General features: G+C 36.7%; 1 non-coding gene across 1 annotated transcript; it reads left to right on the top strand.

Annotated features, from left to right (window-relative positions):
* Positions 1-24,378: 24,378 nt before the first annotated feature.
* On the top strand, positions 24,379-24,485 carry LOC121208790 (small nucleolar RNA R71). The gene has a single exon (XR_005903914.1). It is a non-coding gene; the product is annotated as a small nucleolar RNA R71 (small nucleolar RNA).
* The last annotated feature ends 47,604 nt before the right edge of the window (positions 24,486-72,089 follow it).

The raw sequence follows: 72,089 nt of genomic DNA, 5'->3' as shown, positions 1-72,089 counted from the left end.
CAATTTATGATGAATTTCTAAAGTTAGAACAGGGAATCCAGAAATTGCTCTGACCCTATTTCACCAAAACGTAAATATCTCATAAAATACAAATCTTTTACCTATTTTGTTACTTCCACATGAAAATAGATTTATTAATATTCAATTCCATTTTTTATTCATCATCTAATTCTATCTCTACTATTTTTAGTGATTTTTCAAACTCACATCACTGCTGCTGTGTGATTCTGCTTTATAGCCAATTTCACCATTTTATGGATTTCCATATATTAGTTAGCACATAAAGCATACGTGTTATCAAATATAATCTTGATTACCACTCCAATAGCTAATCATTCTCAAACATTTCCATGCCATCCATGAGCCATATTATAAGATTATATACACAAAATGATTATAATGCTATACATGCCATATTCCCAAAATATATTAGTCATTATACCGAAATAGTTTGTTAATAGTGTGAGCGCGCCTTCGACGTTCCCAATCTCCTAGCCGGCTTTACAAAACTACAAAGAATAGAGAGGAGGGAGTAAGCATAATTGCTTAGTAAGTTCACATCTAAATAGCAAGTAACATAACCATGCAATAATACGAAATCCACATTTGCATAATATCACCAAAGCATTCATATCATATTTCTCATTCAGATCCTACCATATTATTGATATACTGAAGTCTCAATTAGAGGGTTAAGTACATACCTGTACAATTCACCACACTTACCAACATGTCACCTTCATTTTAGGTACTCACCTTATCCGCTTAAGATTTACACGTTGAACACATCAAAATATGATTCGAGTACACGGATTTCATGCACATAAGTGCCATACCCGCAGCTAGACAAACTCAATAGCCTACGAAAATTATGTAGCCAAGCTACCATGTAACCCGCCCATAAGTGACCTCAGACTCAACTCAACGAGCTCGGACGTTCGCATCCATAAGTGAACACAGACTCAACTCAACGAGTTCGGATGCCTAGTTACATCTCACGAACTCGGACTCAACTCAACGAGCTTGGAACTCAAATATCTTAGTGAGATGTCACTTGTATCCTAATCTATTCCCAAGGTTCAAATGGGATTTTCCTCGATCACACATCTTTGCCGTCTTCCACGGAATGTCGAAACCGATACTTAGTAGCAATTCATATTTAAAAAGTTGCACACATAATTTGCATATTACTCAATAATAACCACAAAGCATAATATTTCATGATATTAACCATCATATCATATAAATAACATTAAATTACTTAAAATGACAATTATGTTACTACATTTACACCTGAACTTACCTTGGTACAAAATAAAGAAATTTTGCAATTTAGTCCGCAATCTTTTCCTTTCCCCGATCAAGGTCGATTCCACTTCTTTCTTGGTCTAAAGTAACACATTTAGCTGATTTAATACTCACATTTATCAAAATAGTCCTTAACTCTAACTTTGATAAAATTATGATTTTGCCCCTAAAATTTTACATATTTACACTTTTGCCCAAAAAAGCTCAAAAATTAAGTTTTTTTTTTCCAAAATTATTATGTTTTATGACATACTGGTCATTTTTCCCTTCTATGGCAACATCAAATTCTCACTCTAACATGTAGTCATAAACATTAGGTATTTTTACCGATTATATCATTTTACTCGTTTTCACGTAAAATCGTTTAGTAAAAGTTGTTTAACACAATTTAAAGCTTCATATTCTACCATAAAACATCAAAATAAAAACATTTCACCTATGGGTATTTTTTTAAAATATAAACCCTAGGTTAAATTATTGCTAGAATAAGCTAAATCAAGTTACCAGGACTCCAAAAACGTAAAGAACATTAAAAACGGGACTTGGAAACCCTAGCTATGGAGAACCCTTGAAATTTCATCCTAATGAAGAAGATGGACATATTTTTCCATCTTTTTCCTTTTTTTTAATCTTTTAATCACCAAATGACTAAAATACCCTTCATTAAAAACTTTGGTTATTTCTACCTATGTATGTCCATTTTTGTCCATGAAAACCTAATGGTATAATTGCAATTTAAGGACCTCTACTTCAATTATGCTCTTCAATTAAATCCTTTAACATCTAAAACTCATATTTATCAACTTTTGCAATTAAGTCCTAATAGGCAAATTAGACATGCAATTCATGAAATTTTCTATCGATATTCTAACACATGCATCTAACCACTCAATAAACTATAAAAATTAATTGGAATAAATTTTTCTACCTTAGAATTGTGGTTTCAAAACCACTATTCCATTTAAGCCCTAATTCAGGATATCACAACTCTCTCCCCTTTAGGGATTTTCATCCCCGAAAATCTTACCGGTAAATAGGTGTGGGTATTGATTTCTCATAATTTCCTCGGGTTCTCATGTAGCCTCTTCTACTCCGTGCTTTTTCCATAATGCTTTTACGAGAGCGATACTTTTATTTCTTAGTTGCTTGACTTCCCGAGATAAAATCTTAATCGATTCTTCATTTAAGTCATATCCGGTTGTAGCTCAATTTTCGTCGATGAAATTACATGTGAAAGATTCGAACCATACCGACGTAACAAAGATACGTGGAACACATCATGAATCTTCTCTAATTAAGGTAGTAATGCTAACCAATATGCTACCTATACAACTCTTTCAATTATCTCATACGATCCAATAAAACACGGACTCAATATGCCTTTTCGACCAAATCTAAGAACTTTCTTCCGTGGAGACACTATAAAAAATACCTTATCACTGACTTGAAACTCGATTTCTTTTCTTTTCAAATACGCATAGGAGTTTTGTCTATCTGAAGCAGCTTTCAAACAATCTCGAATCACTTTCACTTTTTCTTCGATTTTTTTAATTAGATCAACTCTATAAATCTGATTTTCTTTGAGTTCAGTCCAATACAATGGCGTCCGACACTTACGACCATACAATGCTTTATAAGGTGCCATCTTCAAACTCGTCTAATAACTATTATTGTAGGCAAATTCTACCAACGGTAAGTATCTTTCCCAACTACCTTGGAATTCCAATACACAGCATCTAAGCATGTCTTCAAGAATCTGAATTACTCTTTCTGATTGTCCATCAGTCTGCGGATGGAAGGCAGTGCTGAAATTTAACTTCGTACCTAATGCCTCCTGCAACTTTTGCCAATATCGCGAGGTAAACCTCAGATCTCTATCTGAAATGATCGACAAAGGTACTCCTTGAAGTCTAACAATCTCACTGATATATAATTCAGCCAACTTATCAAGAGAATAATCAGTACGTACCAGAATAAAATGAGATGATTTAGTCAATCTGTCAACTATTACCCAGATGGCATCTTTCTTCCTGGGAGTTAACGGCAACCCCGACACAAAGTAGACCCGAAGGAACCTGGTGTTTAGCTTTTACTTGCCGACAAATCAAGCATCGCGATACAAACTTGAAAATATCTCTTTTCATTCCGTCCCACCAATATATTTTTTTCAAATCACTATACATTTTTATACTGCCCGGATGCATTGACAAACAACCACTGTATGCTTCGTGCAAGATCTTCCGAATCAACTTATCATTCTTTGGTACACAAATTTGATTTTTAAACATCAAGCAACCATCAGAATTGATTCTAAAATCTTATCCTGTATCAGCCTCAGATTTCTTTCTCTTGGCTTGCAAATCTTGGTCACTTTTCTGAGATTCACAAATCTCTTGTAAAAACATCGGTCTTGCCTCAACTCTGCTAAAATCAAACCATTATCAGACACTGTCAATTAAGTATTCATAGCTCTCAAAGCAAACAACGACTTTCTACTCAGAGCATCGGCAACCACATTCGCTTTCCCTGGATGGTAGTCAATCACAAGCTCATAATCTTTCAATAATTCTATCCATCTTCACTGTCTCAAATTCAAGTCTTTTTGTGACATCAAGTACTTGAGACTTTTGTGGTCAGTATATACTCGGCAGTTTTCACCATACAGATAATGTCGCCAAATCTTCAAGGCAAACACTATAGCAGCCAGTTCCAAATCATGAGTCAGATAATTCCTTTCGTGAGGTTTCAACTGCCTCGAAGCATAAGCTACAACTTTTCCTTCTTGCATAAGTACACATCCCAAGCCATTTAGAGAAGCATCACTATACACCACAATTTCTTTACCTAGCTCGGGTTGTACCAACGCTGGTGCCTAAGTCAGTAACTTTTTCAATTTCTCAAAGCTCTGTTGACAATCTTCCATCCACTCAAATTTAGCATCCTTATGGAGTAGTCTGGTCATATGAGTAGCAATTATAGAAAATCCGTTTACAAACTGTTGATAATAACCAGTTAGGCCCAAGAAACTTCTAACCTTAGTTACATTCTTCGGCGGTTTCCAATCAACAATAGCTAAAATTTTACTGGGATCAACCCGTATACCATCACCCGAAACTATATGATCCAAGAATCCGACTTCTCGAAGCCAAAACTCACTTTTACTGAACTTAGCATACAACTGCTTATCTCTTAAAGTTTGCAAAACTATCCTCAAGTTCTCAGCATGCTCTGTCTCATCTTTTGAATAAATTAAGATATCATCTTTTGAATAAATTAAGATATCATCAATAAATCCATAAACACGGCAGGAGCATTTTTCAAACTGAATGGCATAACTAAAAATTCATAATGGCCGTACCTTGCTCTGAAAGCAGTTTTAGGTACATCTGACTCTTTTACTCGTAACTGGTAGTACCCAGACCTCAAGTCTTTCTTTGAGAACCATGTCGCTCCTTTCAACTGATCGAATAAATCATCAATTCTCAGCAACAGGTACTTGTTCTTGACTGTCACCTTATTTAACTGCCGATAGTCTACACACAATCTCATTGAACCATCCTTCTTTTTCACAAATAATACGGGAGCACCCGAAGGCGAAAAAATCGGTCTTACAAAAACTTTGTCAGTCAACTCTTCCAATTGCAACTTTAATTCTTTCAACTCTATTGGTGCCATTCTATATGGAGCAATCAAGGTCGAAGTTGTTCCCGGTATCAACTCAATACCAAATTCTACTTCTCTGATATGAGGCAAACCCGACAACTCTTCTGGAAATAAATCCAGAAATTCACTAACAATCGGCACTGATTCAATTTTCTTCTCAAATTCCTTTGTATTCAACACATATGCAAAATAAGCTTCACAACCCTTTCTCAAATATCTCTGAGCCGACATCAAAGAAATCATACTAGGCAATGCCTCTGATTCATCAGTGATCACATCGGGAGTTGAAGCATCTTCACGCGCCCTTATGGCATAAGTTCTAGCTGGAGCTCTAGCTTCAGTTTTAAATGCTGAATCTCTGACTACATTCTTGCTGCTTGCCTCATTCCCAGCATTTCTCAAAGATCTTCCTCTTGAAACTGCACCACTAGGTTTTGCATTCTAAAATTTTTCTTTCACAATTCTCTCGGGATAGTCTCTAATAAAATGATCTGGAGAACCACACTGATAACATTCATTAGTTCTACATGGACCAAGGTGACTTCTACCGCATCGTTGGCACTTGGGTCTAAAAAATCTCAAATTTCCCACACTAGCCACAAAAGTAGTCTGGGATTTAAAACCCGCATTTTGCTTCTTATGATTCCAATACGAATGTCCGGGTGAAACATGAGAACGAGAATACATATCTCTGGATTTTCTAGATTGCGGTGGAAATGCACTACTCATGGGTCTTTTCTTCAAATTTCTAGTCTCATTCTCAACCTTTCTCTCTTCTTTAATTAGCTATTCAGCCTTGCAAGCTCGATCAACAAGTACTACGAACTCTTTCAACTCAAGAATTCCTATAAATACTTTAATGTCTTCATTGAGTCCGTCTTCAAATCGTCTGCACATTTTAGCCTCTGAAAGAATATATTCTCTAGGATACTTACTCAATCAAACAAACTCCCTTTCATACTCAATAACTGTCATGTTGCCTTGTTTCAACTTGAGAAACTCTTTACGCTTCTGATCAATAAATCTTTCACTTATGTATTTCTTCTGAAATTCTACTTGAAAGAACTCCCAAGTCATTTTTTCTTTCGGTACCACTAAAATCAATGTCTTCCACCAATAATAGCTTGAATCACTCAACAAGGATATATCACATTTCAAGCACTCTTCAGGTGTATAAGACAATTCATCAAATACCCGAATAGAATTCTCAAGCCAAAATTCTGCTTTCTCGGCATCATCATCAACATTTACCCTGAATTCTTCAACCTTTTGCTTGAAATTCTATCAATTGGGGTTCTGTGAAATTTCATCAGATCCATACCTTGAGGCATCGGGGTAATGGTTGAGGAATCGGGGGAGGTGGGGAACGTTGTTGAGCATTCGGGTTCGTACGAACAAACTCGGTGTACGATGCATTCATCATCTAGGGAAAGGCTTCCCTAGCCCTTTCTCCTCCTCCTTGACCAACAGTAAGAGGTCGACTTTCTGTCGGCACTGCCCCTTCAGAAGGAGCTGGGGCATTGCTCTCTACATCATCAGCCACAGCTGGATTGGGATCCATTTACTAACAAAAAAATCATTTTAAAGGTCAAGAGTCGTCACACTATCACAATATATATATGGCATGTATAGCAAAACCCGTACATACGCCACGTTTGTGATAGCCCTAATTTGACCTTAGATGGAATGTGGTTTCGGGACCACAAAATCGAGTCAAAAGTGATTTAAAAAAAAATTAATTTGCATATCTTTATGTGTGGAAGTGCATGTGTGAAAATTTGAGATTGTTAATTTAGCCTCATGAATGTGAATTTCGTTTGATTTACTTAGTTGAGAACTTAAGAAAATATGATAGGTGAATATGTAAGGACCAAATAGTATTAAAATAGGGAGGTTTGGGTTTGCATGTCAAAATGCCAAGTTTATACAAAGTGGTCGGCCAAGTAAGGATTTCCTCCACTAAGTTTATATTATTTATAATTAAATATTGGTAAGTAAGTTAAAATAGATGAAAAATAAAGATTAATAAAAGAGAAAATAGAAGAGGGGTGATCATCTTCTTTTCCACCTTGCCAAAACCGAAACAAAAAGGAAGGAAATAGGGAAGTTTTCATTAAGGAAATTCGGCAACCCTTTTTCTAGTTGGAGGTAAGTTTTGAAATGTTGGTTTTAACTTCCTTTGTATGTTGAGCTAATTGTTAAAATGCATTTCGGCAATGTCATGAAAAAAAAAATCAAACTTTCATGGTGGTTGGGCATTAAGCCGTATATCAAGAGGTTAGGAGTAGAGGTTGTTTCATGTTGTATTGAATAAGTAGAGATTATTATGAGGTTGAAATTTGTGGAATTTTAGTTAAGTAATGCTTGTTACATTCGGCCATAGGGGTTAATGGAATGTTTATTTTATTTGTTAATTTCTTTTATGAGAAATGGATAATTGTTAAAACCGAATGAGTTAGGATGGATAGGAGAGTACAAAATTTATGTTATGTGATAATTTAAGTAGTTGACAGAGACATGGAAGAAGGAATAAATTGATATTCTTATGTTTTGAGAGTGAAAGGTCTAATGAAGATATAGTAAATTTAAATGCATATTTTAGTTTAAATGTTAAGTAGAATTTGGTTAAAATAGCTTGATATATGTGTGTTTGCCGATTATTTTGTTTATCAAGATAATTGAGTGACCAAATTTTTGAATTTGAAATTTTGTTTGATTAATTAAAATGGGCATTAAGATGTCGAATTCATGAAATTAGAAGTTTATGAGCTTGATAGATTTTAAATGATTGCTAAACGAAAATGAACTTAGCTACTAAAATATGAAAATGTGAGTTACCGAAGTTGATCTTGTAATGTGTCAAATTATTAGAATAGATGAAAAGTATGTTTGGATATGCATTAAGTTAAAAGTTAAATTTTAAATTATGTATGGGCAAATACCGAATCTCTGTGTGTGTGACTATGAGAAAGAAGTATAAATTAGGGTTATGATGATTGAGTTATTTTATTTGCTTAGCTGGAGTTGAAGTTTAAGATCAGAGGGAGCCAAGTTCGTTCAAAGGGAAAGCGAAACCGGTGGAGTAGCCGATCAGAGTTGTTCATCCGATTAAAAAGGTAAGTCCTTAGGAAAATTAAGTTAGATAAGATATCATAGTATGTATGAGTTATTGGGAATAGAATGTGAAATTTTTGATCAATCTATGTCAATGGGATGATTAGAGGTAAGAAAATACAGCACTATGTGTGCTAGATTATGTGGCACTATGTGTGCGAGAAAACATTGCACTATGTGTGCGAATAAGTAAGAGCACTATGTGTGCAGGCTTTCAAATCGAGCAATAAGTGTGCAATGTTGATTATGGAGTATTATTTGTGGAAATCTAAAATGCACTTGGAAATTTAATTGGAAATTTGATTGATAGATGGAGTGACTTGGCTTACGCTTTAATATTTTTGGTTTGTATATCATATATAATTACACATATATATATACATCAATGGTAGTATATGACAATTGCCATGGTATTTTAATTATGTATAATTAGATTAGGAGTACATGGTGAATTCGGGTAGGTATGTACCAAATACATAAGGTACGTTTGTGACCTAATGTTTCCTTGTGATATCATGGTTAAATTCAGATAATATGGGGTTAATTATTTAGTTTATAGATAATCGAATTATTATAGTATTAAATTTTATTGGGACTTACTGAGTTAACAACTCACTTGGTGTGTTTTTTTTTTTGTTTTTTTTACATAGATCATCTTATCAAGGAGAGCTTGGGAACCATCACGAAGTCATCACAACTTTTGTCAACCTTTTTGGTACTTTTGTTTTAAACCTTAGTAGACATTATGGCATGTATAAGATAAAAATTATTTGGAGGTTTGCTATTTTGGTATAATTGTATATAAAGCCATACGAATATGGCTAAAGTTCTATGTATGAAATTAAAAATGTTTAGTTACAAATCTCAAAACGTAAATTAACTTGATTTAGAACTTCTTAATTGTGATAGGATTGAATCATATATTTTTACATTATGTATGTGTATTCGGTCAATAGGGGATAAATCATTAAACGAACAGAAGGGTTTTAATCTGGTAATATTATTCATTAGATTTAAGGTTTCACTATTAAATATTTTTTTTTATCTCAAGTGTTCCATTGAAGAGTTGAGCAGGTTATGTTATATGACCCTATTTTAGTAATCGACTCGGATGTTGGAGTGTTACATTTTATTGGTATCAGAGCTATGGTTTAGTCGGTTCTAGGACTACCGTAGTGCGTATGAGTCTAGCTATACATGCCTTAATGTTAGTATATGATAGTGTAATGACTTCTGACAGTTGAAATTATTGTTTTGATTAGTAAATGGAACCCAATTTAGAGAGAGCCTTAGCGGATGACGTTGAGAGTGTAGCGGCTGCTCCTGCGCAAGGGACACCGCCTGTGGAACCTCAATCATCTGCGAATAATCAAGATGATGGGGCAAAATAAGCTTTCCTTACTATGATGAATGAGTGGGTCGCACAATATGCCTGAACTAACCCGGCTGCTCAACCATTCCCGAATTTAAATAATCCACCTCAGGTGCCTATAGTACCAGCAACTACTGATCCTTTGAGGCCGAGCAAACCTCCTGTGGATTTGATTAGGAAGCGCGGGGTCGAGGAATTCCAAGCTACAGCTAATGATGATGCTAAAAGAGCCGAGTTTTGGCTAGATAACACTATCTGTGTCTTTAAAGAGCTGTTGTGCACGCCTGATGAGTGTTTAAAGTGTGGCGTATCCTTGTTACGGGACTCGGCCTACTATTGGTGGAGAACACTGATTTCTATTGCTCCGAAGGACTGAGTTACTTGGGATTTCTTTCAGGTGGAGTTTCGTAAGAAGTATATTAGTCAACGATTTATGGATCAAAAGCGTAAAGAATTTTTGGAGCTCAAACAAGGTCGTTTGACAGTATCTGAATATGAACGTGAGTTTGTAAGACTCAGTAGATATGCTCGAGAGTGTGTAGCTGATGAAATTGCCATGTGTAAAAGATTCGAAGAAGGATTGAATGAAGATTTAAAGCTACTGGTGGGTATTTTAGAAATAAAAGAATTTGTAACACTAGTCGAACGGGCTTGCAAGGCTGAAGAGCTGGGAAAGGAGAAAAAGAAAGCTGAATCAAAAGCCAGAGACTTTCGTAAAATATCGGCGGGTAAAACTTCTTTCTTAGCTGGAAAGAAATTCAGAGACGATATTAATAAATCGAAGACGACTGCAGGAATTTCAATTAGGGAGCAACCATCAACGAAATCTCGAGCTACTTTGGTTGCTAGTGTTGGTAACAATCGACAAGAAAAACCTGAATGTTGGGGTAAATCTATTAATAGAGCCTGTTATAGATGTGGTTCGAGGGATCATTTTATTCGAGATTGCACGGAATCTAACGAGAAAAATAAGATGCAAGGTGTGAGATCGAGTGGTACAGCGACTAGAGGTAGACCACTGAGAAACACAAGAGGTAAGGGCAGTAGTCAGAGAGGGATTTCTGATACAGCTGTTCGATCTGAAACTCGTGCTCCTGCCAGAGCTTATACCATCCACGCGCGAGAGGAGGCATCCTCCCCTAACGTTATCACTGGTACTTTCACTCTTTTTGAGACTGATGTGATTGCATTGATTGACCCTGGCTCTACTCATTCTTATGTATGTGAGACTTTAGCATCCAGTAAGACTTTACCTGTTGAGTCTACTGAGTTTGTAATTCGAGTGTCGAATCCCCTAGGTCGATATGTACTTGTCGACAGAGTGTGTAAAAAATGCCCCTTGATAATCTGAGATTCCTGTTTTCCAACCGATTTGATGCTTTTACCGTTTGATGAATTTGATGTTATCCTTGGTATGGATTGGTTAACCGTACATGATGCAGTTGTGAATTGCAAAAGAAAGGCCATTGATTTGAGGGGTGCAAATAATAAGATAGTACGAGTTGAGTCTACTGACTTGAACAGAATGACAGCAATAATATCCTCGATGACCGCTCAGAAATATGTGAAAAAGGGGTCTGAAGCATATCTTGCGTACGTACTTGATAACAAAGAGTCAGAAAAGAAAATTGAATCAGTACCAGTAGTTTGTGAGTATTCAGATGTTTTTCCTGAGGAGTTACCGCGATTACCACCCATTCGAGAGGTAGAATTCGGCATCGAACTGGCACCTGGTACCACACCAATTTCGATAGCTCAGTATCGTATGGCACCAACGGAATTGAAGGAATTGAAAACTCAATTGCAAGAGTTGACGGATAGAGGTTTCGTTAGACCGAGTTTCTCACCTTGGGGTGCACCAGTATTGTTTGTGAAAAAGAAAGACGGAACCATGAGAATGTGCATCGACTTTCGTCAATTGAACAAAGTGACAATAAAGAATAAATATCTGTTACCACGTATTGATGATTTATTTGATCAGCTAAAGGAAGCATCAGTGTTTTCAAAGATAGATTTGAGATCGAGCTACTATTAGTTGCATGTTCGAGGATCAGGTATACCTAAGACTGCCTTCAGAACGAGATATGGTCACTACAAGTTATTAGTAATGCCGTTTGGGCTCACTAATGCCCCTGCGGTATTTATGGACTTGTTGAATCGAATCTTTAGACAGTATCTGGATCGGTTTGTAGTGGTGTTTATAGACGACATCTTGATTTATTCACGCAATGAATCTGAACATACTGAGCATTTGAAATTGGTATTACAGATTGTACGAGACAACCAGTTATACGCGAAATTCAGTAAATGTGAATTCTAGTTGAGAGAAGTTAGCTTTTTGGGACATGTGGTATCCGCATCGGGTATTCGAGTTGATTCGAATGAAATTTCAGCCATAATTGATTAGAAGCCTCCGAGAAATGTTACTGAAGTTAAAAGCTTTTTGGGACTTGCCGGTTACTACAGGCGGTTTGTAAAGGGTTTCTCGATGATAGCCACACCGATGACGAAACTACTTCAAAAAGATGTTAAGTTTGAATGGTCAGAACAATGTCAGAAAAGTTTCGACCGATTGAAAACCTGTTTAACTAAAGCTCCAGTGCTAGTACAGCCAGAATCCAGAAAAGAGTTTGTTATTTACAGTGATGCATCCTTACTTGGGTTGGGTTGTGTGTTGATGCAAGAAAGTCGAGTTGTGGCTTACGCGTCGAGGCAATTAAAACCGCATGAGAAAAAACTATCCGACTCATGATCTTGAATTAGCGGCCATTGTTTTCGCTTTGAAAATATGGAGACACTACTTGTTTGGAGAGAGGTGTCATGTTTATTCTGACCACAAAAGCCTCAAATATTTGATGACTCAAAGAGATTTGAATCTGCGACAAAGACATTGGCTTGAGTTGTTGAAAGATTATGAACTCGTCATTGATTATCACCTGGGAAAGGCTAACGTGGTTGTCGATACTTTAAGTCGTAAATCATTGTTTTCCTTGAGAGCGATGAATGTTCACCTGTCCATTTCATCCAATAATGTGTTAGTAGCTAAATTAAAGACCAAACCATTATTAATTCATCAAATACTTGAATCCCAAAAAGTCGATGATGAATTGGTCGCTAAACGAGCTGAATGTGAATCAAATGAAGAATCAGAGTTTCGGATTGACGACAATGACTGCTTGACATTTAAGAGTCGATTATGTGTTCCAAGAAATTTGAAACTTATTTCGATGATTTTGAGCGAGGGTCATAGTAGTCGAATATCAGTTCACCCGGGAAGTACGAAAATGTACCACGATCTAAAACGTCAATTTTGGTGGCCTGGTATGAAACGAGACATTTCTAACTTTGTTTCGAAGTGTTTGATATGTCAACAAGTGAAAGCAGAACATCAAGTGCCTTCAGGATTACTTCAGCCGATCATGATACCCGAATGGAAATGGGATCGAGTCACGATGGATTTTGTATCTGGTTTGCCGCTGACGCAGAGTAAGAAAGACTCAATTTGGGTTATTATTGATAGATTGACAAAGTCTGCTCATTTTATTCCTGTCCGTACGGATTTCTCACTGGATAAATTGGCAGAATTATATGTCTCCCAAATTGTTCGATTACATGGAATACGTATTTCTATTGTATCGGATAGAGACCCGAGATTCACATCACGATTTTGGAAGAAATTACAAGAAGCATTGGGTACCAAGTTGCACTTTAGCACCGCTTTTCATCCCCAGACTGATGGTCAATCTAAGCGGATAATTCAGATACTCGAAGACATGTTGAGATGTTGTATCCTAGAGTTTTGTGGTTCATGGGAAAGATATTTGCCTTTGGTTGAATTCGCTTACAACAATAGTTTTCAATCAAGCATTAAGATGGCACCTTATGAGGCTTTGTACGATCGTAAATGCCGTACACCGTTGTTTTGTACCGAACTAATGAAAGTAAAATCTTCGGGGTTGATTTGATTAAGGATGCTGAGCAGAAAGTTCAAGTGATTCGTGAAAGTTTGAAAGCCGCTTCGGATCATCAGAAGTCGTCTGCAGATTTAAAAAGAAAAGACATTGAATATCAGGTTGGAGACAAAGTGTTTCTTAAAGTCTCACTTTGGAAAAAGGTGCTGAGATTTGGCCGTAAGGGCAAATTGAGTCCAAGGTTCATCGGGCTGTATGAAATATCTGAACGAATTGGGCCAGTTGCATACCGATTGATTTTACCCCCTGAACTTGAAAAGATTCACAACGTTTTTCATGTCTTGATGCTTCGACGTTATAGATCTGATCCATCGCATATAATTAATTTATCTGAGGTAGAGATTCAATCCGATTTGAGTTATGAAGAAGAATCGGTTCGTATTTTAGCACGTGAAGTAAAGGAACTGAGAAACAAGAAAATCCCATTAGTGAAAGTACTATGGCTTAAGCACGGGGTCGAAGAAGCTACTTGGGAACTTGAAGACACTATAAAGGATCGATATCCTAACTTATTTGCGGGTAAGATTTTCGGGGACAAAAATTCCTTATGCGAGGGAGAGTTGTGACAGCCCTAATTTGACCTTAGACGGAATGTGGTTTCGAGACCACAAAACCGAGTCAAAAGTGATTTAAAAAAAATCTAATTTGCATATCTTTATGTGTGGAACTGCATGTGTGAAAATTTGAGATTGTTAATTTAGCCTCATGAATGTGAATTTCATTTGATTTACTTAGTTGAGAACTTAAGAAAATATGATAGGTGAATATGTAAGGACCAAATAGTATTAAAATAGGGAGGTTTGGGTTTGCATGTCAAAATGCCAAGTTTATACAAAGTGGTCGGCCAAGTAAGGATTTCCTCCACTAAGTTTATATTATTTATAATTAAATATTGGTAAGTAAGTTAAAATAGATGAAAAATAAAGATTAATAAAAGAGAAAATAGAATAGGGGTGTCCATCTTCTTCTCCACCTTGCCAAAACCGAAACAAAAAGGAAAGAAATAGGGAAGTTTTCATTAAGGAAATTCGGCAACCCTTTTTCTAGTTGGAGGTAAGTTTTGAAATGTTAGTTTTAACTTCCTTTGTATGTTGAGCTAATTGTTAAAATGCATTTCGGAAATGTCATGAAAAAAAAATCAAACTTTCATGGTGGTTGGGCATTAAGCCGTATATCAAGAGGTTAGGAGTAGAGGTTGTTTCATGTTGTATTGAATAAGTAGAGATTATTATGAGGTTGAAATTTGTGGAATTTTAGTTCAGTAATGCTTGGTACATTCAGCCATAGGGGTTAATGGAATATTTATTTTATTTGTTAATTTCTTTTATGAGAAATGGATAATTGTTAAAACCGAATGAGTTAGGATGGATAGGAGAGTACAAAATTTATGTTATGTGATAATTTAAGTAGGTGACAGAGACATGGAAGAAGGAATAAATTGATATTCATATGTTTTGAGAGTGAAAGGTCTAATGAAGATATAGTAAATTTAAATGTATATTTTAGTTTAAATGTTAAGTAGAATTTGGTTAAAATAGCTTGATATATGTGTGTTTGCCGATTATTTTGTTTATCAAGATAATTGAGTGACCAAATTTTTGAATTTGAAATTTTGTTTGATTAATTAAAATGGGCATTAAGATGTCGAATTCATGAAATTAGAAGTTTATGAGCTTGATAGATTTTAAATGATTGCTAACCGAAAATGAACTTAGCTACTAAAATATGAAAATGTGAGTTACCGAAGTTGATCTTGTAATGTGTCAAATTATTAAAATAGATGAAAAGTATGTTTGGATATGCATTAAGTTAAAAGTTAAATTTTAAATTATGTATGGGAAAATACCGAATCTCTGTGTGTGTGACTATGAGAAAGAAGTATAAATTAGGGTTATGATGATTGAGTTATTTTATTTGCTTAGCTGGAGTTGAAGTTCAAGATCAGAGGGAGCCAAGTTCGTTCAAAGGGAAAGCGAAACCGGTGGAGTAGCCGATCAGAGTTGTTCATCCGATTAAAAAGGTAAGTCCTTAGGAAAATTAAGTTAGATAAGATATCATAGTATGTATGAGTTATTGGGAATAGAATGTGAAATTTTTGATCAATCTATGTCAATGGGATGATTAGAGGTAAGAAAATACAGCACTATGTGTGCTAGATTATGTGGCACTATGTGTGCGAGAAAACATTGCATTATGTGTGCGAATAAGTAAGAGCACTATGTGTGCAGGCTTTCAAATCGAGCACTAAGTGTGCAATGTTGATTATGGAGTATTATTTGTGGAAATCTAAAATGCACTTGGAAATTTAATTGGAAATTTGATTGATAGATGGACTGACTTGGCTTACGCTTTAATTTTTTTGGTTTGTATATCATATATAATTACACATATATATATACATCAATGGTAGTATGTGACAATTGCCATGGTATTTTAATTATGTATAATTAGATTAGGAGTACATGGTGAGTTCGGGTAGGTATGTACCAAATACATAAGGTACGTTTGTGACCTAATGTTTCCTTGTGGTATCATGGTTAAATTCGGATAATATGGAGTTAATTATTTAGTTTATAGATAATCGAATTATTATAGTATTAAATTTTATTGGGACTTACTGAGTTAACAACTCACTTGGTGTGTTTTTTTTTGTTTTTTTTACATAGATCATCTTATCAAGGAGAGCTTGGGAACCATCACGAAGTCATCACAACTTTTGTCAACCTTTTTGGTACTTTTGTTTTAAACCTTAGTAGACATTATGGCATGTATAAGATAAAAATTATTTGGAGGTTTGCTATTTTGGTATAATTGTATATAAAGCCATACGAATATGGCTAAAGTTCTATGTATGAAATTAAAAATGTTTGGTAACAAATCTCAAAACGTAAATTAACTTGATTTAGAACTTCTTAATTGTGATAGGATTGAATCATATATTTTTACATTATGTATGTGTATTCGGTCAATAGGGGATAAATCATTAAACGAACAGAAGGGTTTTAATCTGGTAATATTATTCATTAGATTTAAGGTTTCACTATTAAATATTTTTTTTATTTTATTTTTTTTATCTCAAGTGTTCCATTGAAGAGTTGAGCAGGTTATGTTATATGACCCTATTTTAGTAATCGACTCGGATGTTGGAGTGTTACAACGTTAGTCCGAGAACTGACTAAACCATAGCGCTGATACCACCAAATGTAACGCCCCCTTACCCGAGACCAGCGCCAGAGTCGAGCATGAGATATTACTAAACTTATTTTAGCATTTAAACAAGTTCAAACAATTCTCGTAGTAAACTGTCCATCCGCATCACAGTCTCTAAAAAAATTATATCTTGAGTTACGAAACTCAATATCAAATTCTGTAAATTTTTCCTGAAACTAGACTCATATATCTACTTACTAATTGTTTTCTAGAATTTTTGGTAGGGCCAATTAGTACAGTTTATTAGTTAAATTCTCCCCTGTTTCAGGGTTCGGCTACTCTGACCCCTGTGCACTACAAATCAAATTTCTTCTTGTACAGAGATCCAATGACCATGTCGTCTATTTCTTTTAAAATAAGACTCAATAATAAATCCATACATATAAAGTGTGAGTCCTAATTGTTTTTACACAATTTATGATGAATTTCTAAAGTCAAAACAGGGAATCCAGAAATCGCTCTAACCCTGTTTCACCAAAACGTAAATATCTCATAACATACAACTCTTCTACCTATTTTGTTCCTTCCACATGAAAAGAGATTCATTAAGCTTCAATTCCATATTTTATTAATCATCTAATTCTATCTCTACTATTTTTAGTTATTTTTCAAACTCACGACACTACTGCTGTGTGATTCTGTTTTGTAGCCAATTTCACCATTTTATGGATTTCTATAGATTAGTGAGCACATAAAGCATACGTGTTCTCAAATACAATCTTTATTAGCCACTCCAATAGCTAATCATTCTCAAACATTTCCATGCCATCCATGAGCCATATCATAAGATTATATACACAAAATGATTATAATGCTATACATGCCATATTCCCAAAATATACAAGTCATTATACCGAAATAGTTTGTTGATAGTGTGAGCATGCCTCCGGCCATTCCCGATCTCCTAGCCGGCTTGACAAAACAACAAAGAATAGAGAGGAGGGAGTAAGCATAATTTCTTAGTAAGTTCACATCTAAATAGCAAGTAACATAACCATGCAATAATATGAAATCCACATTTGCATAATATCACCAAAGCATTCATATCATATTTCTCATTCATGATCCTACCATATTATGGTTATATTGAAGTCTCAACTCGAGGGTTAAGTACATACTTGTACAAATTTTCTCATTCACCACACTTACCAACATGTCACCTTCATTTTAGGTACCCACCTTATCCACTTAAGATTTACCCGTTGAACACATCGGAATATGATTCGAATACACGGATTTCATGCACATAAGTGCCATACCCGCAGCTAGACAAACTCAATAGCCTGCGGAAATTATGTAGCCAAGTTACCATGTAACCCGCCTATAAGTGAACTCGGACTCAACTCAACGAGCTCGGTACTCAAATATCTTAGTGACATGTCACTTGTATTCTAATCTATTCCCAAGGTTCAAACGAGATTTTCCTCGATCACACATCTTTGCCGTCTTCCACGGAATGTCGAAACCGATACTCGATAGCAATTCATATTTAACAAGTAGCAACATAATTTGCATATTACTCAGTAATAACCACAAAGCATAATATTTCATGATATTAATCATCATATCATATAAATAACATTAAATTACTTAAAATGAAAATTATGTTACTACATTTACACCTGAACTTACCTCGGTACAAAATAAAGAAATTTTACAATTTAGTCCACAATCTTTTCCTTTCCCCGATCAAGGTCGATTCCACATCTTACTTGGTCTAAAATAACGCATTTAGCTGATTTTATACTCACATTTATCAAAATAGTCCTTAACTCTAACTTTGGCAAAATTACAATTTTGCCCCTAAACTGAGAAATTAAATTTTTTTTCCAAAATTATTATGTTGTATGACATGCTGATCATTTTTCCCTTCTATGGCAACATCAAATTCTCACTCTAACATGTAGTTATAAACATTAGGTAGTTTTACCGATTATGTCATTTTACTCGTTTTCATGTAAAATCATTCAGCAAAAGTTGTTTAACACAATTTAAAGCTTCATATTCTACCATAAAACATCAAAATAAACACATTTCACCTATGATTATTTTTTTAAAATTTAAACCCTAGGTTAAATTATTGCTAGAATAAGCTAAATCAAGTTATCGGGACTCAAAAAATGTAAAGAACATTAAAAACGGGGCTTGGAATCACTTACTATGGAGCTTGAAAGCTTGAAACAAACCCTAGCTATGGAGAACCCTTGAAATTTCGTCCTAATGAAGAAGATGGACATATTTTGCCATCTTTTTCCTTTTTTTTAATCTTTTAATTACCAAACGACTAAAATACACTTCATTAAAAACTTTGGTTATTTCTACCTATGTATGTCCACTTTTGTCCATGAAAACCTAATATAATTACCATTTAAGGACCTCTACTTCAATTATGCTCTTCAATTAAATCCTTTAACATCTAAAACTCATATTTATCAACTTTTGCAATTAAGTCCTAATAGGCAAATTAGACATGCAATTCATGAAATTTTCTATCGATATTCTAACACATGCATCTAATCACTCAATAAATTATAAAAATTAATCGGAATAAATTTTTCTACTTTAGAATTGTGGTTTCGAAACCACTATTCCGTTTATGCCCTAATTCAGGATATCACAGTAAATCAATTAATGGCTTGTTAGGTTCAAAGGGGTTTACTAAGGGTTAATTATGAAGGTAGACTTTTGTCGAATGAGTGGGTGAAACCTAAGTGCCTTTATCATTTTGACATATCAAATCAAATGATGTGGTCCTGACATGCATAGTCAAGCAAGTTCTAGAATAATAATTCAATACAGACGCACTTAAAGTAACAATAAAAGTGAGCATGAAAGAAATGATAGATGCTCTAAAGGCTCAAAATCTCACAAAAACTATGGTTTTTTGATATTTAAACTTGTGAATTTCAGCTCAAGATAATACCTAAACTTGAAAGAAACAACCTATAAAATTTTAAATTCAAAAATCAAGTTATCATGCTTGATTCTTTAATATCTTAAAGTTTAAACAATCAATGCATGAATGCCTATGTTTTAATTCAAGACATATCAATAAAAATCATAAATTAATCAAAATTGATTCTATTCATGGCATGAGAAGATCACATGAGAATAAGACAAAACTCAGGGATTTCTAATGACGATATGAAAGACCCCCCACACTTAAGATGTACATTGCCCTCAATGTACAAAGATAGATATATTGAAAAAGATAGATATATAATCATAAGATATGGAGAGAAGTGAAACTTCCTGAATGATGAATAAACTCCTTGAATTGGGGTTATGGAGAATAATCAGCCAAAGCAATGATAACGGTGAAGGAGGATACTCCGGTGGTGGTAGAGGTTGGGTTCCACAAATGCTGCGCTGAAAGAATATTATATCTTAAGTTGGCTATGGTCGTGGTCGAGCAGGGTATGGAAGTTATGGAGTTTCAAGTTCCTGAGTAATAGTGAGCTTTGGAGCTCTTTATAACTATGATAGAATCAGGAACTCTTTTAGGAAATATATAAGGAAGAATAATTACTCGTAATGAATTAGCCAAAATTAAAAATTGTAAAATAATAGTTATAAAACTTAATAAAAATAAGCTTAAAGAAAAATAAAAAGTAGTCTTAAATTAAAATAAAAGTAAAAACATAAAAATAATAAATAAAAGTTTTTAAACATCTTCACCGCTAGATGGTTCGCGACGTGGGGGTGGCGATGAGATGTGGAAGTGCTGACAAATCTGCTATAGAGTAACATGAATGTTATCGAAGCGCTGAAAACACTGTTGCTCGAATCGAGTAAGGCACTCAGAAATGTCAGTGTATGAAGCCGTAGCATGAACTGGACGAGAGAGGGGTGGTGGCTAACTCGGTGGATCCTCGTGACGCGGTGGGACATCATCAGTAATGTCTTCGGGGTCTCCCTCCTCGGTGGACTGGGTGAGGCAGTACTGAGGAGGGTGGGTTCCTCGACGCTTCTCAATCATCCTCATATGTAACATGCTTGAGATGCCTTGTGGAGACATCTGGCGAATGAGAGTGAGGGAGGATGATTGGGCCGCTATTTTGAGAAGCCCAAAGTGTCGAGCCAATCGAGTTACGTAGGGGCCAATGGAGATGTTCCCCTTTGATGTCGCTCTGTCTGGTCGCGAATGGCAAGGGCAATGAAGTAGGCGAGGTCAAAGATGTGCCCATTCGCCGTACTCCATAGAAAGAAGGTTTCGTGAGTGTTGACGACGTCGGTGCTCTCTCGCTGGCTTGTCAAAGTGTTCGGCAAGATGGCATGTAGGTACCTCAAGGAGGAAGAGAGAGCCAATGCCTTGAAACGGCAGGGATCGTAGGAAGCCGAGCTGGGGACCAAAGCATCCCAACACTTCGAAAGGGAGTAGTGGATGTGGTGATGGAGGATTGAGCTCGTTATCGTCCCTAAACTCCTCCGTATAAAGGCCCAAAGCGATACCAAACTCAAGCACACTTAACTGGCGGACAAAACCACTGAGATTGAACTGGACCGTTTCAGGGTCTTCGAAGTTGGTCATGACATCTTGAACATGGAAGGTTGAGCAAAGTTCAAGTGTAAGCTCAAGGTACATCAGCTTGATGATCGCAAAGAAGAGTTCACATAGATCGGTTGTCAGGAGGGCTTGGACATCGACAGCCAACTAAACTTGTTCAAGCACAGTCCAGTCAATGCAGCGGCCCACACCCGAAGTATCTAAAAAAGTTCCTCCTGACTTCTTGGTGGGAACTGGAGGAAGGGCTGTCTGTTTTCCGAGATGGGACCCGAGGATGACGCTGCTCACTTTCGCTTTTTCGAGGCGGGAACAATAGTCTTCTTACGACATGATGATGACATTGTACCTACATTGAAAATTAGAAACTCAACCAATGTATCCCAAAAATAGCACAGAAGCACAAAATTAAATATGAAGATTTCATGAGACTTACGTAGTGGATTAAGTAAACAAAACCACTAAATGTATCAAGTTATAGTATTATTGGAATAATGTAATAGGAATAGGAATAAATGTATATGGGAAGCATAAATTTCATGAAACTAGGGAAAATAAAAAAGTAGAGCAGAATGGAGTAACTAAAATGACAAAATTCTTATAAACAAGCAAAAGTATTCTATTGTTCTAACTATGAGAATTCATTTAAAATAGGCAAATAGAGCAGAGAAATCATGGCATAAACAAAATATTTAAAGGAGAAAGAGAGAAAAGAGTAAACAAACGCGAAAAAAAAGAGCTTGGGCATCAAAATCGGTGTTGTAGGCGGCACACGGGCATGGGGGTAGGGGGCGTAGAGTTGCAGTGGCTAGGGTTAGGGATTTTTGGGGAAGGAGATGATGAATAGTGAGGGGTTTTTATAGATTTGGGGGTACATGGGTGTGTCCTAATTTTTGGCCGTGTGTTTGGCGAATTTTGAATTTGGGCACGTCTGACATTCGGCCTACACCCGTGTTGCTCGGGCGTGTGAGTGCACACAGCTATGTCGTATGGCCGTGTCTTGCTTCGTTCCCTTCTTCCGCGCCCGTATACATAGGTCCACACTCGTGTTCATTTGACAGGTTCGCCCACGTTTTTTAGGCACGAGCGTGTCTAACGCCCGTTTGTTTTGGCAGGTTCGCCCACGGCCATGTCGCACAGCCGTGGTGACTTATCGCTTCCCGTGTTGGAAAAATTTTTCCCTATTTTCGCACGGCCTAAGGCACGCCCGTGTTCCTAGTCGTGTGGGCTTTAGAAAGCCTGCATTCCATGATTCGGTTAGTACGTTAGATGTTAATAACTAAAATTTAAGAAAATTAATACTGTTAATGCTTGGGTTGCCTCCTGAGAAGCGCTTATTTATAGTCTAAGCTCGACTTACTTCTCTGGTGCATAATCATGGTGAATCAAGGAGTTTACACTCCTTATCCTTGCTATCAATTTTATCAACATAAGGTTTAAGACGAGTACCATTTACCTTGAGCATACCAAATTTGGAGTGATTTACCTCGACCGTATCGTATGGAAAAATACTAATTACCATAAGAGGGGTTTCTTCATTTGGTTCAGAAGTGGCGATTCGAGGATCTTCTGCATCTAGTAGTACTTTGTCTCCAACTTTAAGTTGATTTTTTGAAGAATTAAGCTCCTCATGGCATGGTTTTGGTTTATCGTGTTTTCTTGGTTTATGTGTCTGCCATTCATCTAACTCCGTGATTTGTAGCCTTCGTTCTTCATAGATAGGTCCTTTGTTGTTGTTTGAACATGGCTTATATCAATACCAGTAGAATGATTTATACAACCACCTTTAATTTTTGATGTATTACTCGAATTACGAGCTTGAAGGGTAATTGTTTCGTCTCCCACACAAAGTGTGAGTTCACCTGTGCCAACATCAATAATGGTTCTAACAGTCGCTAAAAAGGGTCATCCTAAAATTAAAGGTGTGTTACTATCCTCTTCCATATCTAGAACAACAAAGTCTACTGGGTTTTCCAAGACCATCTTTAATGATACCCCTAGGAAATCTAATGGTTTTCCAATACCTAGCTGTTTAAACATTTTATAAGGCATAACATTAATGCTTGCCCCTAAATCAGTCAATACATTATGAACATCTAAACTACCAATTAAACAAGGAACCGTAAAACTCGCTGGATCTTCCAATTTGTTGGGTAGCTTATTCTGTAATATGGCTGAGCAAACTGCATTCAATTCCACATGCGACGCCTCATCCAACTTTCGTTTATTTGTTAAAAGCTCTTTTAAGAATTTGACTGCGTTTTGCATCTGCGAAATGACTTCAATAAACGTAAATTTTATATGTAGTTTCTTTAAAAGTTTAAGGAATTTACCAAATTGTTCATCTGATCTGTCTTTCCTTGTCGTATTGGGGTATGGCACACGAGGTTTATATTCTGTACTTACCGGCTTTGGGTCATTTTGGCTACCTCATTCTTACCTTTGCTTACCACCGTTTCTGGCCTTGGTTTTGCAATTAACCCTTCCTCATCTAATGGCAATCGCGTTGAGTTGCTCCCTTGGGTTAGATTCAGTGTTGCTTGGTAGGCTACCTGTGGTCCTTCGAAAATTAACTTAGCGAGCTGTCCAATCTGAGCATCGAGCCCCTGGATTGATGCTTGTTGATTTTTGAGTGCTGTCTCAGTATTCTGAAAACGAGTTTCTGACACCAAGATGAATTTGGTTAGCATCTCCTCAAGGTTCAGCTTCTTTTCTTACTGGTAAGGTGGTTGTTGAAAACCCGGAGGATGTTGTGGCTTTTGATTTCCTTGACCGCCCACGAGAAGTTGGGATGGTTCCTCCAACCTGCATTATAAGTGTTACTATATGAGTTATTTTGGGATCTAGAGTTATTGTTACCCATATATTGGACTTGTTCCTCCTCAATGCTAGGGTTGAAGGGTTGATATTCTTTGCATGATCCTCCTCCATTCTAAAAGCACCTCTTCCCTGGATGTACCTGAGTAGAACCACACAAACCGTCAATCTTTTTATTTAAGAGTCCTACTTGGTTAGATAGCATAGTAACCGCGTCGAGCTTGAAAATACTGGCTGCTTTCGTCGGCTTTGTTCTCATAACTTGTCACTGATAGTTATTCAGTGACATCTTCTCTATAAATTCGTAAGCCACCTCAGGTGTCTTATTATTGATAGTTCCTCCAACGGCTACATCAATCATCTGCTGAGTCAAGGGATTCCGGCCATTATCGAACATTTGAACCTGTAGCCAAAGCGGTAACCCATGGTGAGGGAACCTTCTCAAAAGGTCCTTGTATCTCTCCCAGGCAACGTAGAGTGTTTCTAAATCCATCTGCACAAAAGAAGAGATATCATTACGTAATTTGGCTATTTTAACCGGTGGAAAATATTTTAATAAAAACTTTTCAGTCGTTTATTCCCAAGTAGTGATTGACCCTCGTGGCAATGAGTTGAACCATTGTTTAGCCTTATTTCTTAACAAAAAGGGAAACAACCGAAGGTGAATGGCACCATCAGAAACGCCAATAATTTTAAAGGTATTCCAAAATTCTAGGAAATTTGCCAAGTGAGCGTTGGGATCCTCATTCTGCAAACCATCAAACTAAACAAATTGTTGTATCATTTGAATTGTGTTAGGTTTCAATTCAAAAGTATTTGTGGCTGCAACCGATCTAACTATGCTTGATTCAGTTCCTATTAAAGAAGGTTTAGCATAATCATACATAGTGCACGGAGCAGGATTCTGATTAACAGCAATTGCAGGAGGTAGCGAATTTTCTTGGTTTTCATCCATCTCCTCGGTTGTCGTTGAAGTCTCGTCCTATGTGTATCTTAGGTGTAACGCCCCCACGCCCGAGACCGTCGTCGGAGTCGAGTATGAGGTGTTACTAAGCTTAATTTAACATATTTAGAACTTTGGATTATTTATTTCTACATTCACAGCTTTTAAGCTACTTGCATCACAATCACAAGAAAAATCATATCTCGAGTTACAAAACTCGAAATCAATATCCATAAATTTTCCCTAAATCTAGACTCATATACCTATCTACTAATTTTTTTCTAGAATTTTTGGTTGGGCCAATTAGTACAGTTTATTAGTTAAAGTTACCCCTGTTTCAGGACTTGACTGGTCTGACCTCTGTTTACTACGAACCACATTTCTCTCTTTAAAAAATCGATATGACTATGAGGTTTGTTTCTAATGAAACTAGACTCAATAAGGATTCTGAGAATATAAAATACACTACCTAATTATATCTTTACAATTTATGGTGAATTTATGAAGTTGGAACAGGGGATTCAGAAACTGCTATGACCCTGTTTCACTAAAATTCAAATATCTTGTAACATATAATTCTTTTACCTGTTTCATTTGTTTCATGTGAAACTAGACATAATAAGCTTAAATTTGATATGTATTCCATCACCAATTTCAATTTCTATGATTTTTAGTAAATTTTTAAACTCACGTCAGTGTTGCTGCAGTATTCTGTTTACGGCAAATTTCATCCCTTTTATGAGTTTTTATGCACTAAGTATCTTAATAATTTTCCTTAACATCAAATATAATCTAAACTAAATATTTTCATAATTTATCATTATCAAGCATTTCCTCAACCATTCCATCACCATACCATAAGATCATTTACACAAAAAAAGTATATTGCTATACTTGCCATACTTAAATTTACAAGCCATTACCAAAAGTCTTCCGGATAGTGTGACTGAGCCTTCGACCTATCCCGACTCTTGAGCTGGCTTGTCCAAAACTACAATGAGTAAGAAGGAGGGAGTAAGCATAAATGCTTAGTAAGTTCATATGCAAATAATAAGTAACATAACAAACAGTCATACCAATCAACATTAGCATGTATCACTAAAACACATATCACATTTTTAATCATTTTTCATCATCTTATTACCTTATCGTGGTTGTATCAATACTCAACCCGAGGGTTAAATACATACCTGTCCAAAATAACCATTTCACATCACTCACCAATACTTCTCTTTACATCTTGAATATTCCTCCATTGAGTAGAACTTTACCCGTTGAACACATCGGAATATAATTCGGATACATGGATAACTTGCACATAAGTGCCATATATGCAATCAAGCAATCATGTAACCCGCCCATAAGCGAACTCGGACTCAACTCAACGAGCTCAGGTGTTCGCATCCATAAGTGAACTCGGACACAACTCAACAAGTTCGGATGCCTAGTTACATCTCACGAACTCGGACTCAACTCAACGAGTTCGGACATTCGCATCCATAAGTGAACTCGGACTCAACTCAACGAGTTCGGATGCTCAATCATCCTAGTGACATGTCACTTGTATCCTAATCTATTCCTAAGGTTCAAACGGGATTTTTCCTCGAACACTTATCCTTGTCGTCTTCCGTAGAATGCCGAAATCAATACTCGGTAACAATTATATTTAACAAGTAGTTCACATAATTTACATATTATTTGAAATTAACCACAAAGCATACATTTCATAATAAAATTCAGCATAACATATAATTAACATCAATAACTTAAAAATAACCATTATGATACATTATTTACACATGAACTTACCTTGGTACCAAAATACAAAGATTTTGCAATTTAGTCCACAATCTTTTCTTTTCCTCAATTGAGGTCGATTCCATTCTTTCTTGATTATGGAGCTTGGAAGCTTGAAACAAACCCTAGCTATGGAGAACCCTTGAAATTTCAGCCTAATGAAGAAGATGGACAAAAATTGGCTTTTAATTTTGTTTTTAATTCATTTTAATAACTAAATGACCAAAATACCATTACTACTAAACTTTCCAAAAATTCCTTCCATGTCCTAATTTTGTCCATGAACTTAAAATTGGTCAAATTGCTATTTAAGACCTCCTCATTAATATTCCAAAACAATTTCATACTAAAAACTTCTAGAATGCAAGTTTTGCAACTTATTCGATTTAGTCCCTACTTTCAATTTAAGCACTTTAGGCATAGAATTTCATCACGAAATTTTCACACAATCATGCAATCATATCATAAACCTAAAAATAATTATAAAATAATTATTTCTATCTCAGATTTATGGTCACGAAACCACTATTCCGATTAGGCCCTAATTCGGGATATTACATTAGGCTTCGCCTTATTTCTCTCTGATTTCTGTGGACTATGCGGTCGATCTCACCATCAAAAAGTAGTGGTCCTGACAGGTTTCTTCTGGTCATAAACAAGAAAAACCTGTCAGAAGGAAATAAGAGAAAAATTAAAAAAAATAAGAGAAAAATTAAAAAAATAAAAATTTAAATTGTAATAAAAGTAAAGTGGCTAAAGTAATAACAATGAGTTTCCCCCCAGCAGCGGCGCAAAAAACTTGATGAACGATATTTGTAAAAGGTTTTAAAGATTTATAAGTGAAACGTTCTTGAGACTAACTTATTATCACGATTAAGGCAAGTGTACCTATCGAACAGTAGTATAGTGCACCAAGACCGGATTGTCGAACCCAAAGGAACTACGAGTATTAGTAATTAATTTCTTTTTATTATCTAGCCTAAAATTTAAGAGGTTTGCTTTTCTAAACTAATTACTAACTAAGAATGCACAGAAAGAAAAACTTAGGAAAATACTTTTGGGAAAATTTGATTGATTGAGACAATACCTAAGGATAGATCGACCTAGACTTCACTTGTTATTTGATTCTGAATCAGACGAATTATTCATTTGACTTGATTCGTAGAAATCCTTAAGTTATATTATTATCTCTCTTGAGTCTAATAACGTCTAACCCTAGGTTGAATAATTGAAATCTCTTTCTAATTAACACCCTAGAATTGCATTAACTCGATCTATGGATTCCCTTATTAGGTTTCACCCTAATCCGGCAAAATCTTGTCACCCTATCTTTAGGTGCGCAATCAACTCCGCTTAATTATGACAAATATACTCTTAGACAGGGTCTATTCCTCCTCTGAATAAGAGCTTAACTTGAATCAATATCCTGGAATATCAAAACAAGAATTAAGAACACATAATTAAGAACAAGTCAAATATTTATCATAAAATTCAGATAATAATAACAAGATTTGTCTTAAGTTTCCTTCCCCTTAGGTATTTAGGGGTTTAGCTCATACTTATGAAAGAAAACATCTCAAAAGCATAAAGATAACAAAACATAAGAAAACCCAAAATCCTGAAGGAACTTGAAGGGAGATCTCTAGTCTTGATGATGAATCCGGCTATTGAGATGGATCAATCGGCTTTCCCTGAGTAATTCCTTGCTTCCTACTCTGCGTCCCCTTCCTAAGTGCCTCCTCAAGTGTTTAAATATGCTTTGGAATGCCTAAGAGCCCTCAAAATTGGCCTTTTTTGAATTGGACTAAACTTGGGTTAGGCAGGGACACGCCCGTGTGCAATTACTTAAGGCTATGCCAAAGCCTGTTAAACTTACACGGGTGTGCTGATTTCCCACGTTGGCCCGTTTTCTCCGTTTTTGGCCCGTTTCTTGGTCCTTTTACTCTCCTATGCTCACCTAAGTATAAAACATGAAATTAAAGGATTAGGAGCATTGAATTCACCAAATCTAAGGAGAAATCATCCAAAAATGCGTTAGGCATGTGGTAAAAATATGTATAAATTACGGTTTATCAGTCATCAAGATGCTTCTTGTAAGCATCTCTATTAGCTCTCGAGGCATTACCAGATGGTTCAATAGGAAGTGGCTGTTCAATGACATATAATTTTCGTTCTTGTTTGAGGACAATCCTCAAGTTACAGAACTAGTCAAGAAAGTTCAAACCACTGATCGCAATGAGAGTGTATTGTTTGCAGCCATAATATATCTATAATAATAAAATATGCGTGTGAATAAATTTACCATGTTTATATCAATCATTAAAAGGGCTTTATTAAACATGTTCCACTATTTTATTTAAAAATTAATAACCCTCATATATTAATTTCGAAAAAAACTTTCTTAAAAGTATTTCTAGTGGGTTAAGGATCCATATTTCACCTCTTCTTAAGTCAGTTTTGGCTTTACTCTCAAGATTATGGTTATTTAGGTAAGCAATCATTTGCTAATTACATCTTATGTAACTCCTACAATTTGGTGAAGAACTCTTGTTCTAATCATCTTATGATTTATCCAAATTACTTGCCTCTAGGTTTCTAATCCTATTAGAGTAACCTAGTTAAGTCATTAACCAATTCTTAACCAGCGAATATCACTTTTTTATTGTTCGCGTTTAACCAAGATAAATACTAGTACTCTGCTTTGAAATGACCTACATAGTATTGATCGAGGCCTTAACGAGGGCAAAATTGGAAGGCCATGATGACTTAATATTTTAATAGATAGATTTTATTAAAGATGTTGCATCTCACCAACTATGGTCTACTTTAGTCCATTTAATCTTTTAATTGATCTCATCAATTAATGAGGTTTATTATTACCTAATTTGCATGCTTTAGACATCCACAGCATCTCATGCATGAATAAATAAAGCAATAAATAAATGCAATAGTTATAGCCCATAAACTATGGTGGTTCATCCCAAGCCAATGGGAGAACCAAAAGGAAACCTAAAGGTGAAAGCGGTCTTCACAAGCTATTGATCCACACTGATTGGCTCATCTTCCTTCATGTCAAACCCACAACAACTTTTTGCAAATTACAATATACAGAAACTTGTTTTACATACGAGGGAGTAAGATGAGTAGAGAAATACAAGAGAATAATAGTAAGGCACGACACGCAGGCCGTATTTTATAAAATTACAACCTTTTATAAAATGGGTCATCGAGCTATAACTATGCATTTCAAACACCGTGCATGTCAAAAAATAGCATACATCATTCAACGTGTACTAAGTGAATTATAAAATATCTTTTCCATCTTTTATGGCCCATCAAGTTTTGTTTATTACAAAACATACTGAAAGATGATGGGGATCTGAGGAGATAAGAGGGAACTGTCACGGCAGGAATGTAACATCTCGAAATAGGGCCTAAATGGAATAGTGGTTGCGAAACCACAAATCTGAGATAGAAAAGTTTATTTTGATTAATTTTTTTTATGATTTACCGAGTGATTAGATGCATGTGTTAGAGTATTGATAAGAAATTTTATAGATTGCATGTTTAATTTGCCTATTAGGGCTTATTTACAGAAGTTGCTGTAACAACCCGATTTAGGGCCTAAACGGAACAATGGTTTTAGATCCACAAATTCGAAGTCAAAAAATTTATTTTGATTAGGTTTTAAGGTTTATTTATTGATTAAAATATTGTGTAAAAATATCGTTAAGAAATTTTACTAATAAAGTGCTTAATTGGACTTTTAGGACTAAATTGCAAAAGTTGCAAAATATGTGTTCTAATTCATAAGTACTTGATTGAAATGGGGTTTTAAAGAGGAGGTCCTTAAATGGTAATTAGACCATTATATTTCGTTTGGACAAAAATGGGCATGAATAGGACAAAATTTTAAAGAAAGGTCTTAAGGGCATTTTAGTCATTTGGTAATTAAAAGAAATAAAAAGGGAAAATAAAGCCAAAATTGACTCATCTTTTTCATGGGGGCCGAAATTAGCATGGGGGAAGCCATGGCTAGGGTTTTCAAGCTTTCCAAGCTCAATAGTAAGTCTGTTCTAGCCCCGTTTTTCAAGTTCTTTATGTTTTTGGAATCTCGGTAACTTGATTAAGCTTATTCTAGCAATAATTTAAGCTAGGGTTCATATTTGAAAAAATACCCATAGGTGAAATGTGTTTATTTTGATTTTTTATGGTAGAATATGAAGGCTGAAATTATGTTAAACAACTTCTGCTAAGCAGTTTTAAGCAAAAATGAGTAAAACGCCTTAATCGGTAAAAGTTGTTATTGTTCATAACTATGTGTTAGAGTGAGAATTTGATGTTTCCATAGAAGGGAAAAATGATCAGCATGCCATAGAACATAAGAATAAGGGATGAAGTTTAATTCTCGAGCCTAGGGAAAAAGTGTAAATATGCAAAAGTTTAGGGGCAAATTTGTAATTTTTCTAAAGTTTGAGTTAAGGACTATTTTGAATAGTACATTAATTAAATAAGTAAAATATGATGTTTTAGATTCCCAGAAAACGAGATTTGGACCTAGAATGGGAGAAAAATCAAAAATCAGGAAAGTTGGTAAAATGATTGTTTTAGTATCGAGGTAAGTTCATATGTATAATAAGAATTAATTTATGCATGTTTCAATGTAAAATTAATATATTTACTATGATTGCCGAGGTGTTGAAAGTAAGTATAATTATGATGATTTAAATGTTCAATATTAATTCGACATGGAAATGAGAAAATATGTATGTTTGTATGTAAATAATACATTATCTTTATTACCTTTTTATATTTCAGCATATTTTATGTATTGTAGTTGATTTTTAAATCATAATTGACTATTGGAAGAATGGAATAAAGTATTAGAAAGTGAGATACATCTCGTTTGAACCTTCAGAATCTAAAGATACAGATGGTATGTAGCTAGGTCACATGTGTAATACGAGATGTATACCATGTGTACAAGAGAGCTACGAGACATTATGAGGTAGCTAGGTCGCATGGGTGATACTATGTGTACACCATGTAGACAAGAGAGCTACGAGATAGATGTAGCTAGGTTGCATGTGTGGTTCCAGGTGAAGGACACCATGTAAACAAGAGAGCTACAAGATAAAGTGGCTAGGTCACATGAGTGGTGCTAAGTGAAGGCCGCCATGTGTACAAGAGAGCTTCGATTTTAAAGGTGGACTGTATACGATACCATCGCGTATCTGTTATTATTCCGAAGTGTTCAACTGGGAAGTTGATTAAATGAAATTGTGTATGACTTTGTGAAGATAAGTGTAAGTATATACATGTGTACCTTATGAGTAATATGCTTGATATGTGATTGGAAATTGGAAAGATTGTTATGGGTAAGTGATGAATACAATTGAAGTGTGAAAGATCAGAATTGACAATAAAACTGTTCTGGATAGTTGCAGTGATGAGAATCTAAAAATTTACCAAAAATAGTAGAAATTAAATCAGAGACTGAATGAGATATAAAATTAAAGCTTAATGAGTCTATTTTCATGTAACAGAAACAAAGCAAGCAAAGGAATTTTATATTTTGAGATATTTAAGTTTCTATGAGACTGGTTCAGAATGACTACGTGATCCCCTATTTTAACTTTGAAAAATCATTAAAAATTGTACAAAGATAATTATGGGATATAATTTATATGTTTGAAATCTTTAATAAGTCTAGTTTCAAATAAAATAAATGATAACATCATATGTGTTCTGTATGAAGAGAAAATTTATTTGTAGTGAACAGTGGTCAGGGCAGTTGAGCAGTGAAACAGGGGTAACTTCAATGAATAAATTGTACTAATTGGCTAGACCAAAAATTCTGAAAATTTTATGGTAAGAATATACGTAAATATAGTTTCAAGGAAAATTAACGGTTTGTAATTTTGAGTTTTGTAGATCCAGAAATAAATAATTTAGCTGCTGGTACTCTGCTAGACAACTTATTTTGAACCTGTTTATAATTGTAATAGTGAAAGTGTGTGTGTTTGTGATGGTAATGTTCCGGGAACATATTGTGACTTTGTTTAATGTATGATAATGTATTGTTTATTAATATTTATATATTTACTTACTAAGCTATAATGCTTACTCCATTCCTTTCCTTTTTCCTATAGTGTCGCAGATGTTAGCTCGAGTTAGTGGTCGCCAGAGGTTAAATCACACTATCACACTATTGATCAATATATAAAGGTTTTAAAGTATGTTTAAGTCTTTGGCATGTATGGGGACTCGTTTAATTATTATTAAGTTGCTAGGAGTTGGCCTAAAATATTGACCTATGTTATTTGAAGGTCTCTATTGTATAAAGTCATTTAATGTAGATAGTCTTGAATATGTTTGAAATGTTTAAAATTGATGAAATTTTATGTCTCAGTTTTAAATCATTACAAGTACTCAAGTCCAGTAATACCTCGTACCTATTCCGGCATCGGATACGGGTAAATGGTGTTACATTTAGTGGTATCAGAGCTATGATTTAGTCAGTTCTCGGACTAACCTAACATGTGTAAGAATTAAGCTATACATGCCATATTACTACTTGTGATAGTATGATGCCTCCCGATATCGATGAAATAGTTCTGTTGAGATAGAAGTGTTTTCCAACCGAGCTACCATCGACAGTGTAAAAAGGGGTTAAGTAAGTTCATATAATTTGGTGGATATATTGGTGTACTTAAAAATTGATCTTGGTGACTTGTGATGATATGTGTGAGATCAAGTGTAAAATGAAATAGACATAAGTGAAGAAATATAGAAAAGTGAAAAGAAACGAAAGTTTACATCGTTATAAACTCATCCATGTTCGTTTGACATTGAAATGATATTATGTGTCTAACTTATTTGACTAAGTGAATATGATAAATAGATTTACTCAAATTCGTGGAATGTATGTTTGGGTGCATTTGTTTTAAGATATGAATATGTGTGTAAGTCTGTCTAAAATGATTTATATAACTGTGATAATATTAAGATGAAATGAAACTCGTAAAAGGTAAGAGTATTAGTTCATGATGTTTATGTGATAATGAATGAGTCGTGAATAAGAATTTCTCTTGGAATATGAAAGATGAGATGAAGGGAAAGTTTATATTATGATAAGTGTTCATGTTGATTGGAAATTGTGTGATGCTATGAGTGTAACTTGTGAAATTAAATGAATGTTATGAGTAATTCTATTTGAGGATTATGAACACATGTATAAGTGCATTTGTTTGTATAAGATGATAGGAAGGTTGTGTAAAATGAATATGCATGTTGAGTTATTTGAAGCAAATTATATATATATGTTGATGAGTGTTAAGTTATATGCATGAATATATAAGAGGCAAGTTAGAAGTTTTACAGCCTCACCCCCTTCTAATAAGATTAATTAACAATGTGATAGAATTTGAGAATGATTGAATAAATGAACTCAGTTGCAGAAAAGATGTCAGGTTAATATGAAGATTTTCTAAATTCTGAAATGTTACAGTTAAAGAAAGATTAGATTTAGTTAATTAACTCATCCAGGTATGATGCTTAAAGTATATGATTGCTGGATTTTATTAAAATAAATTTTCATTGTGAATGAGATAATGTGGATTTAGTAATGACAGAATTAGATAGAAGAATAATGATTGAGCTGTATTAATAGCTAAATGAAAAGTTTTTGGTTAAAAAAAACAAGTGAAAGCAAATGTGAGAACTGGAAATAGTTTTCGATTAATATAAAGGTCATACAGATATTGAAACTTAGTTATATTGGATTTCAATTTGATAGTGGGGTGATTTTGAAAGTACTGCTTTGAAGAAAATTAGTTTGGGGATGTTTAAGAAATTTTGAGAAAAGATATTGAATCTTTTTACCGGTAAGATTTTCGGGGACGAAAATCCCTAAAGGATGGAAGAAATGTAACATCTCGAAATAGGGCCTAAATGGAATAGTGGTTACGAAACCACAAATCTGAGATAGAAAAGTTTATTTCGATTAATTATTTTTATGATTTACCGAGTGATTAGATGCATGTGTTAGAGTATTGATAAGAAATTTTATAGATTACATGTTTAATTTGCCTATTAGGGCTTATTTGCAGAAGTTGCTGTAACAGCCCGATTTAGGGCCTAAACGGAATGATGGTTTTAGAACCACGAATTAGAAGTCAAAAAAATTATTTTGATTAAGTTTTAAGGTTTATTTATTGATTAAAATATTGTGTAAAAATATCGTTAAGAAATTTTACTGAGAAAGTGCTTAATTGGACTTTTAAGACTAAATTGCAAAAGTTGCAAAATGTGTTGAATGTAAGATTTATAGATGTTACATGTAAATCTGCTGCATAAATACGATATTCTGTTTTGGATGAATATGGGTTGGGAATTATGGAACGGAGGAAGTATATGAGGATCACATGGTTGCATGACAACCATGGGTCCACCGACGGCTTTTAAGCTTAATATGTGATTGGTAGCTTTTACAACGAAGATAGTTCCGCAACTGGGCTACCATTGATGTGTATCGGATGGGTGGGTTGATATTTATATCCCCACATGATATGTATCGGGGGACGGAGTTGATGTGTAACGGTTGGATTATTGGGGTGGGTTGCACTGCATTGCATTGCATGTATGATTTATGGTGATTGATGAATGCTTATTACTCGTCGAGGGTTGTACACACTGAGTTTTTGAAAACTCACTCACTCTTTTATTTTTCTCAGGTGATGCTCAGTAGAAGGTTCGATGTTTGGAGGGACTCGGAGGTGGCCAGCTAGCAAGATGACTTGGACTTGTTATTTTAAATAGAAAGCATATAGTTTCTAGCTTATTAGGTAATTTTAGACTGGAATGAAATAAGGCATTCCTTTTATTATTATTTGGATTGTTATTTTTATGCATTGTAATAATAAGAAGGTGAACATGGGTTTCCTAAATAATAGATTGTTTTTCTACATTTCCACAACTAAATTTTAAAATGACAGGCTTTCATAAATAATTTGTTCTAAACAAGCTTTCACGATTGAAAGAGAGTTTTTATAAGTTAATTAAGGTTTCTCATTTTAAGATGGGTTTCAATGAAAACAAGGTTTTTGCTAAAACACTTCAATGTGATGCGCCAGATTCTGCCATAACGTCTGGGTCGGGTTTGGGGTGTTACATTTAGTGGTATCAGAGCCTGGTTGCAAAACTCAGACTGTGAAGTGGGCCTTATTATTTTCGTATTGTTTTAAAAAAATTTTGGATCACAATGTTTTGGAAGAAAAAATTCTTATTGTGCGGCACACCGAGTCTCCAGCGTCGAGCCAAGTAAGTTCTTTTACTGTTAAGCTTGTTTAATTTGCTATACTGTAGGTTTTTAGTTGGTTACTTTAGATTATTATGCTAAGGTTTTTATATTGAAACTAAAGCCCGTAGGACCTTGAAACTGTAGAGGAACTACAAAAATAACCTTCTTTTAATACTTTCATAAAACAAAGGTTTAATTATTGAAACTAACTAAAACTTCATAAAACAGAGGTGCAAGAGGCTATGGTCGTGGCCATGGAAGTGTTAGGGCTGAATCATCAGCATTGGGCCATGTACCCAATGCTGGGGTAGAAGAGGCTCCGACCTCACCCGTGGCTAGGTTTGGACCGTATGATCAGGCCGCGGGGGAAGATGCATTGTCCCAGGCAATGCTAAGGATTTTCGAAAGGGTCGCAGGACCCAATAATGGCACGGGAAACGGGGGTCTATTTCTGAGCGACTTTGATCAAATGGGGCTGAGATCTTTAAAGGTGTGGCTAGTGTGGCTCCTAACATGGCGGAATACTGGTTGGAGGCCACCGAAAGGATAATGGAGGACTTGGACTGTTCTCCTGAACAAAAGTTGAAAGGGGCAGTGTCACAGCTTAAGGAAGAACCTTACCAGTAGTGGCTGACAGTGAAAGAGGGCACCCAACCTGAGCAGGTCATTTAGAAGTTTTTCAAAACTGCGTTCCAAGGGAAGTATGTGGGTGCGAGTTATGTGGATGCTAGAAGGAAGGAGTACCTGAAATTGACTCAGGGAAATAAATCTGTGGTGAAATATGAGGCAAAATTTCTACACCTTAATAGGTATGCAAGAGTTATGGTTGCAACGGACTATGAGCGTTGCGTTAGGTTTGAGGATGGTCTTAGAGATAGCCTTAGAGTATTGATAGCTTCACAAAAGGATCAATTCTTCTCAGAGTTGGTAGAGAAAGCAAAGATAGCGGAGGAGGTGAAGCTCACTGAGTGCTTAAATCGAGAAAAAGAAAATGGTGGGAATAAAAGGGAGGCTGAGACTCCTGGTGTTGGACAGAGGCCTGGGGCTAGGGCCAGAGATAATGGGCCAGTTAGAGCAGGGCCCCCTGTTGTGAATCTAGAGGTGCCACCTTATGCTGATTGTAGGAAAGGTTATGTAGGCAAGTGTTGGAAGAAGACGGGAGCTTGTCTGGCTTGTGGATCTATGGAGCATAGGATCAGCAATTGCCCTAGAATGCAAGTTCAGGTGCCAAGCATAGGTAGAGGTGACGTACAGCCACCAAGGGGTGGTCAGCAGTTGCCTAGAGGCCATGGTCAGGCCAAGGGTGGAAACAGTTTGGGCCGTGGAGCACCAAGCAGAGGTGCTGGTCATGCTGAGGTGAGACAGCCAGCATTGGTCTATGTAGCATGTCGTCTAGAGGACAGAGATGCTCCAGAGGCGAATATTGGTACGTACTTTAACCGTAATGTGCTATTTATTTAGTTTGGAATTAGAGTGCGTAGCAGGAGCATGGTGTGGTAGTCTATGTTATGCAGCTGTACTAATAGTTGGGAATTTCGAGGATGAAATTTCTTTTAGGGGGTAGAGTTGTAACACCCCAAAAATCCCGACATCCCAAACTTTCTTTTTTTTCAGTTTTGATAAAAATTATGCTTAACATTCCTAGTCAAGTGTTAATTATGTGATAGTAGGTCTTGGTTAAAGTTTGAGTTCGAACTTAGGGGTGAAAACATTTATGGTTTAATTATTAAAAGAACCTTGTTGGCAAGTAGGTTGGCTTTTAAATAAATGAAGGAAGAATTGGACACAAGAAAGCCTTGTGGTGGAGTGGCAAGTGGCGTCACATACAAGCCAAGGAGGTATGGAGTTTGAATCCCTCCTTGCACAAAAGAAGGATTTATTTTTGCTTAAGGGATGGACAGTAGTGGCATTGGATACGAACACTGTAGGGAGTGATAAGAGGAGAAATTTGAGGGGGGGATTAGGGAGTTATCAAGGAGAAAAATTAGAAGATGAGGAGTGAAGAATAGGTGGAGCCGAATTGGGAATTTGGGTATAGGAAATTCAGGCATAGAGGCTATATATAGGTTTCGAATGTGAGGTTGCCAGGCTAATGTCGAATTCTCCCTCACCTTGTTGCCAGAAAACACCTTTTTTCTCCAAAGATCTAAAAGCTAAAAATCCCTTGTTCTTCCTTCTTTTATCTTTGTGGCGATTCTCCATTCTTCCTTACTCAAAGTTTTCTTTTTGATTCACCTTTGGTTTTAAACGATTTCTACTTTTCTTTGTGCCGAATAACCTTTTTCACCATAGAAGTCTTAAGAGCCGAATATCCTCTGTGCCGTTACTACTCTTTTTACTTTGACTGATTCTAGTGTAAGTGTTTTCTCTCTCAATCGATTTTGCTAGTATAGATCACTCTGTCCCTCACTTATTCTAATCAATTTTGGTAGGATTAGTATCGAATCCAGGTCTTTTGGATCCCTGCCGATTTGCTCCTTAGGTGTGAGATATTGGTAAGTGTTCTTCACTTCGGTAAAGGTCGGCCAAATAGTCTTTAGTAATAAAGGGTGACATATGATGCATACAAGTCACCCAATATGTTTTTAACGATAAAGGTTAATGTAGATCTAAGAAGTACTCGTGATTAGTGATCAAGGAAAAGCTATTAAGACTTGGCGCTTCAGGTAAGGTTAAGGTGAGACTTCAGCTTTTGGTAAAGTATTCGATAAGTATATGTGAGTAATCTTTGAGTGGTATCGATTGTAGGTTCGTGGCATGGGGGATCACAGCATGCTTTATTAATAGGTGTGTACCTACACTGCACACACACAAGTAGATTGGCAAATCTTGAAATGCCGAAAAGCCAAAAGTTTGGCTACGATGGTCTTGCGAGTGCGCGAACACTCGTAAGGGGGAAACCGATATGTTTTTTGTGGTCCCATGGGCAATTACATGGACTTGGGTTGTGTTTTGGCCAACCGGGCCAGAATGGGTTAAGTGGGCCCGATGGGCTGTTGGGCCATAATAGGCAAAATTGGCAACTTGATGTTAAGTGATGGAAATTATATGAAAGCATGAATATGAATGTGATTTGGGCCTAATGGGTCATATGAATGAGATTGGGCCTAGTGGACCATATACATGTATGTAGACTTGTTTGGGCTTTGTAAAGGGTTTTGGGCTTAGTATCTGATAACTGTTTAATTGACATAAAACTTAATTAATTAATTGCGACCGTGGACGAGTCATAAGGTCAAGGTGTGGTAATGGGTATATGCATGTCTAGGATTGGATTTGGGAGAGCTTGGTACTTAAGCGGTCCTAATGAATCACCTTTTCTTCTCTGGTGCATAGTATCTATTCACTTTAGCCAACGAGGACTTGTTAACGGGCCAAGGTAAGTAATAAACCTAATAAAGAGGAATTAGCGAAATGCCCCTAAGGGCAAAAATGATCAAAATACCCCTATGTGTTGAATATAAGATTTATGGATGTTACATTTATATCTACTACATACATATGATACTCCGTTTAGGATGCATATGGGTTGGAAATTATGGAACGGAGGAAGTATATGAGGATCACATAGTTGCTTGACAACCGTGGGTCTACTGATGGCTTTTAAGCTCAATATGTGATTGGTAGCTTTCTACAATGAAGATAGTTCTGCAACTGGGCTACCATTGATGTGTATCGGATGGGTGGGTTGATATTTATATCCCCACATGTTGTGTATCAGGGGACGAAGTTGATGTGTAACGGATGGATTATTGAATTGGGTTTCACTACATTACATTGCATGTATGATTTTATGGTGATTGATGAATGCTTATTACTTATCGAGGGTTGTACACACTGAGTTTTCAAAAACTCACTACCTCTTTTATTTTTCTTAGGTGATGCTTAGTAGAAGGTTTGATGTTTCGAGGGACTCAGAGGTGGCCAGCTAGCAAGACGACTTGGACCTGTTTTTTTTAAAAACAAAGCATATAGTTTCTAGCTTGTTAAGTAATTTTAGATTGGAATGAAATAAGGCCTTCCCTTTTATTATTATTTGGATTGTTATTTTTATACATTGTAATTATGAGAAGGTGAACAAGGGTTTCCTAAATCATAGATTGTTTTTCTACGTTTCCGCAACTAAATTTTAAAATGACATGCTTTCATAAATCATATGTTTTAAGCAAGCTTTCACAATTGAAAGAGAGTTTTTATAAGTTAATTAAGGTTTCTCATTTTAAGAAGGGTTTTCAATGAAAAGAAGGATTTTGCTAAAGCACTTCAATGTGACACGCCAGATTCGGCCACAACGTTCGTGCCGGGTTTGGGGTGTTACACTAGCAATGTAAAGGCTTGAATGTTATGCCTATTCATTTTGTGTATGGCCTTGATATATGGCCTGTATTGGTGTAGGTTGCTATCCTGCTAATCAGGCAATTTTTACTTGTTGAAATGATTACATGGTGTATTATGAATGGATACAATAAATGTGACCAATTCATTTGAAATTGGGAGGATCACAGTTGGCATTGTGATTAATGAGACTATAATCCTTAATACAAAAAAGGTAACATAGCATGTTCAAAACCAATGATATGAGGTTTATATGCAACTGACAATTATGATAAAACTTGAGTGCGATTAGGGCATGTTAGATATCAGTAGAAGCTATAGATGAGAGTAGGCAACTGATGCTGGCCAAAGGCTTGAAAAGAAGTCTAATAAGGTCCACACAGGTGGACACATGGGCGTGTGTCAAGGCCATGTATGAAACACAGATCACCATTGGGCATTTGGTATGATCGTGTGGCCTCTGCACCTAAAATTTAAAATCAGTGTCGAACATGGGCTAGACACACAGGTGTGTGTCTTGGCCGTGTGAATCTAACAGAATGCTTAAGTTTTGGACACAGGGTGACCATACAGACGTGTCCCAATGCACATGGGCGTGTGTATGATCTCAACACGGGCGTGTAAGGTATTAAACTATAAGTTTTCCTCAGATCTTTATTTTGGTCCCTAACATTTCACAATGTTTTTTTAGGGCCTCGTAGGCCCACAATTATTACAGTACAATGTTAATGGATTTGTTTTGAGTTGAAACGAAATTTTATAACCTGTATTTTTTTATTTATGCTCGCATATATGTCCAGTAACGCCTCGTACTTGTCCCCGGTCACGGGTACGAGAAGGGGTGTTACATTTAGTGGTATCAGGGCTACAGTTTAGTCATTTTTAGGACTACCGTAGAGAGTATTGGATTTCACTATACATGCCATTATTTGAACTTTGATAGTGTGACACCTCCTAACTGTTTAAATTGTTTTTGAATATAGTAAATGTCTTCCAATCAAGCACAAGATGAGTTCGAGGGAGCCGAGAGTCATGCTCCAGCTTCCGTACATCAAACTGTTTCTAGTAGTAAAAGGTCTATGTCTAAAGGCTGGCAAGAGGCTAAGGCCTCCTTCTTCGAAATGATGGATGAGTGGTTTGGGGATTACTTGAGGAATCGTCCCAACATACTAGGACCTCCCCCGCCCCCTAACCAACCTAATGAATGGAACCTATGAGAGTTGGTAAAGCCCCTATAGACAAGCTTAGAAAGAATGGGGTTGAAGAATTTAGAGCTAAGGTTGATGATGATGCTGAAAGAGTAGAGTTTTGGCTTGAGAATACTACACAGGTATTAGATGAATTGTCATGCACACCTGAGGAGTGCTTGAAGTGTGTCGTGTCCCTCCTGAAGGATACTACATACCACTGGTGGAAGACTGTATCTTTCATGGTGCCGAAGGAAAACATTACTTGGGAATTTTTCCAAGAAGAGTTTAAAAAGAAATACATCAGTCAGAGGTTCTTAGACTCAAAGTGAGAGGAGTTCCTAGAACTCAAACAAGGGAACAAGACTGTAGCAGAATATGAGAGAGAGTTCGTAAGGCTAAGTCAGTACGCAACTGAATGGGTCCAAACTGAGTCAGCAATGTGTAAACATTTTGATGAAGGTCTAAATGAGGAAATCAAGTTGTTGATCGAGATTCTTGAGATACGGGAGTTCGCTGCATTAGCTGATCGGGCCAAGAAGGCCGAGGAGCTTAATAACAAAAAGAAGTAAGCTAAGAGAGAAGCTCGAGTTTTGGGCAAGAGGTCTAGCGGTAAGACACTCTCGTTTTCCATGAAGATTGAAGGGAGCCAACATGAACACTCTACTTCATCAGTAGGATATTCAGGTAGAGCGAGAGGCTCTAAACGATGAAGTCAGAAGTCTTCCTCCTCGATGGTGACTAGTGTGAGGAGTGTAGATGATCAAAAGCCGAAGTGTAAGAGTTGCAACAAATTTCACTTCAGAGAGTGTCGAATGAAGAGTGGTGCATGTTCCAGAAGTGGTTCTCTTGACCACATTCTCAGAGACTGCCCAGAGCAAGTCGAAAAAGAAATGGAAGTAGCCCCAAAGTCGAGTACTCCCATTCCACGGGGTAGACCTCCAAGATACCCTGGGAGTGCTAGTGGCAGTCGAGTTGTGACTAAAGACACTACAAAGCCAGAGGTTCGAGCCTTGGCAAGAACGTATGGGATACGTGCTCGAGAGGAAGCCTCTACTCCTATGTTATTACTGGTACTTTTTCTCTTTTTAATATAAGTGTTATTGCTTTAATTGACTCGGGTTCGACGCATTCCTATATTTGCATGAGATTGGTGTCTAGTAAGAACATACCCGTTGAACCTACAGAATTCATCATTAGAGTGTCGAACCCACTAGGCAAATCAGTCATGGTTGATAAAGTCTGTAAGAATTGCCCTTTGACGATTCAGGGTCATTGCTTTCCAGCTAACCTTATGTTATTACCATTTGATGAATTTGATGTAATACTTGATATGGATTAGTTAGCTCTTCATGATGTAATTGTAAATTGTGGTAGTAAGCATATTAAATTGAAATGCTCAGATGGTGAGATTCTACGGGTCAATTCAAGAGAATTGGGTTCACCGCCGGTTGTAATCACGGCAATGGTTGCTCAGAGATATATGAGGAAAGGGTAGGAAGCCTACCTTGCATTTGTATTGAACACTAAGGAAACAGAGTTGAAGATTGAGTCTGTGCCGATAGTATGTGAGTATCCAGATGTGTTTCTAGAGGAATTACTCGGACTACCGCCTAAAAGAGAAATAGAGTTTGGCATTGAATTGATACTAGGGACAGCTCCTATTTCAATTGCTCCGTATAGGATGGCACCAACTGAGCTGAGAGAGTTGAAAGTACAGTTGCAAGACTTGATGGATAAAGGTTTTGCAAGGCTGAGCTTTTCACATTGGGTTGCTCCTGTATTATTTGTAAAGAAAAAAATTTCAATGAGGCTATGTATAGACTATCGGCAATTGAATAAGGTAACTATCAAGAATAAGTATCCTTTGCCAAGGATCAATGATCTGTTAGACCAATTGAGGGGAGCCACTATATTTTCTATGATAGACCTAAGGTTCGGCTATTATCAATTGCGAGTTAGAGAATCGAATGTGCTTAAGACAGCTTTTAAAACAAGGTATGGCCACTATGAATTTCTTGTCATACCATTTGGGTTGACGAATGCACCGACTGTATTCATGGATCTAATGAATAGAATCTTTCGGCCATACTTGGATAAGTTTGTTGTTGTGTTTATTAACGACATTTTGATTTATTCTAAGGATAAGATGGAACATGCGAAGCATCTAAGAACGGTGTTGCAAACCTTACGGGAGAAACAACTATATGCTAAGCTTAGCAAGAGTGAATTTTGGCTCCGAGAGGTAGGATTTTTGGGTCACATAATTTCGGGGGAAGGCATCCGAGTTGATCCAAGCAAGATCTCTACTATTGTCGGTTAGAAACTACCTAAAAATGTAACTGAGGTTAGAAGCTTTTTGGGCTTAGATGGTTACTATCGAAGGTTTGTAAAAGGAAATGACAAGGTTGCTATAGAAAGATGTTAAGTTCGAACGGACAGAGAAGCGTCAGCAAAGTTTCGAGAAGTTGAAAATATTGTTGACTAAAGCTCTAGTCTTAGTATTACCTGAGCCGGGAAAAGTGTTTGTGGTCTATAGTGATGCATCCTTGAATGGACTGGGTTGTGTACTCATGCAAGATGGCAAGGTGTTAGCCTATGCTTCAGGGCAGTTAAAGCCACACGAGAAGAATTATCCGACACACGACTTAGAACTTGCCGCTATTATTTTTGCCTTGAAAATATGGAGGCATTATTTGTACGGTGAGACTTGTCGTATATTTACGGACCATAAGAGTTTGAAGTATTTGATGACTCAAAAAGAATTAAATTTGAGACAACTGAGATGGTTAGAATTGATTAAGGATTATGAGTTAATCACCGATTATCACCTGAGAAAGGCGAATATGGTCGTTAACGCATTAAGCTGTAAGTGCTTGTTTGCATTTGGGAGCCATGGATGCTCGATTGGTATTGCTCAATGATGGTTTAGTTTTGGCAGAGCTGGCTAGACCGACATTTATTCCAGAAATTTGTGATGCCCAGACTAATGATAGTGACTTGCAAGCTAAAAGAGATCAGAGTGAGTCGGGTATCGAGTCAGATTTTTGGGTTGGTTCCAATGGATGTTTAATGTTCAAAGATGGGGTTTTCGTGCCCAAAAATGATGAGCTTATTCGGAAAATTTTGTGAGAAGCACATGATAGCCGTTTGTCTATCCATCCGGGAAGTACCAAGATGTACAATGATTTGAAGAAAATGTACTGGTGGAAAGGCATGAAAAAAGACATCTCCGAACTTGTATCGAAGTGCCTGATATGTCAGTAAGTCAAAGCCGAACATCAAGTACCTTCAGGATTGCTACAACCCGTAATGGTTCCCAAATGGAAATAGGACATAGTTACTATGGATTTCGTGACTGGATTACCATTGACCCCGAAAAAGAAAGATGCTATATGGGTTGTGGTGGATAAATTGACAAAGTCAGCTCATTTTATTCTAGTAAGGATAGATTTCTCACTTGATAAGTTGGCCGACTTGTACGTATCTGAGATTGTGACATTACACTGTGTACCACTATCGACAATTTCAGATAGAGACCCGAGATTCACTTCGAGATTCTGGAAAACGTTGCAAGAAGCTTTAGGTACAAAACTGAATTTTAGTACAGCTTTTCACCCATGGACTAATGGTTAGTTTGATCGGACGATACAAGTCCTTGAGGATATGTTGTGATGTTACATCCTCGAATTTCAAGGTAGCTGGGAAAAATACTTGCCATTGGTAGAGTTTGCCTATAATAATAGCTTTCAAAGGAGTTTAAAGATGGCACCGTATGAAGCCTTGTATGGCAGGAAGTGTTGAACTCTATTTTATTGGACTGAACTCAAAGAGCGTCAGATTCATGGAATTGACCTAATCAAGGAAACTGAAGAAAAGGTTAAAGTGATTCGTGACTTTTTAAAAACGACATTGGATAGGAAAAAGTCATATGCTGATTTAAAAAGAAAAGAAATTGAGTTCCAAGTTGGAGATAGACTATTCTTGAAAGTATCTACATGGAAAAAAGTATTGAGATTTGGCCGGAAAGGCAAACTAAGTCTGCGATTTATCGGGCCGTACGAGATCACCGAAAGAGTTAGACTATTAGCCTTTCGTTTGGCATTGCCACCCGAACTAGAAAAGATTCACGATGTGTTTCATGTATCCATGTTAAGGCGATATCGATCAGACCCTTCTCATGTAATTTCACCGACTGAGATTGAAATTAGACCGGACATGACTTATGGTGAGGAACCGGTCAAGATTTTGGCTTGTGAGGTTAAACTGTTTTAGCACCGATATGGTGTGGAAGAGGCTACATGGGTGCCAGAAGAAACTATGAGAAGCCAATATCCGAATCTGGTTACTGGTAAGACTGTCGAGGGCGAAAGTCCCTAAGGGGGGAGAAATGTAACATCCTGAAATAAGGCCTAGTCAGAATAGTGGTTTTGGGACCACAAATACGACATCAAAGTATTTATTTTATGATTACTATGGGGCCTAGAATATGAGAATATGCATGTGTTAAAGTTTCGTGAAGAAATTCTTTGAGTAAGGTGTCCAATTGGAAATTAGGGACTAAATTGAATAAATTGCAAAACTTGGATCCTAGAAGTAATTTGTATGAAATTGTTTTAGATTATAAATTAGAAGGTCTTGGAGAGAAATTTTCCCAATTTCTAAGTTTTTGGACAAAAATGGGTTAGTATGGATGTATGCTAATTACTTGGTAAGTTTACTTTCCGGTTATCCAAGTTTACTAAGCACGAAAATGCTTACCCCTCTCTTTTCCATGTCTTTCAGAGCTCGATGACTCATAAAGGTTGGAAGACGGTTGGAGAGTCAACACACTATCAACTAGCCCAGCTTTGGTATATAGATACTTTATTTTGTTCAATGACATGTATAGGTATTTTTGGGTCATTTTGTCATATTTGTCATTTGGCTAGCAATGTAAAGGCCTGAATGTTATGTCTATCCATTCTGTGTATGGCCTTGATATATGGCCTATATTGGTGTAGGTTGCTATCCTAGTAATGAGGCAATTTTTACTTGTTGAAATGATTACATAGTGTGTTATGAATGGATACAATAAATGTAACCAATTCATTTGAAATTGGGAGGATCATAGTTGGCAATGAGTTAAAAGACGAGCCAAATTCGATATTGTGATTAATGAGACTATAATCCTTAATACAAAAAGGGTAACCTAGCATGCGCAAAACCAATGATATGAGGTTTACATGCAATTGACAATTATGATAGAACTTGAGTGCGATTAAAGCATGTTAGATATCAGTAGAAGCTATAGATGAGAGTGGGCAATTGAGGGTGGCCAAAGGCTTGAAACGTGGCCTAATAAGGTCCACACGGGTGGACACATGGATGTGTGTGACACACGGATCGCCCTTGGGCGTTTGGTGTGACCGTGCGTCCCCTGCACATAAAAATTAAAATCAGTGTCGAACACGGGCTAGACACATGAGCGTGTGTCTTGAATCTAACAGAATGCTCAAGTTTTGGACAAGGGGTGACCACACAAGCGTGTCCCAATGCACACGGGTGTGTGTATGATCTCAACATTGGCGTGTAAGCTATTAAACTATAAGTTTTCCTCATATCTTTATTTTGGTCCCGAACCTTTCACAATGTTTGTTTAGGGCCTCGTAAACCCAAAATTGGGACACTACAATGTTAGTGGATTTGTTTTGAGTTGAAACGAAATTTTATAACCCATATTTTCTGTTTATGCTCGCATATATATCTAGTAACGCCTCGTACTTGTCCCTGGTCTCGGGTACGAGTAAGGGGTGTTACAAAAGCACCCTGAAGACTCCTCAAAATTCTCGAGGTAAATCACAGATTTCTATTAGAGTTTATTAAAATTGGTACACCCTAAAGTCAAACTATCTCTACCACATACAACTCACCTAATCTCTCCATCGAGTAATTAGTACGCATTGCTAGAAAATGCGCACACTTTGAGAACCAATCAACAATCACCGAACTCAAATCCTTCTTCATTAGGGCCAGTGGCAAACCGGACACAAAATCCATCATAACCCTCTCTTACTTCCACTTCAAAATATGTATCGGCTGCAACAAACCCGAAGGATGTTGGTGTTCTACCTTCACTCGCTGACATACTAAACATTGGCCCACAAAATTAGTAGCATCTCGCTTCAATCCATGCCACCAATATAATTCCCGAAGACCTCGATACATCATGATACTACCGGGGTACATAATATAAGGGCTACTATGCACCTTGGTAAGAATCACGTGCCTAATCTCCATAACAACCGGCACATATAGTTCACCACAGAAACTTAAGAAACCGTTAGGATTCAACCTAAAAGTCTCCACCATTACCATCCTCAACCTACTGAATCTTTTCTGGAAAAAACTCATCAACCAATTGCCTCTCTTTAATCTGACGTGATAAAGTCAGCTTCACCTCAAGTTTAGCCTACAAACCACTATTACTGGTTAGGCTCAATCGTGCAAACATGATTCACAACTCAACCATTGTCTTTCAACTCAAATCATTCGCAACCATATTCGCTTTTCCGGGATGATACTTAATCACGCAGTCATAATATTTCAATAGCTCAATCCAACATGTTAATCTCAAGTTTAACTCCTTTTGGGATATGAGATACTTAAGAACCTTATGATCAGTGTAGATAATACACCTCTAACCATATGAATAGTGATGCCAAATCTTTAGTGCAAAAACTACAACAACCACCTTTAAATCATGGGTTGAGTAATTACACTCATGTGGCCTCAACTATCTCGAAGCATATGCTTCCAACTTCCTATCCTACATTAATACACATTTGAGTCCCATGTACGACACATCACTATATACAACATACTCTTTCTTAGACTCAGGTTGAACCAACAATGGCACCTCAGTCAATATTGTCTTCAACCTATCAAAACATGTTTGTCTTTCCTCAGTGCACTCAAACAACACGTTCTTCTAAAGTAGTTTCGCTAAGAGTGAAGCTATAAAGGAGAACCCCTCGACGAGTCTACGATAATAGCCCACTAATCCAGAAAAATGCAAACCTCAGTGACATTCTTCGATTGCATCATCTCTAAAATAGCCTTAACCTTCTTTGAATCAACACGAATCCTTTCGGAAGACATCATTTACCCTAGAAACATCACTTCTCGAAGCCAGAACTTACACTTACTTAAGTTTGCATACACTACTTCTCTTATAAAATCTGAAAAAAAATCGTAGATGTGCATCAATAACATCCCCAGTATGGGAATACACAAGAATATCATCTATAAAGACAACTACAAATTGATCCAGAAACTAGTGAAAAAACTCGATTCATTAGGTCCATGAATGTTCCAAGTGCACACATAGAGGGCCGCCCATATCTAGGAGGCATCTGTAACTACTATTTACTTTAATTTAATGAAAAACGGTTATAAAAAATCGTTTATTTACATTATTTTTTTTATATTTTTTTTGAACCCTGGGTCTGATAACACTAAATGTGACACTCCAAACCTGGTCAGGACAGTCTGACCCAAATTTCAAGTGACACATGAGCCACCTACGTAACTCTCTGCTAAAGAACCAAAAATCACACCAACCATCCATACTCACCATACATATACAGAATATTTCACACAAGCATTTAGTCCTAACAGCATGCTTTCTAAATCAAACAATAAGTCATATAATCAGTGGAACAAGGCGTACCTGAATTTCAGTAGGCTTTACTAGCTACAGAATGAATTGTTAGTTCATATAAGCATTGATAAGCTGTACCTCCCCAACCTAGCCTAGACGTTCTAGTCGAATTGGGAAGGCCACATTGGACACCTTAGTGTCGAACCTACCCTAAGAATAGTTAAAAACCTTCAAGTACTCCTTTTTATAAAACATGGTTTCTACTGCTAGCTTTGGAAAATCTCCGTTTACTTAGTCCAACCATGCTTATGTCAAATTAGCGAATTAGGTGAGTTTTTTGTAAAACCTTACTGACGGTGTTGTCTTCAAAAAATCATTTTGTTATCTTCTTAGCAGCAGGAAATGTACCATTACTAGTCAAATTATTAATTTAACCATATATCATGCATTTTCTGTAACACCCCATACCCGAGACCGTTGCCGGAGTCGAACACGAGGTGCTAACAGACATAATACATTTATTTTCACAGTCCATTTGAAAATTTTCCAGACAAGCTGGTTACTGCGTCACTGCCACCTTAAAAATCATATCTTGAGTTTCAAAACTTGAAAACCAGTTTTTTAAATTTTTCCTGAAACTAGACTCATATATTCATCTAAAATTTGTTTTCTAGAATTTTTGGTCAAGCCAATTAGTAAAGTTTATTAGTTAAATTCCCCCCTATTTCAGGGTTCGACTACACTGACCTTTGGGCATTACGACTTGGATATCTCCCTGTACAGGGCTTCAATATAGATGCCGTTTGTTTCTAATGAAACTAGACTCAACAAGGAATCTATAAATATAAGGAATGACTTCTAATTATCTCTGGTTAATTTATAATGAATTTCCAAAGTCGGAACAGGGAATCTAGAAACCGTTCTGGACCTGTTTCACGAGAACTTTAACATCTCATAATATACTGTTCATATGACCGTTCCGTTACTTTCCTATGAAAATAGATTCACCAAGGTTCGATTAAATAATTTATTCACTATTTAATTCCATTCCTACTATTTTTAGTGATTTTTCACATCCACATCACTGCTGCTGCCAGCATCAGCCTTTAGGGTAAACTTTACCTATTACATAGTTTCCATGATTCAACTAGCCCTTTAGCATATATAGCACAAAGTATGATCATGATTAACCATTCGAATGGCTAATCGTTCCCAAACATTTCCATACCTCATAATGAACATCATACAAGACGATTATAATATTAAGCTCAAAGTGTATATAAGCCATTTTCGCATGGCTATCCAAATTTATACAAAACCAAAGGGTCCATGACCAACAACAAAATGGGTAGTCCTATACATGCCATTTCAAAGTTCAACCAAAAGTGTACCAAAAGGGGCTTTGATAGTGTGGGAGACTTCGACTTCAATAATCCCGAGTCCGATAGCTGACGAACCAAAATCTATAAAACAGAAATTCATAGAACGGAGTAAGCATTTAATGCTTAGTAAGTTTTGAGCAATGAAATTAAGCACAATTGAAGTATGGCATTCATATAACTAAACGGATAATTCCATATATACATATTCTCAAATCATTCCTACTTCACATTCCAACCCCTATATTCATACATAAGGGATCATCTTAGTCAAAGGCCGGAAGCTCATTACTCGACTGAGCGAATAATATTCGAAAGAAATCAACTATTCCAATGCACATACGAAACATACCTGATTGTTGGGATTTTACGAGCGTATTAATTGAAATTATTACAGCAAGATTGTTCATTCCCAAGTCACGTACCTTCGGAATTTAACCGGATATAGCTACTCGCTCAAATGCCTTCGAGACATAGCCCGGTTATAGTAACTCGCACAAATGCCTTCGGGACTTAGCCCGGATTTGGTAACTCGCACAAATGCCTTCGGGACTTAGCCCGGTTTTGGTAACTCGCACAAATTCCTTCGGGACTTAGCTCGGTTATCATCCGAATATCCATACACATATCAATAAATCATGACACATCTATATTTCATTTTCATAACTAGGATTCAATCACAAGTCGCTTATTGAGCATAATCATTTTCGGCTCAATAGCCACATACAAAGAGCATGATTTTGATTTGCTTAAAACATGATCTAATCAAATAATAATCTAAGTTCCATTACTCGAAAACTTACCTCGGATGTGGTCGAACGTTTTCGGCGGCTATTCGATAACTTTTTCCTTTCCTTTATCCAACCGTGGTCCTCTAAGCTCTTGAGCTAATTCAAATAAATTTAACTTATTAAAGTCTCATTATGCTAGCTTATGGTCGAATATGACAAGGAGCTTGATAGGTCATATGGCCACCTTTTAGCTCAAATACACAATTGTCATGCGCATTTTTAATCACATTAAGCAATTTAACACAATTCATTTGAACATCAAAAGAGAACCTCAAGGTACTTAGCCCATATATACATTAGGCATTAAAGTCACATATATATATGGAAATCATGAATCAAACTCAACATTTTAGCCCATACTCTCTTTTAGCCGATTATCTAAGCCAAGATAAAAGCATCAATATGCTTGCCCCTAACCGAACACATGCAACACCAACCTTTCTCATGTGGCCGAATATACATGTCTAGGTTGAGGCCGAGTATATGCTTAATACTTCCTACAAATATGGTTACTTGTATTGACTACATACCATTTTGTTTCAAATTCAAAACTCGGCTAATACACATATACACACTAGTAAATCAAACAGTAACATTTGCACTTCACCTTACTACCATTTCTCATCTAAATAATGTGAACAACAACCACATTTCTCTTCTACTTCCTACCATGGCCGAATGCATCACAACACCATACCATTTCAATTTTTGGTCATGGTTAAACAAAGAACTTAATGTCTCACTCAAAAATGCTAAAAAGAAGATTCAAGAGTCATCAATCCACCATCACATGCATCATTACAAAGCTTCACTTTTAGCATGGAAATGACATCAACACCAATCCACCTTAGCCGAATATCATCTCCATGACATAGCAAAGATTTGAACCATGGGCTAGTTAGAACTCAAGCTAACAACTAAAAACATGCATGAGTCTCATGGCACAACATCAAACATACCTTATCCTAGACACAAGTATGGCCGAACCTCCTCCTAATCCTCTTCCAAGCCAAACATGAAGCAAGAGCTCCTTCCTTCTTCCTTAGAACTTTCGGCCAAAAGAAATGAAAAAGGATGGACACTTTTTTTTTCTTTGTTTTCATCATATTCCCTTTCAATATTTTATTACCATGCTCCTTATTTTATTTTTCCTAACATACATCACTAACATGACATGTTTGTGACATGTTTCCACCCATAGCATGGCCGGTCACTATGCTTTAATTTGGCTAATTTGACATGCAAGGACAAGCACTTTCCCACAAATATTAATAGGGCTCTTTAACACTTGCCTAGCATATTTCTAAATTGTCTCACATAAGTCCCTACTAATAAATTTCACATACACTGACCAAATTAAAGTATGGAACTATCACACAAGCATTTACGCACATCATAAACACAGAATATAACCTTTAATTATTTATAAGACTCGGGTTCGTGGTCCCGAAATCACTTTTCGACTAGGGTCATTTTAGGACTGTCACAACTCTCCCCCACTTAAGAAATTTTCGCGTCCGAAAATCTTACCGGTAAATAGGTTTGGGTATCGTTCTTTCATGGCATTCTCGGTTTCCCAAGTAGCTTCTTCTATCCCGTGTTTGAGCCATAACACTTTTACTAAAGGAATCTTTTTGTTTCGTAACTCTTTCACTTCACGAGCTAGGATACGAATCAGCTCTTCTTCATAACTCATGTCGGATTGAATTTCAACCTCTGATGGATTAATTACGTGTGACGGATCAGATCTATAACGTCGAAGCATCGAAACATGAAAGACGTCGTGAATCTTTTCAAGTTCAGGGGGCAAAATCAATTTATACGCAACTGGACCAACTCGTTCAGAGATTTCGTACGGCCCAATGAATCTCGGACTCAACTTGCCCTTACGGCCAAATCTGAGTATCTTTTTCCAAGGTAAAACTTTAAGAAACACTTTATCTCCCACCTGATATTCAATGTCCTTTCGTTTCAAATCCGCATACGATTTCTGACGATCTGTGGCTGCCTTCAGACTTTCACGGATTACTTTTACTTTCTGTTCGGCATCTTTAATCAAATCAATTCCAAAAATTTTACTTTTATCGAGCTCAGTCCAAAACAATGGTGTACGGCATTTACGCCCGTACAAAGCCTCGTAAGGTGCCATCTTAATACTTGATTGAAAACTATTGTTGTAAGTGAATTCAATCAAAGGTAAATACTGCTCTCATGAGCCACTAAACTCGAGGATGCAACATCTCAACATATCCTCAAGTATCTGAATTATCCGCTCGGATTCACCATCAGTTTGTGGATGAAAAGCGGTGCTAAAATGCAGCTTGGTACCTAAAGCTTCTTGCAATTTCTTCCAAAATCGCGAGGTGAATCTCGGATCTCTATCCGACACAATAGAAATCGGTACCCCGTGTAATCTCACAATTTGAGAAACATACAATTCAGCTAGTTTATCCAATGAAAAATCCGTACGTACGGGGATAAAATGAGCCGACTTAGTCAATCTATCAACAACAACCCAAATAACATCTTTCTTACTTGTCGACAATGGCAACCCAGACACAAAATCCATCGTGATTCTATCCCATTTCCATTCAGGTATCATGATCGGCTGAAGTAAACCCGTAGGCACTTGATGTTCCACCTTCACTTGCTGACATATTAAACACTTCGAGACAAAATTGGAAATGTCTCGTTTCATACCATGCCACCAAAACTGGCGTTTCAGATCGTTGTACATTTTCGTACTCCCCGGGTGAATTGACATTCAGCTACAATGAGCTTCGTTCAGAAACATCGAAATGAGTTCTGAATTTCTTGGAACACACAAACGACCTTTGAACCTCAAACAATTGTCATCATCGATTTGAAACTCTGATTCCATATTCGGAACACATTCAGTCTGTTTTGCAACCAATCCATCATCGACTTTCTAAGCTTCACAAATTTGATGAATAAATAATGGTTTGGCCTTTAATTTAGCTACTAACACATTGTCGGGTAGAACAGACAAGTGTACATTCATCGCTCGTAAAGCAAATAGTGATTTTCGGCTTAAGGCATCCACAACCACATTAGCCTTTCCCGGGTGATAATCAATGACAAGCTCATAATCTTTCAACAACTCAAGCCAACGCCTTTTTTTCAGATTCAAGTCTCTTTGAGTCATCAAATATTTAAGACTTTTGTGATCCGAGTATACATGGCAATTCTCACCAAATAAGTAATGTCGCCATATTTTCAAGGCGAACACAATGGCAGCTAGTTCAAGATCATGGGTCGGATAATTTCTCTCATGTGGCTTTAATTGTCTCGACGCATAGGCCACAACTCGACCTTCTTGCATCAATACGCAACCCAACCCAAGTAGGGATGCATCACTATAAATGATGAACTCCTTGCCTAATTCGGGCTGCACTAGAATTGGAGCTTCAGTCAAATAAGTTTTCAGTTGATCAAAACTTTTCTGACATTTTTCCGTCCATTCGAACTTAACATCTTTCTGAAGTAGTTTCGTCATCGGTGTGGCTATCATCGAGAAACCTTTTACAAACCGTCGGTAGTAACCGGCAAGTCCCAAAAAGCTCTGAACCTCAATAATATTTCTCGGAGGCTTCCAGTTAAGTATGGCTGAAATTTTGCTCGGATCAACTCGAATTGCCGATGCGGATACCACATGACCCAAGAAGCTAACCTCTCTTAACCAGAACTCACACTTACTGAACTTAGCATATAACTGCTTATCCCGTAAAATTCGCAACACTAATCTCAGGTGCTCAGCATGTTCGGTCTCATCTCTTGAATAGACCAAGATGTCATCAATGAACACAACTACGAACCGGTCCAAATATTGTCTGAAGATCCGATTCATCAAATCCATAAATACCGTAGGGGCATTAGTGAGCCCAAATGGCATCACTAAGAACTCGTAGTGACCGTATCTCGTTCTGAAACAGTTTTGGGTCTATCTGAATCTCGAACTCGCAACTGGTAATAACCCGATCTCAAATCTATCTTCGAAAACACTGAGGCTCCCATTAGTTGATCAAACAAATCGTCAATACGTGGCATCGGATATTTATTCTTTATTGTCACCTTATTCAGCTGACGATAGTCGATGCACAACCTCATGGTTCCATCCTTCTTTTTCACAAACAATACTGGTACACCCCAAGGAGAGAAACTTGGTCGAGCGAAACCTCTATCCGTCAATTCTTGCAATTGAGCTTTCAACTCTTTTAACTCGATTGGTGCCATACGATACGGAGCTATCGAAATCAGCGTAGTCCCAGGTACAAGCTCGATGCCAAACTCTACCTCCCGAACAGGTGGTAAACCCGGTAATTCTTCGGGAAAAACATCCGGGTATTCGCAAACCACCGGCACAGATTCGGGTTTCTTTTCTAACTCTTTGTCATCAAGTACATACGCAAGGTATGCTTCGCACCCCTTTCTTACATATTTCTGAGCCAACATTGAGGATACAACCCTTTTAAGTCCGTAGACTTAACTCGGACTATCTCGTTATTTGCGCACCTCAAATCAATAGTCTTGCTTTTGCAATTCACAACCGCATCATGCACGGTTAACCAATCCAAACCAAGAATAACATCAAATTCATCAAATGGCAAAAGCATCAAGTCCGCCGGAAAACAGGAACCTCGAATTACTAGGGACATTTCTTACACACTTTGTCGACAAGCACGTAACGACCCAAGGGATTTGACACCCGAATTACGAACTCAGTAGACTCAATAGGTAAAGTCTTACTGGATGCTAAGGTTTCACATATATAAGAATGAGTAGAACCAGGGTCAATCAAAGCAATCAAATTAGTATCAAAGAGAGTAAAAGTACCGGTAATAACATCTGGCGAGGAAGCATCCTTGCGTGCGCGTATAGCATAAGCCCTAGCAGGAGCACGAGCCTCAAATCTAGTCGTTGCATCTCTAGATCCTCTCTGACCACCACTAGCATTGCCCGTATTTCTAGATGGTCTACCTCGAGCAGTGGTAGCACCCGGTTTCTCACTCTGATTTACATTTTGTTCAGACAACCTCGGGCAATCTTTAATAAAGTGGTCAACTGACCCGCACTTGTAACAGGAGCGGTCATGGAATCTACAACTCCCCGAATGCCATTTACCACAATACTGGCACTCCGCTCTGTCTCGACGATCAGTTCCAACACTGGCGACCGAAGTGACTCGTGCACTCACAGGGGGTCGATCACGATCTCGTCTAGAAAAGCCCGAAGTGTTTCTAGATCGGCCTAAATCATCTCTAAATTTCTTCGATGACTGTTGAAAGGGCCTCCCCGAAGACCTCTTACAAAACTCCTTTGCTCCCATATTAGCTTTTCTTTTCTCCATACTGAGCTCCTCGGCTTTGCAAGCTCGCTCGACGAGTACCACAAATTCTCGGATTTCTAAAATGCCAACATACAACTTTATATCATCATTCAGTCCATCTTCAAAACGTTTGCACATTACAGCTTCTGAAGAAATGCATTCTCGCGCGTACCGGCTAAGCCTCACAAATTTTCGTTCATAGTCGGTAACTGACATGGAACCTTGTTTGAGTTCAAGAAATTCCATTCGTTTTTGGTCGATGAATCTCTGACTGATATACTTCTTTCGAAACTCGGTTTGGAAGAACTCCCAAGTTACTTGCTCTCTGGGCACAACAGAAGTCAACGTATTCCATTCGGTAACTGACATGGAACCTTGTTTGAGTTCAAGAAATTCTATTCGTTTTTGGTCGATGAATCTCTGACTGATATACTTCTTTCGAAACTCGGTTTGGAAGAACTCCCAAGTTACTTGCTCTCTGGGCACAACAGAAGTCAACGTATTCCACCAATAGTAGGCAGAATCACGTAGCAAGGAGATAGTACACTTTAGGCACTCATCGAGTGTGCAAGATAGCTCATCGAGTACCCGGATAGTGTTGTCTAACCAAAATTTAGCTTGCTCGGCATCATCGCTGTCCGTAGCTTTAAATTCAGTAGCCCCGTGTTTTCGGATTTTGTCAACTAGGGGCTTATTTGACCTTATTTGGTCAGTTACCGGAGGTATTGTAGGTGTGGGGGTGGCATTAGTCAGGAATGGAGGTTGTGGAACAGTCGTATTAGTTCGAATGTATTGGTTGAACCAATCATTCATCACGCTATAGAAAGCTTGTCTAGCTTCATCATTCGGATTACTAGCAATAGGTTGAGAGTCCGCCGGAGCTGTCCCTTGTGCGGGAGCAGGCGCTACACTCTCAAGATCATCAGCTACCGCTCAGTCGGGATCGGGATCCATTACTATAAATACACACATTTGCAAATGTCAGAAATCACCACACTATCAAATAATCACATAATGGCATGTATAACTAGACCCAAACGTAGTACGGTAGTCCTAGAATCGACTAAACCGTAGCTCTGATACCAATTTAATTGTAACACCCCGTACCCGAGACCGTTGCCGGAGTCGAACACGAGGTGCTAACAGACATAATACATTTATTTTCACAGTCCATTTGAAAATTTTCCAGACAAGCTGGTTACTGCGTCACTGTCGCCTTAAAAATCATATCTTGAGTTTCAAAACTCGAAAACCAGTTTCGTAAATTTTTCCTGAAACTAGACTCATACGTTCATCTAAATTTTTTTCTAGAATTTTTGGTTGAGCCAATTAGTACAGTTTATTAGTTAAAGTCCCCCCTTTTTCAGGATTTGACTACACTGACCTTTGCGCATTACGACTTGGATATCTCCCTGCACAGGGCTTCAATACTGGTGCCGTTTGTTTCTAATCAAACTAGACACAACAAGGAATCTATACATATAAGGCATGACTTCTAATTATCTCTGGTTAATTTATAATGAATTTCCAAAGTTGGAACAGGGAATCCAGAAACCGTTCTGGCCCTGTTTCACGAGAACTTTAACATCTCATAATATACTGTTCATATGACCGTTCCGTTACTTTTCTATGAAAATAGATTCACCAAGGTTCGATTACATAATTTATTCACTATTTAATTCCATTCCTACTATTTTTAGTGATTTTTCACATCCACATCACTACTGCTGCCAGCATCAGCCTTTAGGGTAAACTTTACCTATTACATAGTTTCCATGATTCAACTAGCCCTTTAGCATATATAGCACAAAGTATGATCATGATTAACCATTCCAATGGCTAATCGTTCCCAAACATTTCCATACCTCTTAATGAACATCATACAAGACGATTATAATATTAAGCTCAAAGTGTATATAAGCCATTTTCGCATGGCTATCCAAATTTATACAAAACCAAAGGGTCCATGACCAACAACAAAATGGGTAGTCCTATACATGCCATTTCAAAGTTCAACCAAAAGTGTACCAAAAGGGGCTTTGATAGTGTGGGAGACTTCGACTTCAATAATCCCGAGTCCGATAGCTGACGAACCAAAATCTATAAAATAGAAATTCATAGAACGGAGTAAGCATTTAATGCTTAGTAAGTTTTGAGCAATGAAATTAAGCACAATTGAAGTATGGCATTCATATAACTAAACGGATAATTCCATATATACATATTCTCAAATCATTCCTACTTCACATTCCAACCACTATATTCATACAAAAGGGATCATCTTAGTCAAAGGCCGGAAGCTCATTACTCGACTGAGCGAATAATATTCGAAAGACATCAACTATTCCGATGCACATATGAAACATACCTGATTGTTGGGATTTTACGAGCGTATTAATTGAAATTATTACAGCAAGATCGCTCATTCCCAAATCACGTACCTTCGGAATTTAACCGGATATAGCTACTCACTCAAATGCCTTCGGGAAATAGCCCGGTTATAGTAACTCGCACCAATGCCTTCGGGACTTAGCCCGGATTTGGTAACTCGCACAAATGCCTTCGGGACTTAGCCCGGATTTGGTAACTCGCACAAATGTCTTCGGGACTTAGCCCGGATTTGGTAACTCGCACAAATACCTTCGAGACTTAGCCCAATTTTGGTAACTCGCACAAATACCTTCGTGACTTAGCTCGGTTATCATCCGAATATCCATACACATATCAATAAATCATGACACATCTATATTTCATTTTCATAACTAGGATTCAATCACAAGTCGCTTATCGAGCATAATCATTTTCGGCTCAATAGCCACATACAAAGAGCATGATTTTGATTTGCTTAAAACATGATCTAATCAAATCATAATCTAAGTTCCATTACTCGAAAACTTACCTCGGATGTGGTCGAACGTTTTCGGCGGCTATTCGATAACTTTTTCCTTTCCCTTATCCAACCGTGGTTCTTTAAGCTCTTGAGCTAATTCAAATAAATTTAACTTATTAAAGTCTCATTATGCTAGCTTATGGCCGAATATGACAAGGAGCTTGATAGGTCATATGGCAACCTTTTAGCTCAAATACACAATGGTCATGCGCATTTTTAATCACATTAACCAATTTAACACAATTCATTTGAACATCAAAAGAGAACCTCAAGGTACTTAGCCTATATATACCTTAGGCATTAAAGTCACATATATATATGGAAATCATGAATCAAACTCAACATTTTAGCCCACACTCTCTTTTAGCCGGTTATCTAAGACAAGATAAAAGCATCAATATGCTTGCCCCTAACCGAACGCATGCAACACCAACCTATCTCATGTGGCCGAAAATACATGTCTAGGTTGACGCCGAGTATATGCTTAATACTTCCTACAAATATGGTTACTTGTATTGACTACATACCATTTTGTTTCAAATTCAAAACTCGGCTAATACACATATACACACTAGTAAATCAAACACTAACATTTGCACTTCACCTTACTACCATTTCTCATCTAAATAACATGAAAAACAACCACATTTCTCTCCTACTTCCTACCATGGCCGAATGCATCACAACACCATACCATTTCAATTTTTGGTCATGGTTAAACAAAGAACTTAATGTCTCACTCAAAAATGCTAAAAAGAAGATTCAAGAGTCATCAATCCACCATCACATGCACCATTACAAAGCTTCACTTTTAGCATGGAAATGACATCAACACCAATCCACCTTAGCCGAATATCATCTCCATGACATAGCAAAGATTTGAACCATGGGCTAGTTAGAACTCAAGCTAACAACTAAAAACATGCATGAGTCTCATGGCACAACATCAAACATACCTTATCCTAGACACAAGTCTGGCGGAACCTCCTCCTAATCCTCTTTCAAGCCAAACATGAAGCAAGAGCTCCTTCCTTCTTCCTTAGAACTTTCGGCCAAAAGAAATGAAAAAGGATGGACAATTTTTTTTTCTTTGTTTTCATCATATTCCCTTTCATTATTTTATTACCATGCTCCTTATTTTATTTTTCCTAACATACATCACTAACATAACATGTTTGTGACATGTTTCCACCCATAGCATGGCCGGCCACTATGCTTTAATTTGGCTAATTTGACATGCAAGGACAAGCACTTTCCCACAAATATTAATAGGCCTCTTTAACACTTGCCTAGCATATTTCTAAATTGCCTCACATAAGTCCCTACTAATAAATTTCACATACACTGACCAAATTAAAGTATGGAACTATCACACAAGCATTTACGCACATCATAAACACAGAATATAACCTTTAATTATTTATAAGACTCGGGTTCGTGGTCCCGAAACCACTTTCCGACTAGGGTCAATTTAGGGCTGTCACATTGTCCATTTCAACATATATATAAAAACCGTGTATCTATACCAAATATGTGTGTCATGCATGCATGAAAAACCTTAAAATCTCAAACAGTCCCAAACCACAGTTTAAAGAAACTTTACAATCCAAAATCGAAAAATATTAATAAAATAACCAAAAAAATATAATTTAATTAAAATAATATGATAAAGTAAAGTCTGAAGTTCATTGTACATTTGCATGCTAATTCCAATCCTAAGTTCGATCATTACCTAAGAAGTTGAGATAATGGGGTGAGCTTAACAAGCTCAGTGTGTGACTAAACGAGTATTAAGAATTCATACAACTAATTTCATAGTGGTATCAATAGAACAATCAAACACTATCAATAATAATTTCAAATGCACATGATCGTGAAAAATGCACATATAATGTCCTACACATACCATCCGCTACACACCACGAGTTCTTTAGAACCCGTCTGCCAAACTCCAATGTATGTGAGTAATGCTTGATGTCGTAAAACCACCAATAATCATTAATGTAGTGAAACTTCCAAATAAATAATGTGATATAATCACAAATCCCCTCAGTACTCCATATGCAGTGCACTGACTACAAATATATGCGGCCTTAATATGCCACCGGACTCCCTGAAACTCCTCCGTCAACCACAAAATCCCATCCTAATGCACATGCAATATGTCATACAAATTTATACATAAACACATTTCAATACTTTTCACATTTATTCGACATGTTCAACATGTCCTAAATAATCACATACTTTCAGAGAAAGGAAGCAGTGTTCCAATTTTCAAATTACCACTAGAATGGTATCTATCAATGTCGTTTAATTCACATACTTTACGAATTTCATTGTGCACCAATAGCAACCTCAAGTATATATATCATAGTAAATATTTCATGCATTTAAATCATGCACAAACCTAATATCTCAACATTTCATACCATTCAATCAACCATTTTCATGTCACATAATATAATTATGCATAACAATCTCAATTAGATATTCATACAATCAAACAAGCAAATTTGCCAACACATCAGCTTATTAAGGCTTGAAACGTACTTGGTTCGGCCACTCACAAAACTAATATTTTGGCTACTATTCTAAACCAATCAACAAGCTAATGTATCAAATATAACATGACATTTGTCATTATCAAACAAATTTTACAAGTTTAGGACCCACACCTTATTTTTCGCTTTCTCGCAACACCCTAGTGAATATTCCAGTTTTCCTTAATAAACCTTTATACGATCCTAAACTAAAATTCAGTATAAATTCCATGAATTTAACACTTAACCAACTCCCAATTACCCACTGATGAGTTCAAACCAATTTTTGATTTGATAACTATTTTGTGAATTCAACTAGTTCGATTCCTTAACTTGTATCGATGCGAACAGTTCGTACGATCATTCTTCGACTTTACGATTGATTCGGGGTGTTTGGGTTAGCACCTAATTCCATAATATATTGGAAAATTAGTAGATAATAATTAATAAATTCCTTCATTTAATAAATCCATAACATTTACCTTACAACTATGTTGAAACAACAATTAATTTTACGCTTAACTACACTTACGCTTCCCGATTTGTAAGTTTCGAATGCCCAAATGATCAAGAACTTTTTTCCCTAATTGACATTGGTTTAATAAATGATTAGTACGATTCAAGAACTAAAATTAAGGCTAGAATTAATTGGGCAAGATTCAAGAAGCAAAATAGCTCCCTATTCTACAAATATGCGCATGTACCACCCGCCATGGTGGCCGAATTTGGGGCTGAATTTTAAAATGGATTGAGACCTCATTAAAATCTGGAAAAATATCTTTAAAAAAATTTAAAATCCCTTAAATTTTTATCTGAAAATTTATGTTTTTAATGGACATGATTAAATAAGAAATTGAAGAGAGAATAAACCTTACACAAACTAGTCGAGAGAAATGACAATGGCACTTTCTAGGCGATGTTTGAAATCGATCTTGGAGCTCAAAATTTTAGATTTGGGACAGGTTTAATTGAAGAAAATTTTCAGCAATATAGTAAAGGATATTGTGCACAATCTTGATACAAAAAGAAGAAGAAGAAGATGGTAAAAAGGGAGGTGTAGGCAACAGCAACAATGGAGGAAAGAGGGAAAAGAAAAAAATGGTGAAGAGAGGGAGAAGGGGCTAGGGACGGCTAAGGTAGAAGAAAATTGGTTAACAAGGTTTACGTCCTTAAAGAAATTTCATCCTTGAAATTACCTGTTTCGAAGAGATGAGGATACTGAAACCGAATTGAGTCCTCTAGCTCCCATGTAGCCTCTTCGATGCCATGATTTCCCCACGGTACTCTAACTGATGAAATTTGCTTTCATCTTAGCACTTTGGTCTCACGTTCTAATTTTCGAATCAGTTCCTCCTCAAATGATAAGTTTGGTCTAACCTCGATCACCTCAACTTGAAAAATATGTGAGGGATTGGACTGATACCATCTCAACATTGAGACATGAAACACATCTTGAAAATGATCTAACTCAGCTGGCAACTTAAGTTGGTAAGCCACAGGACCAACCTTTTTAAGCATTTGATAGGGACCAATGAATATAGAGCTTAACTTGCCATTTCAATCAAATCTTAGAACTTTCTTCCATGGAGAGACATTAAGGAAAACGAAATCCCCCACATTGAACTCAATGTCATTGCACTTCAAATCGCATACGACTTCTGTCTATCAGAAGTTTCCTTCAATTTTTATTGAATTAACCAAATTTTATCCTTGATTTTTCTAACCAATTCTGGACAAATCAACTTCCTTTCGCCCACCTCAGTCCAACATAAAGGCGAGCAGCCCTTACGACCATAGAGAGATTCATAAGGTGCTATTTGGATACTTGACTGAAAACTATTATTATAGGCAAATTCTACCATCGGTAAATGCTCCTCCCAAATGCCTTAGAAGTCGATTACACAACTCCTCAACATATCTTCTAATATCTGAATGACCCTTTCCAACTGACCATCGAATTGTGGATGGAAAGCCGTACTAAAATCTAATCGAGTAACCAAAGCCTCGCGCAACTTCTTCTAGAATTGAGACGTGAATCTAGAATCCCAATCTAAAATAATCGACTCTGGCACACCATGCAATCTAATTATCTCATAAACATAAAGCTTAGCTAACTTCTGAAGAGAGTAATCTGTAATGGACCGTTTTTAGTCAAATCGGAACAGTGGTTTTAGGACCAAAAATCCAAAGTCAAAATATTTATTTTATTATTATTTTAATGTCTACAACATGACAATGTGATTGTGTGAAAGTTTTATTAAGAAATTTTATTGTTTGGTTGGTTAATTCTATAAAAAGGACTAAATTGCGTAAAGTGTAAAAGTGTTATTCTATTACTTAAAGGTATCAAATGCCTATGAAATTAAAGAGTGGAAGTCCTTATGTGGTAAATATACCATTTTAATTATGATTGGACAATTATGGGGATTGATTAAGTGAATTTTGATATTTTAAACTAAGGTTAATTTAGTAATTTATGAAATAATGTTATATTAAACAAAATCAAAATAAGTCTTCATCTTTTAATTCCTTTCTCCACCAAATTTAGAACATAAACCTAGCCATTGTTGAGTTTGAAATTTCGGCAACTTAACTTTACTATTAAGGTATGATTTTTAACTCTATTTTTAATGATTTTTATGTTTTTGTGATCGTTGCAACTAGTACTAGCTAGCCCAGGGACTATTTTGCAAAAAATATTAAAGATTTTGAATGATTCCATTGATGAATACATGTGTATTTTGAAGTTTCTTCATAAATTATGAATGCTTGTTGATAGATATACAAGTTTTGTTAAGTGATTTTTAGTGAAAATGAAAAATAGGGATTAAATTAAGAAATGTTGAAACTTTATGGTTAAAATGTGAAATAAATGAAAAATATGGGCTACTAGGGGCATTATGGTAATTCGACTATCATGGGTATTGAAGAAATTTCATGAATTTGTGATTTTGTGTAATAAAGACTAAATTGTAAAAATGTGAAAGTATAGGGGCAAATGTGTAAAATAGCGCTAATGTATATTTTGGATTGAATTGAATAAATAGATGATTAAATAAGTGAATATATTTAGATCTAGAAAAGCTAAATTCGGATATAGATCGGGGGAAAACTAAAATTATCGACTAATCAATTTATTTCATCATTTCCACATTCAAGATAAGTTCATATGTGATAAATTTCAATATAAATGTATTTCATATGCTTTGATATTGCATAAATTGAAAATATGAGACTGTGCATATGAATGATAGTGATTCGATGACGATTCTACATTCAAAATGCAGGTTGAACCTTAGGAATAGTTTAGGATCCTAGTGACATGTCATTAAGGGATACGTTAAGTTGGCTTCAAGCTATGATATAGCACTTCGGGTGCGAGTTATACCGATTTGGCTTCGGGCCATGCATATCGACTGATTTGGCTTTGGGCCATGATATCAATACTTCGGAGATAAGTTACCTTAATTTGGCTATGGGCCATGGTATAGGTACATATCATATGAGACCTTTGAGTATCTGACTTCTATTCCAAATGGTTCAACGGGTAAATGAAAGAAAAGAATGTGTATGAGATTGATTCAAGATAGTAGAGGTATGTGCAAAAACTATTGTAACACCCTAAATTTGGCCCTAGAAGTTTTGGGCCTTGATCATGGGAGCGGTTGAAGGCAGCTTATAATATTTTGTTGTGCATGTAAATTTCGTTAATGAAGGCTTGTTTTAGTGGTTAAGTGTGCTGAGAAGTGTTGGAGAAGTCCTAGGTTCAAACCTAGACTCTAGCAAAAATTTTGGTTTAAGGTGAATCAAACCCTGGGTGTAGTAGGTAGGCCTTAAGAATATTGCTAGAGAAATTGTGCCACAAAAAGCCTTGTGGTCTAGTGGCAAAGTAGCGCCACATAAGAGGTAGGAAGGTGGCGTCATAGAGTTGGCAAGGAGGTCTAGGGTTCGAAACTCATGGCAATCAAAGAGCATTTATTTTGCTAATAGGGGGCGGCAAAAGTTGGTGTTGTTTAAACTCTGATGATGGAGGGATCCCACATCGGGAAGCTAACATAAGAGTGGATGCGAAGCTACCTTTAAATAGAGAAAACCATGAGGAGAGTAAAGGTACCTTTCTTGGCTGATCCCTTTCGCTTTATGGCGTGCTCATTTGGGTTGGGCGTCAGCTAAGAGTGCTCGGAGCGCGAATTAACTCCAGTCTCCTATCAGGTGTGTATCTCTCACTACTCTAGCTGTAGGATGGCTATTTCGGGCCGCGATGGGCTGAAAGGGGCCATGTGGGCCCAATTGGCCTACGGGCCCAATTGGATAAGTTGTTTGATTGTGTAGTAAATATTGGACTAGGCTAGGTGAATCTCATATCTATGGCTAGATTTGGGCTAAAAGGGCCACACGAGCGTGTGAGCCCATTTGGGCCGAGAATGGGCTTTAGGCCCATTCATATTGTTATCCCTATTTAGAATACTTTAGTTTACCAAATCACCAAAATACCTTTGGTTTGTAAAATTACTGAAATACCCTTGGTTTACAAAATTACCAAAATACTCTTGATTAGCAAAATCACCAAAATACCCCTTGTTTGTAAAATTACCAAAATACCCCTGGTTTGTAAGATTACCAAAATACCCCTAGTTTGTAAAATTGCCAAAATACCCCTGATTGTGAAATTACTAAAATACCCTCGACCTATAAAATTACTGAAATACCCTCGACTTGTAAAATTACCAAAGTACCCCTGATTTACAAAATTACCATTCCACCCTCGATTTACAAAATTACTGAAATACCCCTGTAGGGTAGAATTACCAAAATACTCCTGTAGGGTAGAATTATCGAAATACCCTTGTAAGGTAGAAATACCGAAATACCCTTGTAGGGTAGAATTACCAAGATACCCTTTTAGGGTAAAATTACCATTTTGCCCCTAGGGTGTTAAATGACTATTTTGCCCTTGTGGGCAAGTGACTGACTTGGACTGTGTGGTTGACGGATTTGATTGTGAATATATTTTGGTGATATGAATGACTTGACTGTGATTGTTTAATTCAAATATGGGCATGACATTCTGCATACATGACATGTTGCATGGGTTGGGATTTTGTACGGAGGAAGATATGATCTGTTAGGATCGCATGGTTGCTTGACGACTGTGGATCCACCAGTGGCTTTTAAGCCCAATATATGATTATTGATGACTCTGTGTCGATCATATTTACCTGAGGCTGTGTGCCAACTATAATACCATCATTGATGGCTATGTGCCTAACATGATACAACTACCAATGGCTTAAAGCCAATTATTCTGATTATGGCTTTGCGCCAACCTACATATGGCTCTGTGCCAACCTGATTATGGCTATGTGCTAAACGTATTTACCTAAGGCTATGTCCCAATATATGGTTATTGATGACTCTGTGTCGATCACATTTACCTAAGGTTGTGCCCTTGTTATGTTACTCTAGTTGATGGCTATGTGCCTAACATAATGCATTTATCGATGGCTTTGTGCCACGTATTCTGTTAAGTGGCTTTGCCACATTATCTGGTTCTGGTGGCTCTGCCACAATATTCAGTTTCTGGTGGCTATGCCACAATATTCTGTTTCTGGTTGCTATGCCACAAATATCTGTTCTGGTGGCTCTGCCACAATATCTATATCTGGTGACTCTATCACAATATCTGTTCTGGAAGTCATGCTGCAAATTTTGTGGTGTGTAACAAATGGGTGGGTTGAGTTGTCTCCCCACATGGTGTAAGGTTGGTACGGGGGTGTATACGGCTGGATTGGGTTGGAATTGCATTCACATTCTGATTCTGATTCTGTCACCTGATTCTGATTCTGATTCTCATTTTGATTCTAGTTCTGATAATGTTTCTTATTCTGTAATGGGCTAAGGCCCATCTGGTACTGTCTGTTATAATGGGCTAAGGCCTAATTGATACTGAAACTGTAAGTAGGGCTGGGGCCAGACTTTTAATTCTTTTATATGACTGACTGTTCGTTTTATATAGTAGGGGATTTCACACTGAGTTTTCGTAAACTCACCCTGTTTATTAACCTTTCAGGTAATTTCCAACCTTAGACGGATCGGAGCTGCGAGGGGCTCGGAGGAAGCCATACACACTGTTTATGTTACAGTTTTGATTAGTACTTTTAAATGTTTTTATGTGGGTTGTAGTAAAGCCGTTGTAATTTTCTGGATTTCAGATTTGGAATTTTATTTACTGTTCTTATAATTGTTGGTATTAGAACACGATTTTCCAAATGAACTATTGTTGTTCAAAACATCACGTATCTGCAATTGTTTTTAAATTAAGCTTCCGTAACTGCCAAGATTTGTACAAAGTTGTTAAGAATGTTATTCAGCTGAGGTTTTCTAACAAGGTTAAAAAGGGTATAAGTTTTTAATTATTAAGAAGGGTTTTTAATGTAAACATGGTTTTCATAAAACACTTCAATGTGACACGCCAGATTCGAGCCAAACTTCTAGGCCGGGTTTGGGGAGTTACAACTATTTTAGCGAAACGAAGAAATGATGATGAAAGTATATAATTTAGTGAATGACTATTTGAAAGGTTTGTTAGCTAATGTAAGCTACATATTGGTGTATTCAAATTATTGAATTATGTTTATGTGATTGCATTAAGTTTATTTTATACGAGCTTACTAAGCTTTATAGCTTACATTGTTAAATTTTCTATGTTTTATAGTGAATACAAAGCTAGCTCGATTCGAGGATCATTAGAGATCGCTTTACACTATCCACCTATCTTTCGGTACCTATGAACTTGGTATTTTAAGTATATGGCATGTATAGGGATTTTGAGTCATTTTGGTTATGTTTTCAAAATGGTTTTCGCCATTTCGTTTGGCTTGTAAATTTATATGTTTTGGTTTGTATATATATTGCCATGTGAGTTGGCTTAGCATGTTGAATATGATGATGTATATAAATGTACAAATGGCTTTTGCATTGATTTGTTAATTGATCTGTGTTGTGTGATTGAGATTGGATTCATGATGCTTATTGAGGTTAGGCAATTTGAAGGTTAAAGGGTTAATATTTGGGAAGTTATGTACTTGTGAATTGGTGGATGATAATGCATGTTTGGAAAGGTTTAATTAATTTATTTGAATATGTGAGATTGTTATGTTTTTAATGGGTAGAACATAAGTCTATAAACATGTTAGTTGTTAGTATTGAAAATGGTATGATTTAGCCTTGGTTGTGTGTAAAATATATGTTCATTTATGCTTTGAATTGGTTCCAATTGGATTAATGTAGGTACTTGTAATTAGGGTGGCAAATTGGCTTGGTATATAGCCTATTTTTATCCACACGGGTAGAGACACGAGCATGTGTCTTCACCGTTTGTGACACATGGTTATGTTACATGGCCGTGAGTCCCCTGGTGTTGAAATTGAAATCAAGTCAGTATGCTCCACCCGACCTCACACACGAGCATGTAACTTGGCTGTGTTGCATATGTCAGTATACCATACAGGTTTGGCACAGCCTAGCACACGGTTTCGCACACGGGTGTGTATGGCCATTTCTAGGGCACACGGGCTAGCCACGCAGGTGTGTGTGTTAGCCGTGTGACCCAAGCCAGAGAGTCACATGGGGTCAGACACGGGCTGGGACATGGCCATGTGCTCCCATTTCGAATATCCAGAAGGCATGTGACACGAGCGTGTCTAGTGGTCGTGTGAGACACACATTTTGGCCACACGGGCGTGTGTCCCCTGTTTTGAGGAAAAATTTCTAAGTTTCGTAAAAATTTCTTGAGCTATTGGTTTAGTCCTAAACCATTTCTAAATTATGTTTATGGCCTCGTAGGCTCATTGCAGGGACATTATGCTTGAGTTTGATTAATGTTTACATGAAATGTGAAATTATATGTGAATTGAATGTTTAAATGTGTTGAAAGTCCGGTAATGCTCTGTAACCCTATTCCGGCATTGAATACGGGTGAGGGGTGTTACATAATCAGTACAAACAGGAACAAAATGGGTGGACTTAATCAATCTATCAACCACAAGCCAAATCAATTCTTTCTTAATAGGCGTTAAGGGCAACCCACTAACAAAGTCCATTGTCACTCTCTCCCACTTCCACTATGGAATTTGAATTGGTTGGAGCAACCCTGATGGAAACTAACTTTCAGCTTTAACCTACTAACAAGTCAAACTTTAGATACAAATTTGGTCACTTCACGTTTAAGACCAGACCACCAATACACTTCCCTCAAATCATGATACATCATAGTACTACCAGGATGCATAGGATAAGGGTTGTTATGTGCTTCTTGAAGTATGGATTGTCTCAAATTCTGATCATTAGGCACAAAATATCTCCCTCTAAAGCACACAATTCCATCATATTTAATCCCAAAGTCCTCTGTCGAACCATCCTCAACCTATTTACACCGAGGTGTTAGAGTGTAACAGCCCGATTTTGGGCCTAGTTAGAACAGTGGTTTCGGGACCACTATTTCGAGGCCAGAGAAAATTATTTTAGTATTATTTTATGTGTTATAATATAATTTTATAAGTGCATGTAAATTTTGGTAAGTTAATTTTAGCAATTTCTAGTCCAATTTCGAAAAAGGACTAAATCACGTAAAAGGTAAAAGTTGTGTTTTAATACCTAAAGGTGTTAAATTGCCTTGTATCTTAAATTGGGGGTATTTAAAGTGAAATTATGCCATTGAAAGTGTGATGGCCGGCCATGGGAGACAAAATTGTTGAAAAGTCAAAATTAGGTGAAATTTGGTCACAAATTTTGACTAGTTTTATTATTAACAAATCAAAAAGAAAAAGCTATCATTTTTCTCTTCTCCCTCACCGAAATATCCAGCAAAGAAAGGGTTTTGAAGCTGGAAAATTTCAGCAACATATTTCCCTTTCTTGTAAGTGATTTTAATGTCTTTGCTTGATGATTTTTACATTTTTGGAACCCCTAAAGCATGAGCTTTCATAAGAAGGGACTATTTTGCAAAATGATGAAGAGTCTAGGGTTTTTCCATGAGAGTAAATGTGTTATTTTCTGTGTTTTTATGGAAGATTATGAGTCCTAGTTGTCTAATAAACAACTTTTGTGAAATAAATTGCATGAAAACATATTAAAAAAAGGGCTAGATTGCTAAGTTGTAAAATGAGTTGTAATGTGTAAAATAGTTGAAATTATGAGTTGCTATAGTTATGAAAATGGTTCATCTAGACTCAAGGAGTAAAGAAATGTGATAAAAATTATTTTACGAGCATTGGGGCAAAAGTGCAAATATGCAAAAGTTTAGGGGTCAAAATGAAAATTTGTAAAAATATGATTTTTAGACCCATATGAATATTGTGACTGATTGGTAGGCTAAATGTGATATTATAGATCAAGGAAATCGAGATTTGGACCTAGAACGGAAAGAAATCGATTAAGGGATGATTATGTCCTTTTCACCTTTGTGGTATCGAGGTAAGTTTGTATGTAAACAATACCATGTTATACATGTATTTAAATGTTATCATTACATGAATTGTAAAAATATTCAGTGTATGTGATTAATAGAAATATGATAAGACAAAGCCTTAATAGACGAGGAAAAATCTCATTTTAACCTTAACAATAGAATAGGATACGAGTGACATGTCACTAGGAATTATGAGTCTAGATGACTAGCTTGAGAGTGAGCATTGAAATGTCATGAGATATGAGGTAGTTTTAGCTACAATTGAGGCACTCATGTGCAAAGGCTTTTCCGAGTATCCAATTAGTATTCCAAGTGTTCAACGGGTAATCCGAGGAAAGAGTTGATGATGGTCCCAATGAGGTAAGTCATTGGTGAGTATGCACTTGAGTTATGTTACGAGTTGTGCAAGTATGTATACTAAGCCTATGAGAATGCCTTGATATGTGATGATCTATGATGCATAATATGTGTTCTTACCATGATGGATGAAATGATGTTGTATTAAT

This window comes from Gossypium hirsutum, chromosome A10 (assembly GCF_007990345.1).
Source record: "Gossypium hirsutum isolate 1008001.06 chromosome A10, Gossypium_hirsutum_v2.1, whole genome shotgun sequence".
Classification (NCBI taxonomy): Eukaryota; Viridiplantae; Streptophyta; class Magnoliopsida; order Malvales; family Malvaceae; genus Gossypium; species Gossypium hirsutum.
Note: the sequence above shows the minus strand (reverse complement) of the source record. Positions and strands in the feature narration are given on the sequence as shown.